At 37.4% G+C, this 72089-nt stretch overlaps 2 protein-coding genes across 9 annotated transcripts; one reads left to right on the top strand and one right to left on the bottom strand.

The window, feature by feature from the left end:
• Positions 1 to 31499: 31499 nt before the first annotated feature.
• LOC116868140 (centrin-4-like) lies at positions 31500 to 35121 on the bottom strand. Its single transcript, XM_032858250.1, is given in 5 exon segments — positions 31500 to 32379; positions 32543 to 32680; positions 33262 to 33390; positions 33776 to 33922; positions 34738 to 35121. Coding segments are annotated over 5 exon segments (807 nt in total). The 5' UTR covers positions 35041 to 35121; the 3' UTR covers positions 31500 to 32289.
• A 388-nt stretch (positions 35122 to 35509) lies between these two features.
• On the top strand, positions 35510 to 65775 carry BBS12 (Bardet-Biedl syndrome 12). Of its 8 annotated transcripts, none has more exons than XR_004382751.1 (4): positions 35510 to 35565; positions 43113 to 43177; positions 56267 to 56335; positions 64952 to 65775. XR_004382751.1 is itself a non-coding variant. In XM_032858191.1 (4 exons), exon 4 carries the CDS (start codon positions 44977 to 44979, stop codon positions 47116 to 47118), a length of 2142 nt encoding a protein of 713 aa, XP_032714082.1. In that variant the 5' UTR covers positions 35520 to 35565; positions 36695 to 36868; positions 43113 to 43177; positions 44967 to 44976; the 3' UTR covers positions 47119 to 48483. The 8 variants fall into 8 exon arrangements, 3 of the variants coding, with proteins under 3 accessions (XP_032714092.1, XP_032714074.1, XP_032714082.1); XR_004382749.1 differs by having other exon boundaries at positions 35510 to 35577; XR_004382752.1 differs by lacking the exon at positions 64952 to 65775 and adding an exon at positions 62843 to 62854 and having other exon boundaries at positions 35510 to 35577.
• The last annotated feature ends 6314 nt before the right edge of the window (positions 65776 to 72089 follow it).

Raw genomic sequence — 72089 nt, 5'->3', positions numbered from 1 at the left:
TGAATATTTAGCTCCATAGTTTGTTCAGAGTGATTTTTCAAATCTACATTTTATAACCTGAATCCTGTGAGCAAAGGTGGGTGGGTACTACTTCCAGAGTCTGAATTAAGTTGATACTTACGTGGCTAAGTCGTCTATAGACATTTCAGGTCATGTACTTACTGAATTCTGTTAACACTGATGTCAAGAGTTTATAATGGAAAGTATTCATTCATTTCTTTAACAAGCAGTCTCACTGTCTAGGGTCTATTCTTCAGTCAGATTTGGTTCACTCAAGAGGAATCACTGGATGACTTGATCATGAGCTACAGCTATAAGTCAATTGTGTGACACGTCATCTAAGAGATACCTAAATTACAGTATTGAGACTTGACAGACTTGACCTCAGTTCTTCAACAAATATCTGGTCTTCAGCTAATATCTGGTGTTACTGAGAAAGGTGTCTCTAATAGTTCTACAATTCATCAATATTACTATTAAACTAATATGAGGGTTCTTGGAGGGCCATGGATTATTTTTCTTTACAGCCCCTTTGGTGACAAGCACAGGGCATATGTAGGAACTGACGTTATTGCTGAGTGGGATGGAGTGGAATCACTAGGGTTAACTTGTTTTGCAGAAACTATATTTCAATACTTTGTTTTAACAGTGACACTTTTTCTTTGCTTCTCATGAAACAGTTAAGGGTTTGTTGATTGTTTTTTTAACAACTTAATAGAATCTATTTCAAGAATCTATTTCCCAATATTTGAACTCGTCTTGATGCACATACTCAGACGTGAGAGGCAAGAAAGTTTTAAATTATGCTGAGGCCCAAGTCTTCTGTAATCTAATTAATTGGGTTATACTGATATTTTTAGAACCTTTTAGATATTCAGGGTGCTCCAGAGCTCAAATCTATCTGGCCCCAAAAGCCGTGGAGAGGCCCTGCGTCCCGCACACAGTTTGCCACCTTGCATTTTTCTGTAATGATAATGCTACTTTCTGTCACGAGAAAGTTTGTTTGGCTTCTGCAGAATAGGTGAAACTTGAGCACCTTCCCTCTTAGAATTAGCATTTTAAGTTCTGAAACACCCAACAAACAAAATAATGTGTTCTTGTTGTTGTTAATTGCAAAAATGAACAGATACCCATTAGAGAAGGATTCGGACTTTAATTCTTCCTTCTGAAGCAGCGATTCTGCAGCTATCATTCAACAACAGCATCGAGGGTAAATCTTTACCGTGCTTAGAGAACCACATGAAAACACTCTCTGGTAGATTCTTTAAATGAAATACAAGATAATCCTGCCAAAACTATACCCGCATTTGAAGCCATTACACCAGAGATACAGGGTATAGTTTTCTACGGGCCATTACTGATTAAAATTTTAACTAGATCAGTGTTGTAGAGCTTTGCTTTCTTGCCTTATTTAATTCATGTTTTCCCTCCCTTTTTAAGAGTCTCAAAGTATTATTGTGAGTCTGGAACAATGATTTTCAAACCTGAGAGTACATGAGGCTCAAATTCACAGACTGATTCAGTACGACTGGGCTGAATTCAGGAAATCACATTAATAACAAGACCCAGGCATTTATTTCTTTTCTGTAACACACTGGGGCCTACATCAGGCCATTCCCTATCACTGCCTCTGTCTCCTCTTTTTCCACAATCATCTGGGGACAAAAGAAGCAAGCTTGCCCTCTATCTCTTGATTTCTGAACCTCATAAAGTAAAGTAAAACTCCATAAATTAAAACCATATTTGGCCAAGTCTTTTCCTTGATATGCTGAATGGGAAACTAAGCTGGTGGTTATGATTTTATTTCACACATTATAATTAATGAGGGAGCCAGTAAGATAAAAAAACAAAACAAAACAAAAAATGGGTTCAAAAGCACATACACGTGAACGTATACATGTCATTAAGAAAGCTAAAATAAATTTGCAAACAGAAAACTGGTCAATAATCCAAGGGCCATAATCAATTGTATTCCACATGAAAATATCCATTTGCATTTCTAGGAACAAGAATAATTTTCATTACTGTAAATTTTCTTAGACTTACCAGAATTATACGATAGCTCAAAGACTGGTCTCAGACCCCTGTAGAACTAGACAACCTAGAAGGGTGTGGAAGTGATTTTTTTCCCTGTTTAAATGTCTTCCAATTTTTTTCTGACAGAGCCAGAGACCTAAATTTCTTTATCAGTAAAATGAGAGATTTGGACTAGTGAGTTTTTATTTTAGTACTTTAAAAAAAAATTTTTTTTATAGATTAGTGACTTAAAAAAAAAGATTTTATTTATTTATTTGAGAAAGTGAGTTAGAGTAGGATGGCAAAGAGATAGGACACAGAGGGAGAGGGAGAAACAGGTCCCCCGCTGAGCACAGAGCCCAACATCGGGCTTGATCCCAGCACCCCAGACACATGACCTGAGTCAAAGGCAGACACTTAACCAAATGAGCCACCCAGGCACCCCAGGACAAGTGACTTCTGAGATCCTTCAATTCCAACATCCTATTACTCTGATTTCTTAGCCATTATTTACGTGTGTGCATAAAACCCATGGAATATTTTTGTTGTTCTGTCAGAACTATTGCAGTCATTTTTATTAGTCAAATCAGCCATAGCTATGAGTGTATCCTCTTGCAGTCTCTGTCTAAAAATAAAATCAAATAAAATCAAACACAAATTCTGCCTTTCTCCCAGTTACTGTTACGCCATGTGTTCATGTGTGTATGTATACTTACAAATGAAAGAAGAACCTGAGCCTAGGTATTCTACGCGTATTTGTTCATTGTCTTTATCAAATGCTACCTCTGGAAGAAACTGGTAACTTGGCTAATGTAACAAGTCAGGACAATATTGTGTAGATTTTGCAGATCTTTGAGAAGGAACGAATCAGGATTTTTTCAATTCTTGTAGACTTTCCTGTAGGGCAAATATAGCAAACCTTTTTAAGTTTGCTTTGTGATGGTGGAGGTGGTCATAGTAGTGTTAGAGGTGTCAAAAATAAGCAGTGTTGGTGGAGGCCAGTGTTATGCAGTAGAGAATTAGGAAGATACTAGGATGTGTGATTTTTGTATGTTTGTTCACTTCATTCCTCTTCTATTAGACAAAGTTTTAACTTTAAAGCAATGGCGAAGACGGACATCCTCTCCAGTTTTGTAATTTAACAAATGTTTGTTGAAAGAATAATTGAACTACTTTCCTTTCTGGAAACAGAAAGCCCAGGTGTCATAAAACGCTCTCAGGCTATTGAGTTTATAATAATTCTACCATATTTGAGGGTAGAAAGCAGACATTAATGATTACATGCAGCTGACATTTTTTGAGAATATTCTGCTTTGTAGATTTTATCAGGTAAAACCCCATTCAGTTTAGAAATCATCATCAAAACGTCTCTTTTATTTAAATTTGTTTATTCTCATTTGAATGGTCTCATTTTAACTAAAACAATATTCTTGATGGTAAAACATAAAAACAATCACATTTCTTTGTTTCAGTCTTTCTTTTCTTTCATCCTAGTCATTTCTGTAAAAACAGAGACCAAAATGACTGGGTAGCGTTATGGAGGATTTCTGGTAATAATACACCTACACAGTGTACTGCAGGAAGTAGGAAGTCCATACCTGATACCCTCAGTAACTTATGACTTGAATCATATAAAAACATAGGACAATAGCTACTGAATGTTGAAGATTTACATCCCAAATACATTTTTCTGCACCAATAACATAACATGGATTCAAGAAGCAAAAAATAGCAAAGCCTAAATCCTATACACACACATATACATTTATATCTGTCTACATAGATACACACATGCATGAAAGTGGTTGCAAGTAAGGTGCGGGAGATGGACACAGAGGATGGGATGATAAGAAAAAATAACTTAAGAGTAATTAACACGTTTATATGGGAGCCAAATGACATTCATTCATTAATTTTATCATCACAATAACCCTGAGAAATAGTTTTTAATAACACCATTTTACAGATGAAGAAAATGAAACTCAATAGTAAGTAGCAGAGCCCAGATTTGAAACATTCTGCCTGATTCCAAAACTAATAGGACATATAGGAAGACTTTTCCTGTTGTCCTTGAATTGCATCTAGGGCTCCAAACTAAAGCCAAAAACCAGTGAGTATGTCCATATTTTAAAATCAGAGAGCTGCCAGCATCTAGAGCCAGCTGTATTCTCCCAGAGCGTCAACTGGCAGAACTGCTCCTGCCACCAATCCCAGCACCTCCCACCTCCTCTTCCCCCTCTGAAAGAACTTAGAGGGAAAGAGGTGTAGCTTTCCCTTCCCTAAAGCTAATGGGAAGGAAAAGGGAGAAAAGAGAGAATTTTTTCTAAAGATTGGGGTATGTACAAGAAGTGGAGGACAACATTTTTATCCTCATGAGAGAATTTGGTTCAAGAGTGGACATGTTGCTTGGCTCCCATATGATGTGAATAGGGGCAGAGATTTGGAGAGAAGGGTCAAGGTGAGATCCAATGACCACTCTGCCTGTCCTGTCAGTTTCCATTAGAAGATGGATTCTATGTGCACTGGCTGAGCTCAGAGTTTGCTTAAACATGAGAACCAGGGTTATAGCTTTGGGCACTGGAATGGGTGCGTGTGTTTGTGTGTTTGTGTGTGTGTATGAGTGTGTGTGTGTGTGTGTGTGTGTGTGTGTGTTGGGAAGCAGGATGATAGCAAACATGGTCCCCCTCCCCCACCATTAGTGAAGGATATTGGAGTCTCCTCATCAGTCTGTCTAGACCTTGCACACAAGTGCAGTCATGGTTAACCAAGAAGATGTCTGCAACTCTGTCCCTGCCTGCCCACCCCACTTGAAATACAGTTGGAAGAGGGAGAAGGAGGTGGAGATGGATGCACCCATGATCCCTCTGGGCAGATATAGCCTGAGTTGAAGATAGGAGAAGATGAACTTTGAATCATGTTTGAAAATAAGACTGAATCTTAAATGCTAGAATTAGATTGTTCTAATAACAAAAATGGGCTGAAAATTTGTAAAGGCTGGCCAAGATGTTGTTGCAAAAACCAATACTAGAGGAAGAGTTTGGAGGGAGAGAGTTTTTAGCGTAACTGCCAGGGGAGTTATATTAAAATATAGAACATTTTTCTTTATATACCACCCCACCCCCTTAAAAAGTTAAGCATAGTCACCAAGCCAATTATTCTATCATTGTTTCCTCTATGTAATCGTGATATGGGTATTGAGCCAGAGGCATATCTCTAGCCCTTCAGGGCCCTTCTTAAGACTTCCCCAATTAACTGAGACTCCTCAAAGCTGGTAAACCTATTTCCTATAGTTACTTTTCCCTCAGGTGTTCCTTCCTCTGTTGGGCATCCATCTCCCATCAATCTGATAGGAATGTTCTTGGCTGGTTCTATTTGTCCAGCTCTAAGATGGAGAAAGATGACTCCAACCTTCTGTGGAGGACCAGTGGATCAAATGCTTCAAAATATTCTCTAATTCAGAGTCTAAAATCTTTAAATGGAAGTTGTTTAAGCATTGGGACTTTAAAGGACATGCCACTCAAAACCTTGTCCTGCCCCCTTTCCCTGATCCCTAACTCCTTTGTACTCACAGGGCTACAGAGTATCTAACTTAAATTTACTGAGCCAGTGATCACTGTGCTAGATTGCATCATTGGTTCCAATTCTCTGTCTTTTCTGGTGTCCATGCCTTTTGCAACTGACCTTGCAATCCTGCCCAGTAAAGGAGCCAAATATATTTCCCCAGCCCTTGACTTTGGCTTTAGCCATGTGACTTGCCTTGGGCAATAGAATGAAATAGAAATGACAATGTACCAGTTATGAGCTTAGGCCTTAAGGGGCCTTGCATTTTGCCTCTCATGGACATGTAAGTCCAAGCTTTTGTTTCATTCACTAAATTTTGGATGGACTTTATAATGCACTAAAAGCTAACTGATACAATTATTTTTCCACTACAGGGAATAAATATGATGGAATTTAAGCCAGAAAAAATGCTATTATTTTCAGAATAATTTCCCTTTTGATTGCATTTGCTAGCTTAATGAGTTATTACATTAATTCCTATTTGTATTATTTACTGAAATAAATGTATTTCCTGGCATAGTCTAAGAAGTAAAGGTATCTATACCCTCATAGAACTCTATGAGGAATGTCCAGCATTGCTGACAAAGCATACTCCTAGATATATCATCATAGTATAGGATGCGTGTGCATTTCATTTGAAAAGCAGCTGAATCTGCTTGATGTGTTGCAGTCTAGAATTTCATTTATGAGTCACTTATTTATAATTCATAGAAACAATATTTCCCCATAGAAACAATATTATAGTGTTCCAAAATGCCATTTAGCCCCTTAATAAAACTGAATGATATCAATAATGCCAAGGCACACAAAGGACACATTTTCTCCCACTGCTCAGATTTCCTTCTCCCTTTGGCCCACCTTTCTCTTCATTTGCTCTTTCCAAAGGAAGAGGAGCAGCTGATTGGTTGAAGCCTACTGTTCATTGGGCCACATTTCCTAAGTGGGCAGGATCACTGTAGGGAAGGTGAGGAGGACCCTCACTATCTCAGCTCTGTCATCCTCCCACAGTTGTTTGGCTTCATGGTCTTGGAGTCTGCTCTACAGTCTCTCTCTCCCTCTCTCTCTCCCTCTCCCCCTCTCCCTGCCTCTCCCTCTCTCTTTCTTAGTCCCAGACATACCTGAGCCTACAGTTCCCACATTTCATATTTTCAAAGGCTGCAGGAAATTACAGTTTAGTCTCAGGCCTAAGATGGGTTTTCCATCACAGAATACTTCAAATTCTTTAATCAAGGAGTTTAAAAAATGTTTACTCAGATTAATACATCAGTGTTTAATTTCTCTTGACTGGTGTTCCTTACTAAATACAGTAGTCAGAAAGCTGAAGGGCCAAGATAGCTGGCATTTAGATGTTCCAATCCTTATGCTCCTTATTCTGGTGGAAAAATTCTTCCTATGTTCCAACTGAGGAAGCTGAGACACATCTCAAATGCAACCTCCTTTCATGTCCTGTGTGGGGGACCACTCCACTTCACAATGACTCTTCTTTTGGAAGAATCTCCAGTTCTTTTGTGGAGAAGTAGTGGTCATGTTTCGTTAGAAGAGGGACATAAAAGTTGATTTTAGAGAAACTAGTAGAAAGTATGTGTGTGTTCCATTTTTTAAAAATTGCATAAAAATGCATCAACTCATTCATATCTGTTCAGAATGCAGAGATTTAGCTGTTTCCTAACCTGGGCTTCAAGTGATACAAATTTATTCTAATATAAACTCCCAATATCATTTTTTCAGAGAACTCTGACATTCTTCAATAACATCACTATTTTAACTAACATTACTTTACAATAAAGATTTTATTTACTTGAAAGAGAGAGAGAGTGAGAAAGAGAGAGAGAAGGAGCAGAAGGAAAGGGAGAAGCAGACTTCCCACTGAGCAGGGAGCCAGATATGGGGTTCAATCTCAGGACCCTGAGATCATGACCTGAGCTGAAGGCGGTCGCTTGACTGACTGAACCACCCAGGCATCCCATAGCATTACTTTTTCATTCAATTAAAACTTTATTATTAATTTTGTCTCATATTTTTTACATATTTATTTATTTTTCTTCATCATAGCACATAACCTCCGCATGTCCATCACCCAGCCACTCAATCCCTCCCACCCCTCTCCCCTCTAGCGACCCTCAGTTGTCTCATATTTTTTTAAGAAAATCACACTATTTAGAATAGACATATATGACCTTTCTGTTTATAACCAGAATTTTCTCCTTAAATTCATTCTGAAAGCCATTTCTCTCCATAATCTATATTTCATAAGAGCCTCATGTACTGAAAAAGATAATTGAATTATTATTGAACTGTTTTCCTTACAAATTTTATAGCCAGTAAAACTTTACTGATAATCATATATTTTAGCTATAAAAATTTAATGACATTATTAAAACTTTGAGATCTTCCAGCCTTCATTTATTATAGCTGGTATTTAAAAATGAGCTTAAATCTATGTATCATGTCTTATATACAGTTCAAATACTTGTCAAGGCCATTGTAAGACTTCACCTCTAGATAAGAGGTGACTTGAGCCAACGGCTTAAAGGTTATCTTGTGAATTAATTCTGAGTACCCAGAAAAAGCACTTTAAGAACTCTCTCCGAAGTGCCATACTCTTTTTGTTGAGTGGCCCACCCCCAGCTGGACCAGTGGAATTTGCACCCCTAGCCAGATCAGTTGCACAGGTCCTGGCTTATCTCTGTGGCAGGTAGAGATGCAAGGCTTTGGTGCAATGGGTGGCTGACTTCTCCTGTGCAGAAGCAGCTCTTCTGTAGAAGAGCACGAACATTCTGAAAGAAGCAGGGAGAAGCAAGGGAAAGAGAGAGAGAGTTCTGGCAGGAATTGGTCCTGGCTGCATGTGCCCAAGTACCAGATACATCCTTGTGCCTTCCACAGTTACATGAGTGACTCAGTACTCTTTCAAACAGATCAAAATACCCTTATCTTTGAGTAGCAGGATTAGAGACATGTCTAGAGCTTGGCACTACTTTTGGCCAGTCCACAAACCATGAGAAAGCTACCAGCTTATGAGGCCTCAGAGAGACCAAGGAGGAGGATGCAGGTTCCAGGCTTAGTTTTCTATAGGTAACATGGGCGTGAGCCACACCCTTTTAAGATGCCCTTCTTCCTAAGCTTTGGAGGAAGTCAGGGATAGCATCCCAGCCCTAGTACACAACAGCTTTCTCCTAAAATGTATAGAATGTTTCTTTCTTTTCTTCTTTTTAAGATTTTTTAAAATTTATTTATTTGACAGAGAGATAGACCACAAGTAGGCAGAATGGTGGGCAGAGGGAGAGGGAGAAGCAGGCTCCCCCCTGAGCAGGGAGTCTGATGTGGGGCTCCATCCCAGGACCCCAGGATCATGACCTGAGCCAAAGGCAGTTGCTTAACTGACTGAACCACCCACGCGTCCCAGAATGTTTCTTTCTTTTAGAAATCATAGCAAAACAACTACCAGTAGTAATTACAAGTCACTTCTACAAGAGATTTTTGTTTACAGAATCTCTCTTACTGATTATAGATTTGGGGGTACAGTATCATATATATAAAGAAGCCATCAACTAATCAGTATTTCAGTATAGAACTAGGACTTTATTGTTATTACTATCAACAATATTAATAAACAAAAGTAAAACATTTTGCTCTTTGGGGTTCCAAGAATAAAAAACATGCATCCAAGGAAGCAAAACAAAATCAAGAAACTGTAGATATGAATCACTTGTTTCATGAGTGTGTGTATATGCATAGATGTATATACATATAACATACATACACTAATCACAAATGTAAAATAAGGATTACATACATAGGATATACATAGGAATGTGTGTAACATAGGAATTATAAATATATAATTTCTTTTTAGTATTTAAGGACTTAAGAATGTTGTTTTCCCTGTTAACAACTTAAGTGAGGACAACTTGGGGAGAAATTTTACCTATTAACAGGTTTTATGCTTTTGGTCCATTTACACAGCTCTGTCTTTTCAGGACTTGTTTCATAACAAATAATGGTAGAATTTACTCAGTGTTTCTAAAACAAACAAACAAACAAACTATTGTAAATTGTGAGAAATGAAATAAAAAAGTTGGTTAATGACCACTAAAAAGTAATAAATGGGAGCTAAAAACATAGATGGAAGACACAGCTGTGTTGCAATAATTAAAAGGACTTTACTCTAACTGGATAACTGCCTTAATTCTGTCTCATTTTGACCGTGATAAAGGAGTGGATGAATGGCATGAATTTTCAAGGATTACTCAGTGATTTCAAAAGAGGTGTCGCAATAATGATCATACTAATGACTCAAATGAATTTCTAGCTATAAAAATGGTGCTTATTTGCTCTAATTATGTGTGTATATATTCAAGTTGGAAGATCCTTTTTATATAGAACAGCTCCAGAGGAGTAGAAATTAAGGTTGTGGCCATGAAGAGGCAAATGACCTGACATATAGAAATGTTCAGGTTTTCCTCTGAGGGTGCAACCTCCTTTCCCTAAGTCTTTTCATGAGTATTATGTATACTGCTCAACGGTGGGGCATAGACATATCCTTCCCTCCCTCCATAAAGAGAAGCATTATGGTGATTTCTTGATATTTCAGGTCTAAGACAATGGTAGGTTATCCAAAAATGGTCTAATTTGAGTAGGAGAGAAATACTCTAAAAATTCAGAGTGTCTGAGATTAAATAATAATGACCTAAGGCAAGAGGAACTGTAAAGCTATTCACTATCCCATGTTGACAAACATTTTCCCCCACATAATGCAGGGAATGTGCATAGCACTAATTAGACAAGTATTTATTGGTTCATCACTCAGAGAGCTACATCTTTGTGTAGGATTATTCATAAAGTGGTAGCGTGTATTAATTTTTAAATGTTTTTTTCTAGATTCTGCTGGGTTAGACAGGCATCATGTTATAGTGATAAGAATAAGGAATGGATAAACTGACAGACATGGAAAGAGGGACCAAGGGACGGTGAAGGGGAAATGGATTCATTACGACATGCAAATATAAAGTTCCCTAGCTAAGAACAATAAAGCACTGAAAAAAATACATATAAAGGTATTGTGGTACTTTTCCATTAATTTTTCAAAGGTCTTGACCTCCTAAAGAAAAATTTCTGACTAAAAGGGGTTTTCCTCGCCACCTAGTTACTTCTTCTGCTGGGTCCTACAGAGAAATAATGCTCCTATATTTGGCCCTTTAGACAGTTGCCACGGAAATGAGAGCTGCAAACACTTTCAGCTTTCTGGCTTCACTGTGGGATCCAGTGTAACCATGATTAAGCTGTCAGAGAACCTTCCTAAGTACAGTTTTACCTGATAAGTAAGAGTTTCCAGAAAAATGGTGACACATACAGGAAGGAAAATAGATTGTTTAACTCACTCTGAAAAATCCCTTTGATTCATAGACTGTCTACATGATTGAAACCATCTCTTTTTCTAAACAGACACTTCTCAGTTCACAGACAAGTACCTCAGGGGGCAAATAAAAGGCCCCTAGCTTTGCATGAAGAAGTATTACATTAACAAAAGGATTATAGGTTTCCTGAGTGCTGAAGAAATAAGAAAGCAAAATGTTAAAATTGGGGGAGGCCAGAGTGAATGAGAGAGAGGGAATCAAATGCCATTTAAACCATTTTGAACAACATTAAATACACTATTGGAAAAAAGAAAAATCACTGTGGATGTCAAAGGACACAGGCTTTTCACAACTGGAACCAGAGATGATTGGATATGGAGCAGCTCCACTGGAGTGGACTTGAAACTTTGATAGCTTTTGTTCCCAGCAAAGGAGACCTGGCTTCTCTGGGAAAGGACACTAGTTTTCACTTTGAATCCACTGAGTAGTTCTACTCCACATCATTGACCCCTAATGAAACTATGTTGCTTCAGGTCAGTGTTTTTCATTAGTTTTGGGATTAGAGAACACACCACTAAATGTGGTGTCATGCCTAGGAATAAAAGAACTGTTTAGCAGAAGCCAATGTTTAGACAGCTACTTGGAACAAGACTTTCCAGATAATGGTGGAATAGGAAAATGAAGTTGCAAATTGAAAAGATTGTCCTCTCTATCTTACATTCAGAATGTATAAGTTCTTTTAGTTAAAAATACCCCCGTCATCTATATGTTTGCTAGTGGGTGTCTAAATTATTGCAACCATTTTGGAGAGCAATTTGGAAATATCTAGAAAAGCTGAAGATGTAGATTCCATACAAACTACCAATTTTACTACAGGTGGATGCTATGGACTGCATTGTGTCCTCCCAAAATTCATAGGTAGAAACCCTGACCTCCCAGTGTGACCACACCTGGTGATTGGGTCTTTAGTAGGTAATTAAGGCTAATTAAGGTCTTATGGGTGCTGCCTTAACTAATAGCATAGCATAAGAAGAGGTAGCTCGCTCTCTCTCTCTCTCTCTCTCTCTCTATCTCTTATTCCCCCTCTTTCTGTCATGGGATGACACAGCTAGAAGATGATTATCTACAAGCCAAGGGAGCGCTCTCACCAGAGCCCAACCATGCTGGTACCCTGATCCTGGACTGTGAGAAAATAAGTAACTGTTGTGTAAACCACCCAGTGTATGGCATTTGGTTATGGGAGCTAAGACAGTGGCTATCCTAGAAAATGTAAAGATGTTCGTTATAGTATTGTTCCTAAAAGTACAAATATGGAAACAATCTAACTTCCTGTAGAAAAAATATATACCCCATCTGTGTATAAAAAAAAATAAATACACCATCTGTTCACATAACAGAACTATACAGAGCAGTTGAAATGAATGAACAATAGTAACAAATATCTATGTAAATGAATCTCAAAAATATAAAGTCAATCAAAAAATCAAACTGTAAAGGATATTTACACATGCTATCATGTAAATTTTGAAATACCTAAAACAATAGTTTATGATTTTCAGGATATATACTTGTATAGTAAAAGTACCAACATCTGCCTAGAAGTCACACATACAAACTACTTTTGAGAATAAAAGGAAAAATAACAGTGAAGGCAAGGGAGTGACTTTTGCTGTACGTGTAATGTTTTTTTTCTTTCTTTTTTTTTAATTTATTTGACAGAGAGATCACAAGCAGGCAGAGAGGCAGGCAGAGAGAGAGGAGGAAGCCGACTCCCCGCTGAGCAGAGAGCCCGACGCTGGGCTCCATCCCAGGACTCTGGGATCATGACCCGAGCCAAAGGCAGAGGCTTTAACCCACTGAGCCACCCAGGCGCCCCCCAATCTCATTTCGTATTAAGAATTCGGCTCGGGTCATGATCCCAGAGTCCTGGGATCGAGCCCAGCGTAGGGCTCTCTGCTCAGCGGGGAGTCGGCTTCCTCCTCTCTCTCTGCCTGCCTCTCTGCCTGCTTGTGATCTCTGTCAAATAAATAAATAAAATATTTTAAAAAAATGAGATTGGTGCAAATTCCAGCAAATTGCATCTTTTAAATCTAGGTGGTAAATGCATGGTGCCTGTTATATTATTTTCTGTTGTTTTCTTTTCACGTATTTGATAAATAAGAGGTGTTTCCCCTTGTCATCTGGGTTTTCAGCAGTACGATAGTACTTTTCAGACAGATAGTTCTTATCCACCTTTTACATACGCTGCAATAAGAAACCCAGAGAAGTTAGCTGACATGGCCAAAGTGTTCAATCTAGTTAAATGGTGACTTGAGGACTAGACATGAGTTGTCTGTCCATAGCCTACTCCATACGTTTGTTAATTTTCTGCTCTAGAGACAATGACTCCAACTTTGTCATCTAAGCCAGAAATAACTCAAATCACCTCCAACTGTGGAAAAGCACATTCAAACTCATTGGATCTTTTCTGTCCCCCAAATCATATCCCACGGTTGATGTGTTACCTATTTTCCTTACTCACAGGCATCCACACGACTTAGGAGAGGTCAGATTTTCCACCTTTGAAAAAAAGGATATGAGGAAACAAGACTGCTCTCTGATCTACAAACTTTCTGAAACAATTGACAAGTTGGCAGAGGCTTTAAAAGTGGGAGCTTTACTGATGATAATTTTGGTTAGAAGATTTTAGTTAGGAAATTTATATTCTTTGTAAGACAGATTTTTAGTACTGTTCAACATAGATTTGCAGCACAAGAACTACAGGACATTTATACTGAATTGCTAAATTAATTCCAGTAATTGAGTTTTGGAAAAATGAATGACATGAAGGATTCCATGATATAAGATTGAAACAATAGGTAGGAAATACTCAGGGACATTAAGAATAAGTGTTTTTTCTGCCAACACCTAACACATCCAGGCAAAAATAATCATTATTTAATCCTTATCACATTTTACATAGCCGAGGCAAGAAATTTGGCTTTGTAAATTAAGCAGTGTCAACTCATTTGAGATAACTGATAGGATTCTTTAACCTACATTTTACATAAATAAATAAATAAGACTTGAAGGAGGACTAAACTTATTTTGAAAAGTAATGACTAAATACACAACTTATGCATAATTTCATACTCAAACTTACTAAAAATACACAGCTGGGGAAAGGTGATATTATTTACACACAGTGTCTGGTGCACACGTGTGTACACACACACACACACACACATACACACTACACGCTTGGCCAGCCATAGGTAAGAAAATGGTCTCTACACTCGCTCAAATTAGATAGCTGGGTTTTTTTTTCCATTATCTACATTCTGCTGATTTTTTTAGTGTGTCCCAAAGTGTTCTCCTCATTTGTTTCCAACATCAGAGGCCTTATCTCTATTTGCTTATCTGACTGTGCTTAAATCTTATCTTGATAAGTAGTATTCCTAAAATGTTCTCTTCTTTCAACATGCTTGGCAAAACATTGTGTGCCCTTTGTTCTCTGGCCGAATATCTTAGTGATATTCCCATACTGTGTGGATGGAAAGGATATTTTAACTCTAGTCCTTTGGGCCAGAAGGGTGCCTTTTTGAGTGGATTAACAGTAAAAATACGAGAAAAAAAAAAAAAAAGAACCAAAAAAAAAAAAAAAAGGGAGAACCATGACACTTCTTGTGTCTAACGCCTAACTCTCCTAAGGGCATGGCAATTCAAAGGTGTTTTGTAAGTGACAGCAGGAGTTTATTACTCACATGCTATTTTATACATTTTACTTCATTTTTTATATGGTTTGATAGGTGACTTATCCATTATATTTCCAAGAGAAGTAAAAGGTATTTCCATATTTCTAATAAAAAGACAGCAAGAAATAATGTAATATAGTGTACTTATATATTTTTTCATTCCCTTAAAATTAATTTAAAGGACCTTATTTGAGAACATAATTTATTTTGATTATGGGTATTTCTTTGTTTATATATATAATTATATATATATAGTTAGTTCTTCTGCACATGCCATTTTTTCCCAAACTGAATCCTATAGAACTGTGTTATTAACTCTTGTTAAGTGTGAAGGAAAAAAAGTGTCAATTCCCAAGTAAACTGGTATTTTTAGGGTTAGAACAAATTAAATAAGTTTCATTTTTGAAGATCTCAGACCCTATATGTGACTTTCCCTTATACAGCATAAGAGATGCTAAAATGTACAGAGTAACATCCTACCTTTTTGATTCTTATTGTAGAATGCTCATTTGTATCACTTACACAATGTATTTATTCATATTTAGGCAGGTTATATAAACTTGGACTTACATTTCTAAAGTGGCATCCTAGTTTTTAAATGCAACTGAATTTTTTACTTCTTTTTATTTAAATTATAAAATTTATGTTCATAAAAATTCAAACCATGTACCTTTAACTTCTCCTCCCCCAGAAGTAACCACTGTCATCAACTTAGTAATCATTTCTTTCCGGTCCTTTTTATATGAAACAATTGGGATTCTTACTTCATAGAGGAAGATATCTGTCAGACATCTTCAAAATTGGATTGGAGGGAAAATATTTTTTAAAAATCTTCAAATTATATATTTCCCCCATACTTCCATGGCTTACATTTTGAATAGTGTTAGATTCGGCTTTAAGTACAATTCTTTACTTTTAATTAACAAAAGTAATTAGTTACCATGAAAGTGAGATAAAGAATAATACAATTTCTATAACTCTTTCCCCAAATTGAGCTAGATAAGTTACATGTTTAAATTTGATCTTTCCTTAAATCCTTCTCTGATTTACATCAAACTATCAAAATAAGCAATTCAAACCACACCTTCATTCACCAAACTGAGACAAGACCTCAACGCCCTCTAGTGGGGTGACTTCCATCCTCCATCGTGTGTGTACAACCAACACCCTGATTCCAGTGGGTAAGATGATGTAATATGAGCTCTTACTGTTAGAATTGTACTTCATTCATCCAGCAAATATTTAAACCTGTACTTAAAATTGTCTGGTGAAAATGAGCCATCACCAAGAAAGCAAGGGAAAATTATTTTGGGAGAAAATTTCCACAAATAAAATATCAAGTAATAACTTTTACCACTACAGTCAGTCTCTGATCTTCCAAGTTATCTGCTTGCCTTGACTGCCTACTCTTGGCTATGACTCTCTACTCTCTACTATTGAACTTAGAAAGATTTAAATCAGTTCTTTCATTTAAGAAAGAAAAACAGGGGCGCCTGGGTGTCTCTGTGGATTAAGCCTCTGCCTTCAGTTCAGGTCATGATCTCAGGGTCCTGGGATCGAGCCCCACATTGGTCTCTCTGCTCAGCAGGGAGCCTGCATCCCCCTCTCTCTCTGTCTGACTCTCTGCCTACTTGTGATCTCTCTCTCTCCGTCAAATAAATAAATAAATAAAATCTTTAAAAAAAGAAAAACAGATTTATCTTTTTCATTGGTTTCACTTCTCTGGATTTATCACTTTCCTTAAGTTTATTCCACTCACTTTTCTAAACAATAACTAAAAGTGTTCACGAACCACTGAATCCATTTGTCTTCTTTTCTCCCTTCGGAATGTGGGTTATCCCATGCCCCACTTAAAAGATAACACCTGTTGCCAGGGATGAGAGCCCTGTGCTTAAGAGCACAGAAGGTGGAGACAGCAGGCCTGACTTAAAGTCCAAATGGACCATTTATTGTCCATGTGACTCTGAGCCAGTCGCTCAAACCATCTGTATCTTAGTTTTCTTGTCTGTAAAATCAAAGTGATAATAATAGGATCCCATAGGCATAGGATTTAAGAAAGTCCAAGTAAGGAGGCAGAACAGTGCCTAACTCAGTAACTTTTACTGAATATTACTCTTTCATCAGAGTTCTGTGAATGAAAATAAGATAGCATGTATGAAAGATTTGAATTACATCTCTTTTTTTTTTTCCAAACCAAAGGTAGCTACCCATTAGGTCCTCACCATTCCTTGTTTAAATGATTACAGTAGCCTCTTAACTGGCCTTTCAGCCTGCAGTGTCTCCAAATGCCAGTCCAGGGTCATCCATCAGGTTTATTTTCCTGAAAAGAATACTGATATTTCTAGTTCAGGATATGATGAACTCATCAACTATAAAAGACAAGTATAAAAACAATTGAAGACAACTGCTGAAGACAAACTATAAAAGCTGCTAAATGAAAAGAATGGTGTGAAGGAGCGGGAAAGTGCCCAGTTCAGGCAAAATTGGAAAGGAAAAGCTGCAGTCCTTGAGAGAAGAGAAGCCCTAGAGAGGAGTACCATACTCATCATGACTTCTTCCCTGAGGACTTATTTCCAATTCAAAAAAAATAAACTGGATTGTTTTTTGGGAGTTGAGTTTTGTAAGTTCTTTAGATGTCATCTCACACCAGTCAGAATGACTACAATTAACAACACAAGAAACAACAGATGTTGGCAAGGATGCAGAGAAAAGGCAACCCTCCTACACTGTTGCTGGGAATGCAAACTTGTAAAGCCAGTCTGGAAAACAGTATGAAGATTCCGCAAAAAGTTACAAATAGAAATACCATATGATCTAGCAATTTCACTACTAGGTATTTACCCAAAGAATACAAAAATACTAATTCAAATGGATACATGCAGCCCAACGTGTATAGCATCATTATCAACAATAGCTACATTATGGGATGAGCCCAAATGTCCATCAGCTGATGAACGGATGAAGAAGTGAACAATGGAATATTATTCAGCCATAAAAAGAGTGAAATCTTGCCATTTGCAACAATGCCGATGGAGCTAGAGAACACTGTGCTAAGCGAAACAAGCCAGTCAGAAAAAGACGAATACCATATGATTTCACTCATAGGTGGAATTTAAGAAACAAAACAAATGAGTAAAGGGGAAAAAAGAGAGAGAGAGACAGACCAAGAAACAAACCCTTAACTATAGAGAATAAATGATGGTTACCAGAAGGGAGGGGCGTGGGGTGGGGTGAAATAGGTGATGGAGATTAAGGAGCTCCCTTGGGATGAGTGCTGGGCGTTGCGTGGAAATGTTGAATCACTATGTTGTACACCTGAAACTAATATTACACTGTATGTTAACCAACTAGAATGTAAATAAAATCTTAATAAATAAACGACTTAAATAAATAAATAAATAAATAGGAGAAATAAGCCCCAAGCAGGAAGGCAGGAATCTTACTGAGCTGAAGGAGAAACAGCTTGGAATTTGGGGTTGCCAAAGTATCTAGTACTCAGGAAGAAAAATTACACAGGGCAGGGATTCAAGGTAAAGTTAACTGAAAAACTGTCCAAATACACACCTCCTCCCATCACTGGATAACTCCTTAGTTATAAATATCCAGGGTGAGACTCCAAAAAATGCAGCAGAAGACAACATCTGACAGAACAACGAGCTAAGCAAATGTTTCATTAAGTAGCTGTGTGATGCTGCAAAGATTCAAATTTGAGTTCAAGCCCAGGCAAGGTGAAGGCGACAGGGTGGTGTCAATAAGTACCCTGGGCTTTCAGCCAATGCAAAAGTATTACGTCTGGGAGTGAGGGCAAACATGAAATAGAAAATTCCTAATAATGATGAAAACCATTTCTCAAAAGAACCAAAATTATCCTCCTTTATTTTATATACCTGCTGGAAGAAAACTTAACCTGTGAAAGATGACAGCATTTATAGTCTGTCCAATTTTTCACTCACAGTATCTAGCTAAGAAAAAAAAGAGTCAAATTACTAAAAGCCACAATTTAAAAGATCAGCAAAAATCAACCTAGAGATCAGATAATTGAAGTAATCAGACAGGGACTTTAAAATAAAGATAATTCATGTGTTCAATAAAACTGAGGAGAGTATGGAGAATTTCAACAGAAACCTGGAATCTGTTAAAGAACTTCCAGTAAACTGGAAAACAAGTCAGTAAACCATATTTAGTTTGAAGCACAAAGAGGGAGGGATAGAAAACACCAAAAAGAGACAAATGAAGAATAGCAATAAAGTCTAACATGTATTTGTACAATTGGAGTTCTAGAAAGAGGAGACGATGGCTCAGAAATAATATTTGAAGAAATACTGGCTATTGTTTCAAAGCTGATTAAAAGCCATCAAACCACAGAATCAAGACACTGTGATTCTCATGTAGAATACAAGTGTAAGGAAACCATACTTGAGCACATCATAGTTATGTTGTTAATAACCAAGACAAACAGAAAAATCTTAAAAACACTCGGAGGGGAAAAAACCCTACACATTATCTTCAAAAAATCAACAGTAAATCTATAAGCTTACTTTCAACACAAATTATGGAAATCAGCACATAATGGAATGACATTAAAAGGTTAAAAGTTTTTTTAATAAAGGCCTTCCTGCCATTTTACCTAGAATTCTATACACAGTAGAAATATTTTTTTTTAAAAGAAAGCAAAAATTAAGGCCTTTTCAGACAAACAAAAGCTGAGAGAATTTATCACCAGTAGATCTTCACCACAACAAATGCTAAAGACTTATTTAGGCTGAAGAAAATGATCCCAGATGGAACCACAGGCTTGCATAAATGAATGAAAAACACCAGAAAGCATATGTAAGTAATCTAGATGAAATAGACTGGTTTATGAAAGAAAAATAATAATTATCTGATTATAAACAGAAGTAAAATAGGTGAGCACAGTACATCAGAGAGGGAAATGGAGTTAAGCTGTTGTAAAATTCTGTTTGGGGGAATTGCAGAAGTCCTAATTAAAGGTAAACTATGATAAGTCTAGGCTGTATGTTGTATTCTATTGTTGCTCAGCAAAAGACCCCAAAACGTGCTGGTTTAAAATAATAATAGCATTTATTTTGCTTACAGATCTACAGTTTAGGCAAGGCTCGGTGGGGACATCATGTCTCTACTCAGAATCAGCCATGGTGGCTCAAAGCTGGAAGCCGGACCATCCGAAGACTTACTAACTGACCTGTCTTACAGCTGGTGTTAGCCCATGGCTGGAACCCTCAGCTATGCCCAGAATACCTCCATGTGGTTGTTCCACGTGCTGTCTACCACAGCATGGTGGCTGGATTCATGCTGAGCAAGGTTGGCTGCTCAGAAAGAGAGCCAGGCAGAAGCCATATCACCTTTCCTAACCTATCATCACAAGTCCTGCAGTGTCACTTTCACTACATTCTATTGATTAAGAAGCAAGTCACTAGGGACAATTCATATTCAAAGGGAGGGAAAAGAGGAATCTTCCTGTTGATAGGAGGAACATCAAAAAATTTATGAACTTTTTTTTTAGGATTTTATTTATTTATTTGGCAGACAGAGATCACAAGTAGGCAGAGAGGCAGGCAGAGAGAGAGGAGGAAGCAGGCTCCCTGCTGAGCAGGGAGCCCAACTCGGGGCTTGATCCCAGGACCCCGAGATCAAGACCTGAGCCAAAGGCAGAGGCTTTAACCCACTGAGCCACCCAGGCGCCCCTTGTGAACATGTCTTAAAAGCACAAGAGTTAAGTTTCAACAATTTTCAAATCATTGTTATTATACAGGTGACACTTCCTGACAATAATGCAATTCAGCTATAAATCATTATCAAAAAGCATTTAAAAATTTTAAAATTCCCTGTATATTTGGAAAATAAAGAGCATACTTGCATTAAAAACTTATTGGTCAAATAATAAATCAAGAAAAATTTCAAAACCTAGGATGAAATCACAGTAAGCCTACTACATATTGAAGTAAATATTTAGAGGAGATATTTGAGGAAAACTTTTAAGCTTATGAAAAAAAAAAAGCTGAACATTAGTAACAGAAAGAAGTAACCTTAAAGGTAAAAAGCAAAAACCAATAAAAAGAAAGGAGGAATTAAAATAAAAATAAAATCAATACAATAGAAAAGAAGGACACAATAGAGAGGATAAACAAAGCCAATAGTTCAATCTTTAAAAGTTCTAACTGGTAAAACCTCTAGCAAGACCAATTAAGGGAGGGTGCCTGGGTGGCTCAGTTGGTTGAGCGGCTGCCATCGGCTCAGGTCATGGTACCAGGATCCTGGGATCAAGTCCCACATTCGGCTCCCTTCTCTGCAGAGAGCCTGCTTCTCCCTCTGCCTGCTGCTCTGCCTACTTGTGCTCTCTCTCTGTCAAATAAACAAATAAAATCTCTCCTTTTTTTTTTTTTTAAAGACTGATCAAGGGAAAAATAGAGCATAATTATACAACAAGCATAAAAAATGGATATAACCAAGATGTAATAGAAATGTATTTGGTTGAAAATGTTTGCATATTCATTACAGACATTGTTTCTTTCCAGTATTGGCTCTGATAATTAATAAGGAGTGGAGAACAAATGAAGATCCACTAGGTGCTGTTGGCAACTGAATGTTTGGCAGCCCTCTCTAATATGTCAGTGTGTTGGCTGATCAAATTTCCTTACCCTGGAACTATCTCTACATTGCTAGTGTACATGACACAAAATCACGATGCCCAGCAATGTGGACATGAATAATTTTTTAAAACTTTTTCTTGGGGAGGAGTCAAGATGGCGGAGAAGTAGCAGGCTGAAACTACTTCAGGTAGCGGGAGATCAGCTAGATAGCTTATCTAAAGATTGCAAACACCTACAAATCCAACGGGAGATCGAAGAGAAGAAGAACAGCAATTCTAGAAACAGAAAATCAACCACTTTCTGAAAGGTAGGACTGGCGGAGAAGTGAATCCAAAGCGACGGGAAGATAGACCGCGGGGGGAGGGGCCGGCTCCCGGCAAGCGGCAGAGCAACGGAGCACAAAATCAGGACTTTTAAAAGTCTGTTCCGCTGAGGGACATCGCTCCAGAGGCTTAACCGGGGTGAAGCCCACGCGGGGTCTGTGTGGCCTCAGGTCCCGCAGGGTCACAGAAGGATCGGGGGTGTCTGAGTGTCGCAGAGCTTGCAGGTATTAGAATGGGGAAGCCGGCTACAGAGACAGAGCCGAGGAGTGAGCTCTCAGCTCGGGGTTACCTTGAACCGGTCTCAGGCTTGGTCGGCTCGGAGCGCGGCCGGAGGATGGGGTGACGGGAGTGATTGGGCGCTGTTCTCTGAGGGAGCACTTAGGAGTGGGGCCCCGGGCTCTCGGCTCCTCTGGGCCGGAGACTGGGAGGCCGCCATCTTCATTCCTGTCCTCTGGAACTCTACGGAAAGCGCTCAGGGAACAAAAGCTCCCGAAAGCAAACCCGAGCGGATTACTCACCCCGGCCCCTGGTAAGGGCGGTGCAACTCCGCCTGGGGCAAAGACACTTGAAAATCACTACAACAGTCCCCTCCCCCAGAAGATCAACAAGAAACCCAGCCAGGACCAAGTTCACCTACCAAGGAGTGCAGTTTCAATACCAAGGAGAGCAGTGGAATTCCAGAGGAGGAGAAAGCAAAGCACGGAACTCATGGCTTTCTCCCCACGATTCTTTAGCCTTGCAGTTAATTTAATTTTTTTTCTTTTTTCAATTTTTTTTTCTCTTCTTCTGCTAAATTTTTTTAACTTTTACCCTTTTCTTTTTTAACGTTTTTTAACTAGTTTATCTAATATATATATATATATATATATATATATATATATATATATATATATTTCCTTTTTATATTTTTCATTATTGGTTTTCTTTTTTTATTTGTTTCTTTTTTCTTTTTTTGTTCTTTCTGAACCTCTTTTTATCCCCTTCCCCCTCCCCCCCTCATGATTTGGGATCTCTTCTGATTTGGCTAAAGCATATTTTCCTGGGGTTGTTGCCACCCTTTTAGTATTTTACTTGTTCCTTCATATACTCGTATCTGGACAAAATGACAAGGCGGAAAAATTCACCACAAAAAAAAGAACAAGAGGCAGTACCAAAGGCTAGGGACCTAATCAATATGGACATTGGTAATATGTCAGATCTAGAGTTCAGAATGACAATTCTCAAGGTTCTAGCCGGGCTCGAAAAAGGCATGGAAGATATTAGAGAAACCCTCTCGGGAGATATAAAAGCCCTTTCTGGAGAAATAAAAGAACTAAAATCTAATCAAGTTGAAATCAAAAAAGCTATTAATGAGGTGCAATCAAAAATGGAGGCTCTCACTGCTAGGATAAATGAGGCAGAAGAAAGAATTAGCGATATAGAAGACCAAATGACAGAGAAGAAAGAAGCTGAGCAAAAGAGGGACAAACAGCTACTGGACCACGAGGGCAGAATTCGAGAGATAAGTGACACCATAAGACGAAAAAACATTAGAATAATTGGGATTCCAGAAGAAGAAGAAAGAGAGAGGGGAGCAGAAGGTATATTCGAGAGAATTATTGGAGAGAATTTCCCCAATATGGCAAAGGGAACAAGCATCAAAATCCAGGAGGTTCAGAGAACCCCCCTCAAAATCAATAAGAATAGGTCCACACCCCGTCACCTAATAGTAAAATTTACAAGTCTTAGTGACAAAGAGAAAATCCTGAAAGCAGCCCAGGAAAAGAAGTCTGTAACATACAATGGTAAAAATATTAGATTGGCATTGGACTTATCCACAGAGACCTGGCAGGCCAGAAAGAGCTGGCATGATATATTCAGAGTACTAAACGAGAAAAACATGCAGCCAAGAATACTATATCCAGCTAGGTTATCATTGAAAATAGAAGGAGAGATTAAAAGCTTCCAGGACAAACAAAAACTGAAAGAATTTGCAAACACCAAGCCAGCTCTACAGGAAATATTGAAAGGGGTCCTCTAAGCAAAGAGAGAGCCTAAAAGTAGTAGATCAGAAAGGAACAGAAACAATATACAATAACAGTTACCTTACAGGCAATACAATGGCACTAAATTCATATCTCTCAATAGTCACCCTGAATGTTAATGGGCTAAATGCCCCAATCAAAAGACACAGGGTATCAGAATGGATAAGAAAAACAAAACCCATCTATATGTTGCCTACAAGAAACCCATTTTAAACCCGAAGACACCTTCAGATTGAAAGTAAGGGGGTGGAAAAGAATTTACCATGCTAACGGACATCAGAAGAAAGCAAGAGTGGCAATCCTTATATCAGATCAATTAGATTTTAAGCCAAAGACTATAATAAGAGATGAGGAAGGACACTATATCATACTCAAAGGATCTGTCCAACAAGAAGATCTAACAATTTTAAATATCTATGCCCCTAACGTGGGAGCAGCCAACTATATAAACCAATTAATAACAAAATCAAAGAAACACATCAATAATAATACAATAATAGTAGGGGACTTTAACACTCCCCTCACTGAAATGGACAGATCATCCAAGCAAAAGATCAACAAGGAAATAAAGGCCTTAAATGACACACTGGACCAGATGGATATCACAGATATATTCAGAACATTTCATCCCAAAGCAACAGAATACACATTCTTCTCTAGTGCACATGGAACATTCTCCAGAATAGATCACATCCTCAGTCCTAAATCAGTTCTCAACCGGTATCAAAAGATTGGGATCATTCCCTGCATATTTTTAGACCACAATGCTCTGAAGCTAGAACTCAATCACAAGAGGAAATTTGGAAAGAACCCAAATACATGGAGACTAAACAGCATCCTTCTAAAGAATGAATGGGTCAACCAGGAAATTAAAGAAGAATTGAAAAAATTCATGAAAACAAAAGATAATGAAAATACAACGGTTCAAAATCTGTGGGACACAACAAAGGCAGTCCTGAGAGGAAAATATATAGCGGTACAAGCCTTTCTCAAGAAACAAGAAAGGTCTCAGATACACAACCTAACCCTACACCTAAAGGAGCTGGAGAAAGAACAAGAAAGAAACCCTAACCCAGCAGGAGAAGGGAAATCATAAAGATCAGAGCAGAAATCAATGAAACAGAAACCAAAAAAAAAACAATAGAACAAATCAACGAAACTAGGAGCTGGTTCTTTGAAAGAATTAATAAGATTGATAAACCCCTGGCCAGACTTATCAAAAAGAAAAGAGAAAGGACCCAAATAAATAAAATCATGAATGAAAGAGGAGAGATCACAACCAACACCAAAGAAATACAGACAATTATAAGAACATATTATGAGCAACTCTATGCCAACAAATTTGACAATCTGGAAGAAATGGATGCATTCCTAGAGACATATAAACTACCACAACTGAACCAGGAAGAAATAGAAAGCCTGAACAGACCCATAACCAGTAAGGAGATTGAAACAGTCATCAAAAATCTCCAAACAAACAAAAGCCCAGGGCCAGACGGCTTCCCCGGGGAATTCTACCAAACATTTAAAGAAGAACTAATTCCTATTCTCCGGAGACTGTTCCAAAAAATAGAAATGGAAGGAAAACTTCCAAACTCATTTTATGAGGCCAGCATCACCTTGATCCCAAAACCAGACAAGGATCCCATCAAAAAAGAGAACTACAGACCAATATCCTTGATGAACACAGATGCAAAAATTCTCACCAAAATACTAGCCAATAGGATTCAACAGTACATTAAAAGGATTATTCACCACGACCAAGTGGGATTTATTCCAGGGCTGCAAGGTTGGTTCAACATCCACAAATCAATCAATGTGATACAACACATTAATAAAAGAAAGAACAAGAACCATATGATACTCTCAATAGATGCTGAAAAAGCATTTGACAAAGTACAGCATCCCTTCCTGATCAAAACTCTTCAAAGTGTAGGGATAGAGGGCACATACCTCAATATTATCAAAGCCATCTATGAAAAACCCATCGCAAATATCATTCTCAATGGAGAAAAACTGAAAGCATTTCCGCTAAGGTCAGGAACACGGCAGGGATGTCCGTTATCACCACTGCTATTCAACATAGTACTAGAAGTCCTAGCCTCAGCAATCAGACAACAAAAAGAAATTAAAGGCATCCAGATTGGCAAAGAAGAAGTCAAACTATCACTCTTCGCAGATGATATGATACTATATGTGGAAAAGCCAAAAGACTCCACTCCAAAACTGCTAGAACTGGTATAGGAATTCAGTAAAGTGTCAGGATATAAAATCAATGCACAGAAATCAGTTGCATTTCTCTACACCAACAACAAGACAAAAGAAAGAGAAATTAAGGAGTCCATCCCATTTACAATTGCACCCAAAACTATAAGATACCTAGGAATAAACCTAACCAAAGAGACTAAGAATCTATACACAGAAAACTATAAAGTACTCATGAAAGAAATTGAGGAAGACACAAAGAAATGGAAAAATGTTCCATGCTCCTGGATTGGAAGAATAACTATTGTGAAAATGTCTATGCTACCTAAAGCAATCTACACATTTAATGCAATTCCTATCAAAGTACCATCCATTTTTTTCAAAGAAATGGAACAAATAATCCTAAAATTTATATGGAACCAGAAAAGACTGTGAATAGCCAAAGGAATATTGAAAAAGAAAGCCAAAGTTGGTGGCATCACAATTCCGGACTTCAAGCTCTATTACAAAGCTGTCATCATCAAGACAGCATGGTACTGGCACAAAAACAGACACATAGATCAATGGAACAGAATAGAGAGCCCAGAAATAGACCCTCAACTCTATGGTCAACTAATCTTCGACAAAGCAGGAAAGAATGTCCAATGGAAAAAAGACAGCCTCTTCAATAAATGGTGTTGGGAAAATTGGACAGCCACATGCAGAAAAATGAAATTGGATCATTTCCTTACACCACACATGAAAATAGACTCAAAATGGATGAAGGACCTCAATGTGAGAAAGGAATCCATCAAAATCCTTGAGGAGAACACAGGCAGCAACCTCTTCGACCTCAGCCACAGCAACATCTTCCTAGGAACATCGCCAAAGGCAAGGGAAGCAAGGGCAAAAATGAACTATTGGGATTTTATCAAGATCAAAAGCTTTTGCACAGCAAAGGAAACAGTTCACAAAACCAAAAGACAACTGACAGAATGGGAGAAGATATTTGCAAACGACATATCAGATAAAGGGCTAGTGTCCAGAATCTATAAAGAACTTAGCAAACTCTACACCCAAAGAACAAATAATCCAATCAAGAAATGGGCAGAAGACATGAACAGACATTTCTGCAAAGAAGACATCCAGATGGCCAACAGACACATGAAAAAGTGCTCCATATCACTCGGCATCAGGGAAATACAAATCAAAACCTCAATGAGATACCACCTCGCACCAGTCAGAATGGCTAAAATTAACAAGTCAGGAAATGACAGATGCTGGCGAGGATGCGGAGAAAGGGGAACCCTCCTTTACTGTTGCTGGGAATGCAAGCTGGTGCAACCACTCTGGAAAACAGCATGGAGGTTCCTCAAAATGTTGAAAATAGAACTACCCTATGACCCAGCATTTGCACTACTGGGTATTTACCCTAAAGATACAAACGTAGTGATCCGAAGGGGCACGTGCACCCGAATGTTTATAGCAGCAATGTCTACAATAGCCAAACTATGGAAAGAACCTAGATGTCCATCAACAGACGAATGGATAAAGAAGAGGTGGTATATATACACAATGGAATACTATGCAGCCATCAAAAGAAATGAAATCTTGCCATTTGCGACGACATGGATGGAACTAGAGGGTATCATGCTTAGCGAAATAAGTCAATCGGAGAAAGACAACTATCATATGATCTCCCTGATATGAGGGAGAGGAGATGCAACATGAGGGGTTAAGGGGGTAGGAGAAGAGTAAATGAAGCAAGATGGGATTGGGAGGGAGATAAACTATAAGTGACTCTTAATCTCACAAAACAAACTGAGGGTTGCTGGGGGGAGGGGGGTTGGGGGGGTCGGGTTATGGACATTGGGGAGGGTATGTGCTATGGTGAGTGCTGTGAAGTGTGTAAACCTGGCAATTCACAGAACTGTACCCCTGGGGAAAAAAATACATGTTTATAAAAAATAAAATTAAAAAAAAAAAAGTTTAAAAGAGGTGAGTGTACTAACAAAAAAAACAAAAACAAAAAACTTTTTCTTATTGAAGTACAATACACAAATGCACAAGCCAAGTAAACAGCTCAAGGGGTTAAGACAATGTAAACACTTAGGTTGCCAAGATATACAAAGATGCCAAGACTTCAGAAATACCCTTCAAACCCCCTCCTCCTCATACTTTCTCCCTTTTACCACTATCATGACTTCTAACTCTACAGTTTAGGTATGCCTGGTTTTAAACTTTATAGAAATGGCATCACTTCAGAACATATATTTTGTTCTTGGTTGCTTTCAGTCAATGCTATGTTTGCAGTTCATCCATGTGGTTGTATGTAGGTGAATTTTTTTCATTCCTAGATGCATTATATTATGTAAATATAATAATTATACATTTTATTGTTGATGAACATTTAGAGTGTTTTCAGGTTTTGACTCATGAATATTGTTGCATGGAATATTTTTTGTACATCTCATGACACACATGTGTACATATTTCTGTTGGGTACATATGTAGAAATACATGCTGGTCATGAAATATGCATATGTTCATCTTTATTGAATCATGCCAACTTTTTTTTTTTTTGCAGTTTACTTGTGAGATTTTTTTTAAATTTCTTTTCAGCGTAACAGTATTCATTGTTTTTGCACCACACCCAGTGCTCCATGCAATACATGCCCTCCTTAATACCCACCACCTGGCTCCCCCAACCTCCCACCCTCCCACCCCTTCAAAACCCTCAGGTTGTTTTTCAGAGTCCATAGTCTCTCATGGTTCACCTCCCCTTTCAATGTCCCTCAACTCCCTTCTCCTCTCCATCTCCCCATGTCCTCCATGTTATTTGTTATGCTCCACAAATAAGTGAAACCATAAGATAATTGACTCTCTCTGCTTGACTTATTTCACTCAGCATAATCTCTTCCAGTCCCATCCATGTTGCTACAAAAGTTGGGTATTCATCTTTTCTGATGGAGGCATAATACTCCATAGTGTATATGGACCACATCTTCCTTATCCATTCATCCATGAAGGGGCATCTTGGTTCTTTCCACAGTTTGGCGACCGTGGCCATTGCTGCTATAAACATTGGGGTACAGATGGCCCTTCTTTTCACTACATCTGTATCTTTGGGGTAAATACCCAGTAGTGCAATTGCAGGGTCATAGGGAAGCTCTATTTTTAATTTCTTGAGGAATCTCTACACTGTTCTCCAAAATGGCTGCACCAACTTGCATTCCCACCAACAGTGTAAGAGGGTTCCCCTTTCTCCACATCCTCTCCAACACACGTTGTTTCCTGTCTTGCTAATTTTGTATGCCAACTGTTTTCAAAACTGTTGAAGCAATGTACAACAGTAGTTGAGAATTTCCATTGTTTCACATTCTTATCAACACTTTGAATTATTATTTTAGTTTTATCCATTCTGCTGGAATTATAGTGCTATCTCAGGATGAATTATAGTGCTATCTCAGGATGATATTGACTTATATTGCCCTTGTATTAATTTTTTATGACTGCTATAATAAATGATCACAAACTTGGTGTCTTAAAACAACAGAAATTTATTCTCTCATAGTCTGGAGTCCAGAATTTCAAAATCAGTTTTACTGGGCCCAAATCAAGGTGTCAGTCAAGATACAGTCCTTCCTGAAGCTTATTCTTTTTTTTTTTTTTTAAGATTTTATTTATCCATTGGACAGACAGCAGTAGACACAAGTAGGCAGAGAGGCAGGCAGAGAGAGAGGAAGGGAAGCAGGCTGCCCGTTGAGCAGAGAGCCCGATGTGGGGCTCGACCCTGGGATCATGACCCAAGCCGAAGGCAGAGGCTTTAACCCACTGAGCCATTGGTCCATTAATCTATCCCAGTTAAAACCACACTATTATAATTGCTATGACCCTATAATAAATCTTGATAGTCAGGCAAGCTGGCCTCTAACTTTGTTCGAGTCTGTATTGGTCCCTCGGATTTCCATATAAATTTTAGAATAAGCTTGTCAAGTTTCACATAGGCTAGGATTTTTATTGCACTATAAGCTATAGATTAATAAAAGGAGAATTGACATCTCTATAATATTCAGTTTTCCAATCCATGAACATAATATTCCTCCATTTATTTGTCTTTTTTTTTTTTTAAAGATTTATTTATTTCACAAACAGAGATCACAAGTAGGCAGAGAGGCAGGCAGAGAGAGAGGGAGAAGCAGGCTCCTCGCTGAGCAGAGAGCCCGATGCGGGGCTCGATCCCAGGACCCCAGGATCATGACCCAAGCTGAAGGCAGAGGCTTTAACCCACTGAGCCACCCAGGCACCCCAGTCTTTTTTTCTTAGTACTCTTCTAGTTTTTGATGTTGAAGACCTGAATCATTAGATTCAGTTATAAGATTTTTATATTTTTAATACTATTACTAGTCTTTTAAATTTCATTTTCTAATTACTCATACCTGGTTTGTAAAAATAAAATTGTGCTTATATTAGTATGTGCAACAATTTTGCATCCAGGAATCTCTGAATTCTTTGGGCTATTCCATATGTATATATATAATATGTATATAATATGTATATATGATGTCATTTGCGAATAAAAAGAATTTTATTTCTTCCTTTCTGGTCTCTTTTTCTGTTTCTTGCCTTAATGTACTGGCTAGCAATTCTGTATAATGTTAAATAGAGGTAGTGATAAAGGACATTCTGTCCTGGGGAGAACTGGGATTGAATGAGGAGATTTCTATTCAGAACTCTTTGACCTTGATCATGTGTATTTTTAAGCATACAACCCACTTAAAAATATAAATCATTTAGCAACTTAAAGGTCGTAATTTTCACATATGAAGCATGTTTAATAGTTATCTTAGCCTAGAAGGAAATGCTGCATAATTAGGAATTAAAGATACTGTGAAACACTTGAGCATAAGCACATATGCCATTCTAGTTTCAACTGAAAAACAAACGAACAAAAAAAACTTCCCCTGTTGACAAACCTTGAGTCTTCCTTTCAGTTGAGCTAAAAATGTACTAGGTGGGGCAATTAAAGTTACATTTTCTATAATCCTTTCTTGCTCCAAGGACCATTACTTTGGAAGAGTTTGTATGCCAGCAAGTGGCATCTGTTGCCTATTATCAGGGGCAGAAACCTGAGGGCTTCTTCCACTGAATCTTGCTATCAGTTTAATTGCAAAGAAACAATGCAGTCAACTACTGGTTGGAACAATGTTTCACTCATATAGGGAAGAGACAGAGCAGTATCAGTTTCCGTAGTGAATGTAGGTTTCCATGGCCAGCAGGTCCCTCCCAGAAGCCGGTATAGGGCAAGTGTCCTGTGAATAGCCATCTTGTTGTGCAGCAGGACCTCACCCTCTTTTAAGGGGACATCCCGTTTCCAAAGTGGGGTTTGCCAGGTGTCATATTACACACACACACACACACACACACACACACAGGCACCATATTATACACATCTTTAAGCAGAAAAAAGTACACATGGAGTCTGAAATGGAAAGATATTCACAGACAATTCCAGCATAAGCTGTAGAGACACTCTCTCGGTAAGGAAGTATTCCAGGCCCAAGGCCCAGTCTTGTGTGACCCAGTGGGAGATCAAAAGACTGTATCTTGAGACTGCTTTTCCCAACAGTTTGGTTCTTTCATAAAACAAAACAAAACAAAACAAAAACAAAGTTAAATTATAAGAGTCATAATATTAAATGAGTTAGAAAATATATATTTAAGTTATCCTGAGATTTTTGTTTTCTATAGGGAAGCTGCATAGTGAAGCATAACGATCCAAGATTTATCCATGTTTTATTTATTATCTATGAACAACTGGGCAATTTTTAAGTTCTCTGAACTTTAGTTTTCTCCTATGTAGTAAAATGGAGCTAATACCACCAGCTTCTAAGTTGTAACACTGAGATAACATGTGTAAAATCCCTAGCACCTCCCATGCAGAGGTATTAAATGCTCACATGAGGGGTCAAACTTATAGGAAAATCTACATAGTACAGTGCTGCTTTGAATTTCTTTATAAGAGAAAAACTAGCAAATAATATAGTGCTAGGCAATTTTATTTAATACTTAACATATCTGAATAACTGATTAAAAAGCAAATATTTATCAGATTTAAAGAGTTGCACAAAAGGAAAATAATAGGGAAACTAATTGCTTGTTAGCAAAATTCATTTGGATGTGGGGTCAGTTTCATTAAACTTAAAAAAATTCTAAGTCTTTAGACCCTAGAACTCTAAAAGTAGCAGTTGGAATTAATACTGCTTTGGGATCCATGGTTCACAGAAATCATTACATTTTGTTTCTTGATGCTATGGATTTAACAAAAGATTGGTAGAAACATGAAACTTCTCACATGGATTAGACATCAAGAGACCAATCTGTGCATATAAACTAAAAATTAATAATACATTCAGATATGATAGAACCATATAGCAAATACGAAGTTGTTAACAACTTTCCAGAAGGAATTAAAAAAAGTATTAATAAAGAGTGGTCCTTTTCATCATTCTCAAAAATTCTTCCTCATTTATCTCTCCATCCCTATCACGATCAGCTTCATCAAGCATTTCCTGTAAAATTAAATGTAAATATGGTATGTGAAATCATTAAAAATGAAGAATGACATAAATGACTATTCAAATACACAAATTTTATTCTGAATGTATTTGAGTCCAACTTAAGACTATAACTATAAATTATATATAAATTATAATTATAAAAGTAAAAAATTACCTTAAGTTCATCATCTGTTAAATTTTCCCCCAATTCCTTAGCAACCCTCTTGATATTGTTTAGTGTTATGCTTCCAGTATCATCATCATCAAATAATTTGAAAGCCTTCAGTATTTCTTCTTTTTCATTTTTTTCACTCTTTAAAAACAGAAGCAATTAAATGTCATTGATCTTTCATTTATTCTATCAAACTGGACTTATGGGTGTTTGAGGTCTAGAGCAGCAATGTACCAAGTAACGGAGTTCTGACTGTACTGCTATAACTTTTAACAATTATTCCAATGCTCTCACATTTGCTCTCAAGGTATCTATACTCAGGGCTTGTTAAAGTGGAAGAGGCAAGGGTGATAAAGAGAATGTATCTCTTATTAACACCAGTTAACTGATACCCATTATCAAAAATGTAAGCTCTGAGACAACACAGAGCTTGTCTCACCCAGTGCTCTCTCGATGTTTGCTGAGTTCAAGGCTTCAAAATGCTGACCCCATTCTCTCTATCCAGCCATCTATCCTTATTATTTCCTAACAACCTTCTCCACACGAGACAGTCTTCATTATTATCCTGAAAACATCTTTAATCTTGCTATTCCTGTCTATGTAAATCCTACCCATCTTGAAAAACCTAGTTCCAATTCTTCCTCTGTGAAACCTCTGATTGTTCAAAAAAATGTATAAGGCTATTGCTTGTATTTATTTGAAAAACAAAATCACTACTATACCATTTTTACACTCATTATGGCAAAAAAATCTTCAAAAGTAATGGTGCCCATTCCTTCTTTGTCGATTTCAGCTATCATTTTTTTAATTTCTTCTTTCTTTGGATCAAATCCTAAGGCTTGCATGGCAATCTGAAATAGGAAGCAAATAAATTATACCACATTCTCATTCCTAGCTCTTAAATTACCTATTAATGACTAGATTTTCTCTTTTTTACTATGGACTAGGCATAAACCTAGAAAGTCAAGTCAGCAGGCCTAGGTTGCAATCCTACTGTGCCATAGGATATGTCTTTGTCACATCCTGAGTTTTGCTGTACTCATTCATAAAACAAGAATAAAATGCCTAACGAGATACTATATTATTAGTATGAGGCAGGTATGTGTACTGAAGGTGTAGGTGTCCACACTGAAGAGATTTTATCACAAGCTCTTAGACAGCTGCTGTTAAAGATCGAAAGACTGCCACAAGTAAATGGTTTTTAAAATATTTTAGAATTAGAAGTAATTTCAAAACCTTCAGTTCTTTCACATCTATGGTTCCAGACCCATCAACATCAAATAAATCAAAGGCCTCTTTAATTTCTTGCTTTTGGGTTTCATTCAGTTCAAGTTTTGCTGCTCTTTTCTTCCATTGGTCTGAACCTGTGCAGTAGTTGGATGCCTGTAATAAATACATATGTGCATGAACAGCTATGTAACTGGAAAACTTAGCAGACCTGAATAATCGATGATAAATAAATAAGCCTATTGAAGAACCCTATTCCCTACTACATAACGACCATCAGCAATTTTCCCCTTTTTCCTTTGCTAACATTTATGCTTTTAGATATTAATATCTTGGTGGAAAGTCTGGTTCTTTTTACCACTTAAGTTCTTCCTTCAAACTAGAGCTTTTTGAGAGAGAGAAGAGGCAAAGGCACGCATGCTCCAACGGTAGATGTTATGTCCGAACACGACTGGCCCTACTTGGTATATCTGAAAAGTAATGTCTAAGGCACACCTTTCATCTAGGCCTATATGTCTCATAATAAAATTTATTTTGTGGGATATGTTTGATTGAAACAAAACCCTTTCCCACCGTTTAGTGCACTTTTCTATATTGCAGAAGCTGAGTAATGGGAAAACAAAACAAAACAAAACAAACTACATTGTTCAGGTGAAAAACTACTCCAGGGATCGGAGTAAGAATAAATATTGGGCCAATTATCAGCATCCAGGTAAGGTGGAAGTCATCTTCCTGCTATGTGCCATCTTCCGCTGACAAGCAAGGTCATAGAGTTACTCTTGGGATTTTGCAGCCTTACTTCACTATCCCATCTCCAGCTTCAGGTTAAGAATCAGCGGCGGCCGAGATGGCAACCGGACATCACGTTCCTAAGCGCCTCGTCTCCGGGCTCACGTGGCGGCAGTGGCGGATTCTTGGTCCCCGGACTGCAGATGCACAGGAGCGCAGTTCCAACCCCTCAGAACCTTTACCTTCCCAACCGGGGCCGCTTTTTCGGAGCTCAGGACCTCTTTCCTAGAGGCCTAGACCCTCCAACAGTTTCTCAGCCTCTTCTTCTCTGTATCCAGTTCTTTTCTGGCTAACCAGTGGTTTCTGTTTCCGTCACGGAACCGATCGCCGAGCGCTGGTATCAGCGGTTGGTGGGGACTACAAAGAACGAATGAACTGGAGGCCCGCTCCTGCGTCCGTAAAGCCGCGGCCAGGATGCTTCTAAGTTTGCCACGAGAGGAAGGGTTACTACATGACACTCGAGGATCAGGGGGCGAATAACACATTTCATAAACCAAACAAAATTCCTTCCTTGCTCCGGGCTGAAACTTCAGCCCTAGCCTCGGCCCGCAAGGGGTTACGGCGTGGCACTCACCATGTCACCAACCAGTGAGGCCAGCTGGGACCTCCCAGCTGCCAGCCGCGCAGCCCAACTGCAGTCTACACAGTTCAGAAACCGTTGCTAAGGCCTCTGTCGCCACCCCCTCAAGCAGCCCCGCCCACCCAGTCCTGCCTGCTGATTGACAGTTATTCTACCCAATGGTTAGAAAAGAGGGCCCTTGAAGCCCACCCTCTCTCTCTCCTCTTTACCAATAGAGTAACACTCTGTCTTCCTTAGCCTGCCGTTAAGCAGAACTTTCCCTCTGGTATCTTAGCAACCAAAACCTCCCAACCCGCAGGCTCGCTCCGCTTCGCACATGCGCAAAATGCGGGCGGAGAAGGCGGCTGTTTCGTCCCGGTGGTTAGATGTCTTAATGCCAGGTGAGAAGCTGGGATCTGAAGCCTCGCGTGAAGATGGAGAAAAGAGCGAGGTTAGTAACGAGGTGCTTCCACCGACTCCCAAGTCTTTAGTGCAGACGATGAGAGCCTTTATTTGCTTTTTTGACCTTTTCATACCCCGGGAAAGGATGAGAGTCCAGGGCCTGGCGGGCCGGGTAAATTGGTCCAGTTTAGGCTTACCATCCGGCTGGAATTAACAGAGGTGGAGGGGACGGACCTTCCCCAGGGCCGCTAGATATTTCTCCGCCTCCATAGTGCCGGGGGCTTGGCCTTTAGCATTTCCCTCTTATCTGGTCAGGAGGGATTCTGGCGCTGTAGCCGAATGGCTGGAAGGAATTGGGCAAGGGGGCAGTGTGGGCGTCGGGATGCACCAAAATTCACTGCATACGAAAGTTTTTAACCATGTTGTAGTATTTATTTGCCGGGAAGAACTTTGGCTCCAATTATAATTACGATCAGACCCCTATCCCCCCGACCTCTACCCTACTCTCACCCTCAGCCATTCCTGTGGTTGAATCCCAAGATTTGGCCGGCTTTCCAGCCATATCCTGCATAAATCCATAGTCATGAATCAGACAGAAGTAGCCTGATAGGGGTGCCTGGGTGGCTCAGTGGTTTAAAGCCTCTGCCTTTGGCTGGGGTCATGATCCCGGGGTTTTGGGATCGAGCCCCGCATCGGGCTCTCTGCTCCGCGGGGAGCCTGCTTCCTCCTCTCTCTGCCTGCCTCTCTGCCTACTTGTGATCTCTGTCTGTCAAATAAATAAATAAAATCTTAAAAGAAAAAAAAAAGTAGCCCGATAATCCAGTTGATTCAGTTAACTGCTGAGATTTAGAAGCCTATAACTACTGTAAATCAAAGCAAATTCTTGCCCAGAGGGGCAGACTTGTTGACTCTCCCAGTCGTGAATCTGGTCAGGGACCAGGCCGAGGGTGGGGAAGAATGAGGTGGACCTCTCACTTCCTGGTAGAAATGAAGAGGTGATATTCTCTTAAAACTTCTAGCCCTAATTTCTTACACATCAGGACTGTTTTTATGCCTCCTGCGGTACCTTCTGCAGAGTAAGTACTTTATTTTCCAAAAACCATACTGGACTCTCCAGCAGTGGATTTATGAGGAACATTAACTTTTGCCCAATTTTTTTCCCACTTATCTCCTTGAAGGCAGGGCAAGAAAAATGTGCAAAGCGCATTGTTGAATCACGGTTCATACTGTATGAAGTATGTAGAAGCATGGCACATTTTCCAAAACCATCATCCTGTCTGGTTCACATTCTATCCCAGTCAGACACCCAAGCTTTGTAATCATAAACAACATATTAGGATTCTGGAAAATAGGTAAGTTTATTCTAAAATTAGAAGTGATTTTTCCGTATAAAGTCCCAGTGGAAATTAAAATTATTCAAGTTCAAGATATTTTGTGAATTAAGTAGAATGTTCATTGACTTAACTATAATGCAGTAGACCCTTAAACAACAAGGATTTGAACTGTGTGGGCCTACTTATACATGGATTTTTTTTTTTTTTTTTTTTTTTGGAGATTTGCCATAATTTGAAAAAACTCCCTGTTGAAACTTGTAGCCTAGAGATACTGAAAAAAAATTTTTTTTAAGGTATTATTGTAAGAATACAACATATAACACATGTAACATATAAAATATGTGTTAATTCGCTGTTTTTGTTATCTGTAAGGCTTCCAAACGATAGTAGGCTATTAGTAGTTAAGTGTAGTTAAGTTTTGAGGGAGTCAAGAGTTACATTTGGATTTTCAGTTGTGCAGTGGTCAGAGTCCTGTCCCTAACCCCTAGATTTTAAGGGTTAGTTGTATTTTGATTTTTCAGGCCATTAACCTCACCAGGAAAGTTGCTCTTGATGAGTTTTAAGGACATTTACTTCATCTTTACTACTAATATTAAGAGGATTTCTGAGACCCAGAAATGAATAGTGACCAAATATATAGAACCAAATTCTAACCTTAATCAGTTTTGATCTTATGGCAATTAAAAGTCTGAGTAATATTAACCTGCTGTTAACCTGCTTTTACATCGCTTTGTGATTTAGGCTCTTATATTTGGGAAATTAACTTCTAGTAAAATGGTTTTTTTATTATAGTCTCAGATTGCAATTCCTAGGTCTTGGGTCTAGAAAGTACTTAGTCTTGAAAAATAGCTGTTACTAATCCAATTGTATTGTAAAACAGTAGTAATAATAATAATTAGTCTAGGAAAATATTAAATTCATTGGCATTCTTAATTCTACTAAATTTACTTAATGCTTTCCACATGTCTTATATTGTGCCAGCTACTGAGTGAGTTTTAAAGGAACTGAGTGTAGAGGATAAAGATGAATAAAAGTAAGGAACCCACAGATTAGTAGAGGAGAAAGGCACAGACATATATAGTTTTAAATTCCGGGCGCTAAGTGCTTTAGTAGATGTGTGTGGGAAGTGCATGAGCACTGGAAGGAGGCACTACTTCCTGGGGCAATGGAGAAGGTTGTATCAAAAATGTGGAGCCCTGGGGCACCTGGGTGGCTCAGTGGGTTAAGCCTCTGCTTTCGGCTCAGGTCATAATCTCAGCGTTCTGGGATGGAGCCCCGTATCTGGCTCTCTGCTCAGCAGGGAGCCTGCTTCCTCCCCCGCTGCCTGTCTGCCTACTTGTGATCTTTGCTAAATAAATAAATAAATAAATAAATAAATAAATAAATAAAATCTTAAAAAAAAAAAAATGTGGAGCCCTGCAGGAGGCTCCCTGCTCAGCAGGGAATCTGCTTCTCCTCCCTCTGCTCCTTCCCCCATTCATCCTCCCTCTCTCTCCCTCTCTCTCTCAAATAAATAAATAACATTTTAAAAATGTGGCATTTGCCTTGGGTCATGAAAAATATATAGCATTTGCCAAGGTGAAGAAAGGGTAGGATATTCAAATATGAATATAGCATGTGTAAATATGAAAATAAATGTATGTTCTAATGTGTCTCAAGATCTTAGGGTATATAAGGAAAGGTGGGAAATGAGTCATAAATTATGTTGAGGTCCGATTACGGGACACCTGTGTCAAACTAAGGAGTGAAGATTTTATTTTCTAAGATAAATAGATGATTTTAGGCAGTGGAGTACTTTGATTGGGTTTGTGTTTTGGAAAGATAATTCTGACAACCATGTGAAGGAGGAACCATTTTGGAAGCAATTAAAGGGTCTCAATTAAGGCAGTACCAAATAGGAATTATGTCAACTGTAAAGGTGATTGGAACTTAAATTTTGGTGGAGTAATACTGACAATGGCCTCTGTTTAATCTTGTCAGTTTTGTACTTAAAGTTAAGATAGCAACTATGGTGAAAACCATGTGCTCACCAAATATTTATTGTCAGCAGTGTGTCAGACAATATTCTTGGTACGTGGTATACCTCAGTGACTAAAATTGTCCTCCTGAGAATTACATTCTAACAGAGGGAGATGGTCATACATAATAAATACATACCTAAACTTTGTACTACTTTATAAAGTGGTAAGTGTTATGGAATAAAGGAAGTAGAGCAGTTAAAGGGAATCCAAGTGTAGAGGGAAAAGTGGAGTTCATGATATTAGATAGCGTGCTCCATGGTAGGCCTCACTGAAAAGAGAAAATTTGAGTAAATATTTAGAGGTGGTGAGGCAACAGATTTCTCAGGGATGAACATCGCAGAAAGAGGGAATAACTAGAACAGAAACTCTAATTTAGGGAGCATGACTTACAGACTGCTTGAGGATAGAGTAGTAGGAAACAAAAGAAGGGTAAGAGGGAGGAGTGCAGATTATTAGGGCTTATTAGGACCTTGATTTTCATTCCTAGTGAAATGGGAAGGCTTTGCAAGATTTTGAGCAGAGGAGTGAAATGACCTGAGCTGATTTTTTAAAAGGGGATCCTGTGTCAGACAAAGGAGTAAAAACTTTTATGTTCCAAGTTGAAGGTTTTTAAGTAATGGAATATGATTAGACTGCTATATTGGGAAAGACTGGTAATATACAAACTGTTCATTTTGATAATGAAGAAAGCTAATCATACCTGTCAGAAAATATTAATATTTTTAAAAATTCAACTCCTGAAAAGTATTGCATGTCTTGGTATTCTAGACCAAATGCCTTAAACAGGACTAGACATCATACTAGGAAAAGAAGGGTGCTTTTGATGTCAAAACCCAGTAAAGTAGTGTGTCTGTGCTTCTGTTACACGTTTAGAAAGTTAAAGAAACATTAAGCTGGCAAGTAAAGTTGTTAGGAAATCCAATAATAAAACAGCTGTTTGTGGAAAACACTGGTGCTGATGTATGGCAGAACAAAAATCAGAGTGTCAATTCAATGCCAAGAAAAGTTTTTTTTTTTTTCCTTTGAAATTACCTATTTCACCATGCCTGTTACTCAACTTTTTAGAAGATGAGGGATTTTTGTTTGCATTTTTATTTTATGGTAATTAATTAATCTTTACAAGATAATTATTTAGGAGCTTTTCCCAACTTAGGAATGCTAAGACTTTTTTTAAATTGCTGCTGGAACTTGGAATAGAGTCTTCAAATGCTGAAATAGCATTTTTCTTGAATATTTGTTTGTTCATATTTTATTAAATATAAAATATTCTATTCATTTCAGGTGTACAGCATACTGATTCGACAACTCTATATGTTATGCTATGCTTATCACAAGTGTAGCTACCATCTGCCATCGTACAATGTTATTACAATACCATTGACTATATTCTTCATGCTCTTCCTTTCATCCATGTGACTTATTCCTTCCATAATTAGAAGCCTATACCTCCTACTCCCTTTCACCCCTTTTTGCCCGTTCCCTACACCCCTTCCCTCTGCAATCACCAGTGTGTTCTGTGTATTTATGGGTCTGTTTTTGCCTGTTCTGTTTGGTTTGTTTTTTAGGTTCCACATATAAGTGATATAATTGAATATTTTGAGATCAGTTTCATGTAACTTTTTGCTTGTAGATTAGTTTTGTTTAAATAATTTCATGTCTTTTCTGGGAAAACTGTTTTCACATAAATTAAACACAGACTTTGAAAGTTTGAATAAGTTTGAAATAGCCCATGACTTTTTCCTTTTGCTCTACATTCCCTATAAGTTTTCCGTTAATACAGTAATATGTTGTGATTTAAACTTAGTATAAAGAGGAAACCATAAACAGAGATTCTGATGCTTGGGGGGAAAAAGGGCATATCCATTTTAAGGATATAAACAGTCTTGGAAGAAGGCAAGAAGGCTTGGAAGTGGAAATGTAGCAGAAAATTCTGCAGGAGAGAAGGTGAATCTCTATCACATTGGGTAGAGGGACAGCCAGAAGGCACTGTTATTTAGTAGTTAATAGCATGGGACTCTGGCGTTAGACAAATCTATTATTTACTAGCTTTGAGATTTGGTATGTTACTTATCTGTTTTTCATTTTAATAGGTTAAATATGTACATACCTCATAATATTATGAGAACTGTATTACCTAGTGCATGTAAAGTGGCTCATACTTAATAAGCTCTCAGAACATGTTAGAAATTAAAAAACATGCAAAACGCCAGTCCTTTCAAGCTTGTCTTTTCATCAAATTATTCTGGAGCAACTGGATATCCAGGAGGAAGCAAAATGACCCCTGCCTCACACCATTTACAAAAATCAGTTTAAGAAGAATTATAAATATAAATGTAAAAGCTAAAACAAAAAGAGCTAAGTTGGAGGATTTACACTCCCTCAGTGTAAAACCCATCACAAAGCTGTAGTAATCAAGAAAGTGTGGTCCTTGGACACCAGGTGGCTCAGTCGGTTAAACATATGACCCTTGGTTTCAGCTCAAGTCATGATGATCTCAGGGTCATGGGATCATGTGGTCCTGGCTTAAGGATGGACATATAGATCAATCAGATAGAATTGAGAGTCTAGAAATAAACCCAAAATCTATTGCCAAATTGACTTTTGACAAAGATGCAAAACCATCAATTGGGAAAAATAGTCTTTCAACAAATGATGCTGGGACAATTTGACATCCGAATGCAAAGTTGGACTCCTACTTCATCCCATATACAAAAATCAAATGTGTTAATGAACTTAATATAAGATATAAAACTATAAAACTCAAAACGCTGGGTCAAATCTTTATGACTTCGGATTTAGCAATAAATTCTTAGATATGACACCAAGAGCATGAGCAACAAAAGGAAAAAAAAAGACAAATTCAGCTTCATTAAAATGGGAAACTTTAATGCATCAAAGTGATTATCAAAAAAGTAGATAATACAACCTACAGAGGGAGAAAATTTGTAAATTGTATTTTGATAAGGTCCTAATTTCCAGAATATGCAAAGAATTCTTACAGTTCAACAACAAAAAGACAACCAATTTTAAAATGGGCAAAAGATTTGAATAGATATTTCTCCAAATGGCCAGCCAGTACATGAAAAAGATGCTTATCATCGTTAGTTTTTAGAGAAGGCAAATCAAAACTGCAGTGAAATATCACTTCACTTCTAATAGGATGTCTATTGTTTAAAAAACAGAGACAAAACATAAAACAGAAGATATGTATTGGTGAGCATACTAGGTTGAGTAGTGTTCGCTCCAAAACTCATGTCCATCCAGAATCTCAGAATGATTTTATTTGGAAATAGAGTCTTTATATAAGTAGCTATTTAAGATAGGTCATGCCAGATTACGGTTGACCCTAAATAAAATGAATGGTGTCCTTTTAAGAAAACCATATGAAAAAAAAGCAGATAGTTTTTTACGAAAAGCCATGGACTTCCAGGAGCCAGCTAAAAACTGGAAGAGCCTTCCCTAGAGCCTTCAGAAGATTCAAGGCCCTGCAGATACCTTGATTTCAGACTTCTGGACTCCAGAACCATGAGAGAATAAAAATACATTGTTTTAAGCACCCAGCTTTTGGTAATTCAGTACAGCACCTCTAGGAAATCAATACAACAAGGATGTGGAAAAATTGAAACCCTCATGTATTGCTAGTGAGAAAGTAAACTGATTTAGCTGCTATAGAAGACAGTTTGGCAGTTCCTCAGAAAGTTAAACATAAAATGATCATGTGACCACTCCTAGGTGTATACCCAAAAGAATTGAAAACATACTCAGACACTTGTACACAAATGTTCATAGTAACACAATTCACAGTAGTCAAAAGATAGAAACAACTGAAATGTCCATCAACAGGTAAATAAGGTGATACATACATACAATGGAATATTACTCAGCCATAAAAAGGAATGAAGTACTGATACGTAATATTATGTGGATAAACCTCAAAAACATTATGCTAAGTGAAAGAAGCCAGACAGAAAAGGTCACATATTGTGTGATTCTGTTTACATGAAATGTCCAGAAAAGGTAGATCCATAGACATAAGACATAGACATAAAAACCATAATGTTTTTAGAAGTATAGAAGAATATCTTTTGTACTCGGGGTAGGCAAAACTTTAAGAAATAGAACCTCCAAAGCAATAACCTTTTATAAATGAACTGGGGAAGTAGATGGCCAAGCAACAATAAGGTCAGTTGAGGTTTGAAATGATACAGCATGGTTGTGTTTGTTTTTGTGTTTATTTTCAGCTGCAACAAGGTGAGTGTGGAGTAGACAGAAAGTTGGATTTCATCAAGATTGATGACTTTGCAAGGTGAGTAGGGTGAACTTGAAGTGGGATAAGGATTTTTGAGGATATATGTGCAAGGGAGTGATTGTAATAATTGACAGATAGGAATTTAAACTGGATAAGTAGAGAATTGACAGTATGGGGGTGAGGAGTGAGGGACAGCGAAAACATGGTAAGATCAGATAATTTGAAGATACAATGGGTCTTGAGATTAGAGTATGAGTCCTAGAGTATATATTGGTGCCATATCAAATGAGATATGCCTGGATGTATCAAGAGTTTGATTTTTATTTTATAGAATTGAAATTTTCACAAAAGAGCATTTGCATTTGAAACTGAGTACAAACAGTTCATCTTTATACCTTCTCCTTGGCTATATTAGCTTTTCCCCTTAGTTCTTGAAAGCTTATAGGAGGCTACTTTTGAGGAATAGTTGTGTTATGGCTTCCTCCTGATCTTAAGGTATCTTGAATAGTGGCACTCCTCAGTTTCAAGGATGAATCCAGGTATTATAGGAACAAATTTATCAGATGAAAAGCAAAACTCTGAATTGCTTGCTTTTTGATATTTTGGATTTAAAAGATTGTGACAAAAAATATCGTTCAAAGAATTATAAAGTCGTGGAGTTGGAAGAGTTTATATTATCTACAATTTTAGTTCTAGTCTTTGAGAGCTTATACCTTGCAAGATAGGTCATTTTATTATAGACAGCTTTTCAAATAAGGGGTACTTTGTTAAAAAGTTCTTTTTATTGGACTAAAGTTTCTCTCTTTAAGTCTTACTGGTTTTAGTTGTGGATTTTTAAATAGTATGTGGAAAAAGCCCAATTGCTTTTGAACTTCCCTTTAAATAATAGTTTTTCCCCCTTTGCATTCTAATCAGTAACCTAGTCCATCCTCTCACCTGCATCCCTCTTCCACATTCCCTATCTAGATAACTACAGATAATGCTTAGCTGGCTTTTCTGCCTCCAGCGAGGCACCTACCCTGTTCATTCTCCATGCTGTCAGAACGGTAATCTATCCAAAACACTAGCAGCAGCAGCAGTAGTCACAGTAGTACTCAGAAGGGATTATGTGCCTGGAGTTGTTCTGAACACTGTAGTCCTTTACTCCTTATAACAACCCTACAAGGTAGTTTCTGTTATAGTCCTTATTTTTCAGATGTGGACAGAGTAGAGTAGTTAGGTAACTTGCTGAAGTCTACAGAGCTAGTAAGTGTGAGAGCCAAGTTCAAATCCAGACTTCTAGATTTAGAGCACATGCTTTCAAACTCTATATCAAGCTGTTTCTTAATCTTCCCTACTTAAAACACTTAAGTGGTTCCCATTAGAGGATCAGGTTTGATGTGGCACATAATGCCCCTCATGTTCCAACCCTTTTTCTCTTCTAGAGCTTCATCTTCCATTTCCTACTACTTTCTTCATATTTCTATAAAATTAAACTACTTATATTACCCCAGTACACTGTTTTTTCACATATATGTGCATTTACTACCCCCTCCTTCAACTTGCTGACTCTTTCAAATTATTCTTCAAGACTCATTTCAAGCATTGTCCTCTTTTGGGAACGCTACCAGAATCATTGCCTACATGATCCAGTTCCCCTATTGGATGAAGTATTCCTTCCCCACATGCCCATACCTTTATCGAAATATCATTATAGTACTGTTATCATTGCACTGACCCTATTGAATGGAAACTGTACATACCAGAAACCCCTCAAAGGCAGGGACGATATCTGATTTTTCTTTTATAAGCAATTATAACCACGAATTACACTGAATAAATCTCCAAGTTTTTATTTCATTTGCAGATGATGACTCATGGTGATGGCTTGCAGGGTCGTAAATAAAAGAAGGCACGTGGGACTTCAACAACTTTCATCATTTGCGGGAACAGGAAGAACTTTCCTAGGTCCATTAAAATTATCTAAATTTATTATAGATGCAGAGTGTCATGAAAGTGTGTTAATCAGTTCAACAGTAAGGCTTCTCGAAAGTTTGGATTTAACCAGTGCAGTGGGACAACTTCTCAATGAAGCAGTTCAAGCACAAAATAACACATATAAAACTGGAACCAGTACTCTTTTGTTTCTCATCGGTGCCTGGAGCAGTGCTGCTGAAGAATGTCTCCATTTAGGTGTCCCCATTTCATTAATAGTGTCTGCAATGTCAGAGGGCTTGAACTCTTGCATTGAAGAGGTAGTTTCCCTTCAAGTACCTGTCCACAGTGTATTTGACCATATAAACAGCACTAAGACATTTTCTGGACTTGAAACATCTAGTGTCAGTTTGTGTCCTTTTCTACAAATCCCTTCCGATACTGGTTTACAGAAAGATCATGATCTCAAAGATGTTGCCTCTCCATCACTGACCTTTTACAGTCTTGCTGGGGTACCTGTTAGATCAACTAAACTCTTTAGATCTCAGGCTGAAGTTGAAGCAGATAAAAATACACTACAAAATCCTGAAAGTCTGCAAAACAGTCTGCTCACAGGCAGCCGTTATGGAAAGTCAATACTAATCCACAGTAGGCATTTTAATAGGACAGATGATAATCAGTGGATAAACAAACCAGATGGATTTCTAGAACAACATGGTGGAGCTACTCCCAGTACTTACAGATGCAGTGATTTAGTAGAGTTGGAGATGGGTTTGAGTCACGGAGATCACCATAGCATGAAATTAGTAGATGAAGCAGTACGGCTGCAGTATCAGAACGCAAGTATGCAGCAAGGCAGCCGTATGATGCCATTTAGGTTTGACATTTCCAGAGTCTTCATTTGTTGTTTACCAGGTGTACCTGAAAGTTATTCTTGTGTCTGTCCAGGATTTATCACTGTTATATCAATATCTAATACTACTCTGATCAAGGAATTACAGAATCAGCCTATCCGGATTCTTCTCATTGAGGGTGACCTCACAGAGAATTATCGGCACCTGGGGTTTAATAAGGCTACAAATATTAACACAGTACTGGAAAGCATGAAGGTTCAACCAGACACCACAGAAGAACTGTGGACAAATTATGTCTTACAGGTATTAATTAAGTTCAACGTGAACCTTGTCCTGGTACAAGGAAATGTGTCTGAACACTTAACTGAAAAGTGCATACACAGTAAGCGGTTGGTACTTGGGTCAGTGAATAGCAGTGTGATGCAGGCTTTTGCAGAAGCTTCGGGAGCAGTACAGGTGACCTACATCACACAAGTGAATGAAAACTGTGTGGGCAGTGGGGTCTCTGTGACCTTCTGGAGAAGTATTCCTTCAGATGTCATAGATAGGATCAACGTAATCACAATCGTGATAAAAATGGAAGGAATTAATCTGGTTACAGTGGTGCTCACTAGCCCAGTCACTGCACAGATGCAAACCAAAGAAGATAGATTCTGGACTTGTGCCTATCGTCTGTATTATGCTCTAAAAGAGCAAAAGGTCTTCCTTGGAGGTGGTGCAGTTGAATTTTTGTGCCTTAGCCACCTTCAGATTCTTGCAGAGCAATCACTGAGTAGAAGAAACCACGTTTGTTCAGGATGGCTTCCTAATACTTCCTCTTGGCTGGCCTCCTCTCTGGCACTATACAGATCAACTGTGCTTAAATGCCTTGCAAATGGGTGGCACAAATACCTTTCAACTCTCATATATAACACAGCCAGTTGCTCATCAGAATTTGAAGCCAGCACATTCATTCAACAGCGTCTACAAAATGCCACAGATTCTGGTTCTCCTTCATCTTACATCTTGAATGAATATAGTAAACTAAATAGTGGATTTTTTAATTCAGGCATTTCAAGTAAACTGGAACAGATTCCAAGCATTTATGACGTCATTATACCAAAGACCGAGGCATGGCGCCGAGCTTTGGATTTAGTACTATTAGTACTTCAAACAGACAGTGAAATTATTACTGGACTTGGACACAGACAGTTAAATTCACAGGAAACAGAGGGTTTTTTATTTTTGTAGTGTTATTGGCTAAGTCTTTGGAAAGTAAGATTTTGTAATGTATCATGCTAATAATAAATTTCCTAATAATAAATCAAGCCAAGTCATAGTGCCAGCATTTACCAAGAAGAAAATTGTTGATGTCTGTCAATAACTGCAGGGTCTGAGATTTCACCCAACTTATCTGTTAGCCTGTTACCATTTCATGGTATGCAACAGATACACGAGACACGTGGATCAGAGACAGTGCACTTTGATATTCATGATGAAAGCAGTAGCTAGTGCTTCTTGTTGGTTTGTATCAGTTCCCATTTCTCTGAGCCCCATAAGAGCAACATAAAAGGCAAGTGATGGAAGCGGGCACACAAAGTGGGTTGTGTTACAGAAAAGGAACACTGAGCTTGGGGCATTGATTGCTTTTATAGTAACTGGAAACAATCCTGTTTTTTGCCCAAGGGGAGTTGTTACCTCATGCCCCAAGGTTGCTCAATGTAAACACAAGCCTGAGACACGGACTGGGTAAAGATAGGTCAGGTCCTTGCATTGGTGGCATACACAGAAAATATGCCGTGTCATTCAGAGCCCGTAATGGATGGCCTCTTCCAACTACTCACTTCTTAACTTGAAATGCTCTTGGCCAGACTTGAATTTTCATGGAAGAATGCCACTCTGTTTATTAGTCTGATTAATCTGATAAACAGGTTGTTTAGTCAATATCAGATCTATTCAGTTGGTTTCATAGAGCAATTAATTAAGGCTGCTATCAACAGACTGAGCAACAGGATGAAACCAATCTGTGCTACTGACCTCAGTCATGTCCCCTAAGGTCTTGAATTCAGGCAAATCACAGCTTTTATAGTAAGCGGAAGTAAGCCTGTTCTTGGTCTGGAGTGAGATATTATGTCATCGTTCAAGGTTACTCACTGGAAACACATCCCTGAGAAATGGCCCGGAAAAAGAGAGCTCAAACCCAGCAAGAACATGCAAGGATGCTGAGAGTCCATAGCATTCTGTGTATCCCAACAAAGTCTTACTCTTTTGCCACTAAGCCATTAAATGAACATCTTAAGAACTGAACTATGTGTGGAGTTGAAAATTAGAAAAGCTCTGGGGAAATAATAACAGTAGTAATGAAGTTATTGATTACCTATGGTGTTCCAGGCACTATTCTAAAGTCTTTACATGTTGTATTAACTTTTTAGGGTTGCCATAACAAAATGCCACATATTAGGGGGCTTAAACAACAGAAATTTATTTTCTCACAATTCTGGGACCTAGACTCTGAGATCAAGGTATTGTCAGAGTCTGTTTCTTCTGAGGCCTCTTTCCAGTTCACTTGTAAATGGATGTCTTTTCCCTTTGTCTCACAATGTCTTCCCTATCTATCTATCTGTGTCCTAATTTTCTCATAAAGACACTGTCATAATGGATAAGTCCTTCCCTAATGACCTCATTTTAACTTAATTACCTCTTTAAAGAACCTGTTTCCAGTATAGTCACATTCTGAGTACTGAGGATTAGGACTTCACCATATGAATGGGGGGGGGGAGGGAGGGACACAATTCATCCTATAACACATATTATCTCAATCTTTGAAACATTTATTTTCTCCATTGTATGATAAGGAAATGAGTTTAGTAAGGTTAAGAAGCTTACCCAAAGTCTTAAAGCTAATAGGTAGAAGAGCTGGAGTTTACACTAAGATTTTCTCTGGCTCCAAAGTGTATTTCTAAGTATTAACTGTGAAGGGAAGCTTTTTCTGTAAAGTAACAGCAACAAAACAAGAAAAGAATGTGTAGTTTATAGGGTGATTTAAATGTATTAGAAAACACAACTTGGTTATCCTCCACTCTGGTAAAATAATATAACTTTTGGTTTAGTGGTTGTCTTAAATGTGGTCACATGAAAACCTTGCACAGATAATCATTCCAGTTATATATACCAGCTTTGTTCCAAGCTAGAATCTAACAACATTAAGAGTTGAACTGCTTTTTAAAATAAAGTATTATTTTACTTGTGTAGGTATTGATACTTGATTACTCATCTGTGTACTATTAACACTTAGTTTTTGTTAAAATATTATGAAGATTATGAGTGCCACTAATATTAATGTAGATGCTCATCTCATTTTATATAGTAGATTTTTTTTTGTGAAGTTGGTATTTGCATGCTTTAGTACTATTAAATGTTTAGTAAAATCTTATAAATACTTTCCTTTGACACTAGAAGTCTCATTTTAATACAAACTTTATAAGTTCATTTTGTTTTCAGATTGTAAAAAACTTTGTACTATTATGTGGTTTATGAGCTATTTTTCTAATTCTTACAAGGAATACCTTTAAGTTTTAATTACTCAAGGAACTATTCTGTTCTTACAGAGGACAGTCCCTCACATAAACTTGATTCATTTAACTAAGTGGGTTTTAACAAGAAACCCTGTGCATAAGCAGGTAGACATTTCTCAAAGACCAAAGAAGTGTTGACATCTTTGTGACCAATCTGCTTCTTTAATATAAACTACAGAGAAGTTTGCGGTTATCTTACATCCACATTATAGCCAGTCTTCCCAAAGATAAATAACCCTTCCTGGACCAGGGGTTAACTGGCTTTTAAAAAAATAACCTGTAACAAATTCCAGCAATGGAATCCCTACATATTCAGGAAATGGGCAGGTATATCTGCCTGCCTAAGACACTGGACAGATGCAGGAGCAAGAAAGTGGGAAGCAGCAAGAGTGAAGGGGTTACTGACAGGTCATTGTGAGCTGTAGTCCCCAAAAGGGTTGAAAGGACTCCACATGAATGGAAATATGGGTAAACAGATTTGAGAAGTAGCTTATGGGCATCGCATTCTGGGTGAGTGCAAAGCAAGAGCAAAAATGCAAAACAACCCACTTTTATGTGTATGTGTAGATAGAATTGACTAGTGCTGTAGTGATCTAAGCTCTGAAGAATATCAGAAATATCCAGCACATGCTTCCTTCCAGGAACCTGAGTTACACTATGAGGAAAAAATGTTGGAAAGAAATAAAATAGAGCAGGACAGGAACATATGGAATAAAGGAGAGGGAAAATTTACATTGGGAATGGTAAAACAAGTCATTTTATATTAGGCTGGTGGTCAGCAGCCTCAATGAAATGATCTCTGAAACGAAATGTAATTTTGAAGGCAAGGTTTATAGATTTCTAGGACACACAGAGCTAAATAAAGGCAGAAAATCTTTCCAACCAGTCTTAGCTTTGACAAATAGAGAAGGGTTACATTCTATTTCTATTTCTGGTTCTTCATTTATAATAGGAGAGAGACCATGAGCCATGAAACTGAGAAATTGACTGTGGCCCACCCACATCTCCATAGGAAATCCCTCATATGATAGTATCCACAAAAATCCATGTAATTTGGACATGAGAAAAAAAAATGCTAGTTAACATTAAATGACTTTAGTACAAGAAAAGAGATTAAAATGAAGAATTTTTAACAGACCGTGAAAACTCACAAGAAAAAACTCTAGCTATAACATAGATCAAAATATTTTTAAATGAGTTAAATAATTTAGATTGAAGTTTTTGAAAAAACACACATTAAAAATGAAGATCTCAGAAATTAGATGACAACAGGTTATGGAATGACAACACAACTTGGAAAAGAATTGGATGAAATTACAAGGAACACAGGAGCACATAGAGTCCACAGAAAGCATGGTGAAGGCAGTAAGTGTCTTTCCCAGGAACTTAAAAACAGAATCTCTTTCACGAACCTTTCTAAATTTCCATAACAGAGATCTGTACTATATCAAAAGTTTTTTTTTAAGATACTGACATAAATGGCCAAACTTTACAAAGGTTGACTTTCCTATATAAAGCACAGACCAGTATAACATTAGAGTCACCCTCTGGAACTTTAGAAAGCCATTAATGACTCATTTAATTTCAGGTGCAGTGTTTGGCTTGCTAGTTCATGCCACTGACTCTACAAGGCTCTGTTTGGTTGGGGGAAAGCAATGGTGGATCAGAGAAGTCCAGGGTCTATCAAAGTGCCAGTGCTTCACAGTCACCAAAAGATAGGGTTTCCATGAGCATAGCTTTCCAGGCCCATAAGCTTTTGTCAAGTTAACAGGAGGTAATCATCACCAGAGGAATTAACTCTTAACTTGTACTAACCAAATTCATAGAAAGTTGTTGTATAAACCAAGATGCTAACTTCCTATTTGTATCTGTAACATAACTACTAGAAAAAGTAGAATACTCCTATGAACTGAATCAAGAATTGTCTTCTGTGTCTAAAAGTCTCTGGGAAGCTAGGAACATTGCTTGTTGAGGCTGGAGTTGAAGCCAAGGAACCATCACCTCTGACGCAGCACTATTCAGAACAATGCTGGACACCTGCCACTACCCAGGAAGTTCAGCTTTTTGCTCTCTTCGGTCGTCCTACTCTCTATTCAGATGTTAAGTTAATGAGACACTGCTTTCTTTTTACTCAGTTGTATTTCAGACTTGCTCTCTGGTGGCAGCATCCTGTGGCCCCTCCAAATGTTGACTTACTGATTTGGGAGACATCTCCTTTGTAGTGCTATCTAATAACCACAATCACCCACTTCGTGATGTTAGTTAAAACCCCCAGAACTAAACCTTATCTCCAGGTTCTGGAAGCAACAGATCAGTTTCTTGTGGACCAGCTGAAGGTTCTCCCTTCCATAATAAAAGAATGATAAAAAGGAGGGATCTATCAACTTCCAGGATGTACTTGTAGTACGGTCAGATAAACATTAGACTTTAAACTAGAAGAACTTTTTCATAATCTGACTTTGACCACTGTGTGACCTTGGGCAAGTCACCTCAGCTCTCTGAAATTTATCTGTTATTCTTAAAGTGACTTTGAGGTTTATATTAAATATGCATTAAGATAACATAACTCAATATAAACTGCATGCAAATATCTAGGGAAATAAGTTAAGCATTTTAAACCTTGTTATAAAGCAGTTTCCTGAGATTTCTATTCCTTTCTAGCTTTACAGTTTTAGTGGTTCTCCTTTGTGCCCCTTCCTCCCTTGCCCTCTTTATAATGACTAGATATAATGCCATGAACAAAAAGGGTCAGCGTGCCTACTTTGGAGATAAGAGCAATAGGAGAGGAGAGTACTAGGCAAGATGTATTTCATGTTTCAAGATGGCTGGAGGAGAGAGGATAATAATGACAAAAATTAATAATATTAGATTTGGTGTAGTGCTTTACCCTTTTAAATAGTTACTGACCCTGGTGGCCACTTCTGAGAGTGGCAGGACTGCTGTCTCCGAAATGGATCTGGTGGCCTAAGAAGCAAAGCCAAGCCCAAGCTAGGGAGACTCAAGAGGAAGCGACAGATGATTATAGACCACAACACTCTTCAATCAGCCTGCCTTGAAGTGTGTGTGTGTTCTCTGTTCTGAATCATGTTGTCACATAATAAGAATCAACTGGGGAGCTTTTATGACTGCTAATGTCCTGACCACATCCACAGATACTTAATAGTCTGAGATCAGGGCACCAGCCATTGGTATTTTTAAAAGCTCCCCAGGTGATTGGAATATGTAGCCAAGACTGAGTGTTGCTGATATGAAGTGATCATTTTCCCCTCGCTCAATGGTCCTTAGTCCCTGGCTGCACTTTAGTATCACTTGGGGGAGCCTTTACACAAATTAAATCAGAAGGTCTGGAATTGGGGTCTGGGTGTGTGGGTTTTTAAAGCTTCCTGTATGATTATTACGTACAGCCAGAAATTGATGATCATGGCTATAACTTAAATAGAATATGAAGAAATGGTCTTTTTAATAAAAGTAATTGCTATCCTTCTTTGGGGAAACTGAATCCACACGTTCAGGAAAATATATTTTGCAACTTGGTAAAAATATGAAATACCATGTGCTTCACTCCAGGCCAAGGAGATAATGTAGAAAAAGAGTACAGAGATAAGGAAGAATAAGGGAAGAACAAATCTCCATGTATTTTGTCCCAAAATACCAGATATAATCAACTTTAAGTTAGCAATCATCTTAAGAAGGATTGTTCCTTGCAAAGTGTCAGTCACAGATCTTATCTACCACTACAGAGTACTTCCCATGCCAAGCATGATAGGGAGCACTTTCCAGGCACTGGCTTGTGTAATCGTCACAACAGTTCTATGAGGCAGGCTCTTTTATTATCTTCATTTTACAAATAAACTGAGACACAGAGGCTAAGGGTCTTGCCCAGATACACAGTATAGTTTGGCAGTGGGTCTTGAGAGACCCTAATGGCAGCCAGTGGTCTCCGAAGAAGGGCAGATGCACAGACAGGAAGGTACAAGGTGGTGCAAGAGGAATGTATTAGAATTTCTACTGCCTTCTTTTTAAATTTTAACTTTTTTCTTTAGGTTATATAGTTTACATATATTAGCTTGGTAGAACATATATATATGATCAAAAAAGTTTGAATATCACTCCTCTAGAAACTAATGGGTACACAAATAACAAACATAACTATACAAATATTGTATACTATACAAATATGCAGAATATCAGTCTATTTTGATAGAGTAGAAAGTAATCTAGGAGCATACTATTCATTAAAGGGTGAAAATCAGGGACTCTTGGCTAGCTCATCAATGGTCATGGGACTCAGGGGTGCCTGGCTGACTCAGTTGGTTAGGCAGCTGCCTTCAACTCAGGTCATGATCCCAGGGTCCCTGGATGGAGCCCCAGATCAGGCTCCCTGCTCAGCACAGAGTCAGCTTCTCCTTCTGCCTCTACTCCTCCCCCACTCATACACTTTTTCTCTCTCTCTCTCACTCACTCTCTCTCTCTCAAATAAATAAGTAAAATCTTTAAAAAAATAGTCATGGAACTCTTGATCTTATGGTTGTGAGTTTGAGCCCTGTGTTGGGTGTGGAGATGACTTAAATAAATAAATACATGTTTAAAAAAATAATAATGGGTGAAAATCAAATGAATTTTGGTTAGCTCTATCTTCTGTATGTAAAAATATTGAGACTTAAAAAACACATATTTTACTGACACACCCTCAAACATTTTAAAATACTTTTCAATGAGCCATTCTAAAAACTCTAGTTTCTTTGTTATTTTAAAATGAGTTTTCACCTGTGACCTTTTAGCAATATGTTTTTATGGAGCTTTTTAGACAGCTGAGGTCTCTCTTTAAACTAGAATACTTTCAAACTGTTTTAGATTGACTCTCAGGATAACAAAGTCCATGTTGAACAAGTAGCAAGCCTGCTGATTTACCTGGGCTGCTTTGTGGCCCTACTTCCAGGCTTCTAGATCATGATGTACCAGCTCTTACTTCACTGTGTCCTTTGTCAATTTTATTGCATGTTCTTGTACCTCCATTCTTCCTCCGTACTTTTGTTTCTTTCCTCATAGCCAGACCTCGTTCTTTTTATCTTTATGTACCACATTTTCTCCTCTCTATTCACACTTCCATCCTGGGAGTTTGTTTAAAGTACATTCATCTTTAAGTTATTTCCATCATTCTTCAAGAACATTTTTAGAGTAAACTAGGGTAAACTTAATCTCTTTTCCCACTACACACCAAAATAACCATTATTAATATTTGGTATACAGCTATCTAAGGCCCTGTATGTATATATGGATATATATATGTTTTTTTCTAATAAGTGGGCTCATACCAAACACACTACCATATAACCTACTTCTGTCAAGTAATATATTAAGAGATTTCCGCCAATGTTATTAAATAGTATTCAGTAAAATAATTGTAATGGCATCATACTATGCCAGTGTAATAACCTACTATAATTTATTTAACCCACATCCTATCATTTAGTTCAGTTCAGCTTGGCTAGTAATATAAACAAGACTATAAAAATGTACTTCTACTGAATCTTATCTCTTAGTCATGATTATATCCTTTGGATAAATTCTTTGAGACAGATATCGGGTCAACAGTTAGGTGGACATTTTAGCATTTTTCGTATATTTTTGCCAAATTGTGCTTTAAAAAAGGTCTGCAAATTAAAGTGTCCTTTCCACAACCACTGTCAACACTGGGTATTGTTATTAAAATTTTGTTTGACTAATTTGTGAGAAAATTCAATATCAACTTAAATAATCTTTAAGAAAGAATAGTGATTTTCTTTGTATTTTTAATGTTTATAAAATATATTTTCCTTCGATTTTCTTCCTTTGGTGTTACATCTAGAAAGGGCTTCCCTACTCCAAGATTATATTAAAGTCGCCTGTGCTGAATTCTAGTAATTTTATGGTCTTGTTCATCCTTCACATTTAAATATTAATCCCTCTGAGATTTATTTTAGTAGGAGATATAAATCTCTAAAAGAACTTTTTCCAAATGGTTATCCAGTGGTCCAAGCATCACTATAGGATTTTTGTTGCTTGCTCAGATAACCAAAAAAGGGAGAGGGTCTCAGTTGCTAAGAAACATTTTCATGGCCTTCTAATTATGGATTCATACTGTTCAGTGTCCTATCATTCTTTTCTATAGAAATAACACCAAATACTGTTGGCAAAGAAACACTGTAGAAACTTGTCGACTAACGGTGATGAGAATGAGGGCAGCATCCCCTTGAGAAAGGTCTTCCCTTGCTACATTGAGAACTACTCTCCCAAAGAGATGTTTTCAAGATGCCCTTCAACGGACGAATGGATAAGGAAGATGTGGTCCATATACACTATGGAGTATTATGCCTCCATCAGAAAGGATGAATACCCAACTTTTGTAGCAACATGGACAGGACTGGAAGAGATTATGCTGAGTGAAATAAGTCAAGCAGAGAGAGTCAATTATCATATGGTTTCACTGATTTGTGGAGCATAATAAATAGCATGGAAGACGAGGGGAGTTAGAGAGGAGAAGGGAGTTGAGGGAAATTGGAAGGGGAGGTGAACCATGAGAGACTATGGACTCTGAAAAACAATCTGAGGGTTTTGAAGGGGCGGGGGGTGGGAGGTTGGAGGAACCAGGTGGTGGGTATTGGAGAGGGCATGGATTGCATGGAGCACTGGGTGTGGTGCAAAAACAATGAATACTGTTACGCTGAAAATAAATTTAAAAAATTTTAAAAAAAAAGATGTTTTCAAACACACTTGTGCTTTGTAATGTCATCAAAGCTTTACCCTAGAAAAACCCAAGATTTCTTCTTTCTTTTGACCTGTAGGTGGCAAACTTCCACTCTCATCCTCTTAAAATTTTGACCTGCTGGTTTGAAGTCCACCAAAAATAAAAGGTAAGATTATTTTAGTGTGGGTTCGCATAAAAATAAAGGTGAGGAGATTTAAAGTAAAAGGATAGTGAAAGTAAAAGGCAGTTCCTTTTTTATTATTTTATGTCTTGCGTTGATCAGAGACATGGGTCATTGTCCTAGCTCTGCTGTCCACTAGCTGTGACGTTAGGAAGGTAATTTGAGTTCTCCGGGCATCTATTTTCTCACCTTTAAATCACAAAGTTGAATGAGGTCATCCCTATTATACCTTTCAGCTCTGAATTTTATGATTCTTGGTACCAGTTTAAATCCCTGACAGATTTTGAATGATAGTGAAACTCATTTGAAAGGGGGCAAAATTGTCAAATTGTTCTTTCAAAAGTCCCTGAAAAAGTTCATTTGCAATAAAAATTGATTACAAAAGCTTTAGTGCATGATGTTTATAATATTGGGGTTTCAAAAAATGGCCAATTATAGATTCAAAATGTAATGATTACCTATTTTATTACAAACCAGAAATAATACAATAGATAGTGAAATAACTTTTTTTTTTTTTTTTTAATAGGCTCCATGCTTAGCACAGAGCCCAGTGTGGGGCTTAAACACATGACCCTGAAATCAAGACCTGGGCTGAAATCAAGAGTTGGGCACTTAACCAACTGAGCCACTCAGGTGCCCTGGAACTTTTTTAATGATATGAAAAAGAATTAACTTAGATCTATTGTTACCACAGCCATATCCATGAATTACAATGGGTTCAAAAGAAGCAAATAGGTTATAAATCCACAAGAAACCAGAATGTAACATATAAAACCCAAAGAAACCAGAATAACATATACATTCCTTTTGTGGGTGGGAGATAAGTTAGTGGATATTAAAAAAGAGAAGATGCCATTGAACATAGATACATTTTTCCATACTATAAGAATTAAAATTTTTTAAATGATAGGAAGAACTAAATGTGACACACTATTAAAAGTTTGTTATTTTAGGGCGCCTGGGTGGCTCAGTGGGTTAAACCGCTGCCTTAGGCTCAGGCCATGATCTCAGGGTCCTGGGATCGAGTCCCTCATCGGGCTCTCTGCTCATGAGGGAGCCTGCTTCCCTCTCTCTCTCTGCCTGCCTCTCTGTCTACTTGTGATTTCTGTCTGTCAAATAAATAAATAAAATCTTTAAAAAAAAAAAGTTTGCTATTTTAAATATAAAAATATGTATAATCCAGGCAGCAGTCAGGGTACCCTAAACTCAGGTTAAACCTCACCCAAATCTTAAACCCAGATATCAAAAACACTGGCTCAGTGGGTGGAGCATGAGACTATTGATTTTGGGGTTGTGGGTTCAAGCCCCACACTGGGAGTAGACAATGCTTAAAAAATTAAAAAGACAGAGAATTTTATTGTGCCCCACCCAACACACAAACACACACACACACATTTTTGTTTCTCTGCCTTCGATATTTTATTGGCAAACTATTTTTTTTCTTCCCTCCTCCCACCCTTTACTTTTCCAATTGTAGTGTCTACAGCTATTCTACCCGTTCATATTATACACTTCATAAGTTTGTAAAAGTACTTTAAGATCTGAGTAAGTTATAGAAGACAGATGTCAAAATGTGCAGTGCTGACCTTTCACTATTTCTTCAATACACCTTTCTTTCTTGCTTTTGCTCTCTCTTCCCCATCCTTCTTAATCAATAAACTTATCACTAGTCTCAAAAGAGTTCTTCTTATATTTGCCTTTGACTAAAAACTCCCATTTTCCAAAAAGGGCAGTTCTTCCTAAGAGGATATTAGTAAATAAAATTTTTTCCATCTAATTTCAAGCTTTACACTCAAGTACCCATTTAAAAAAGAAGAAACGGGTATCTAGGTGGCTCCGTCAGTTAAGCATCTGTCTTCAGCTCAGGTCATGATCCCAGGGTCCTGGGATTGAGCCCCACATCCTGCTCCTTGCTCAGCAGGAAGCCTGCTTCTCTCTCTGCCTGCCTCTCCCCCTGCTGCTGCTTCTCTCTCTCTCTCTGAAAAACAAATAATAAGTAAAATCTTAAAAAAAAAAAAAAGAAGAAGAAGAAGAAGAAACAGCTTTCACAAGGAGACATGGAAAAATGAACAACTTTGTTCCAATAATAACAGTGTGTAACAAAGCAAATTTAAAGTAGCATTAAATACTAGAGTAGAGAATATATGAAAAACTCAGGGTTGATGACTGTGTAGAAAAGCTTGTATTATATACATTGCTGGAAAAAATACAAATTGGTTCAGCTTTAAGTTGTTCTTGTGAAAGGATGTTAATAGTAGTATTACAAAAAATGGAAACAAACCAAGTATTCAACAATGGGGGTAGTTAGACAAATATGATATTTTAATATAGTAGAATGAGCTCTATTAGACTGCTTTTAAAAATGTCAAGTATACATTTTACTTCAACATGTGAACAAGTTTATAAACAGTAAAAACTTAAAAAACAGACCTCAAGATAAAATGAAATTTATGGCTGTGTAAATAAGAACAGTAACAGAGATTGAAACCCAGAGGAATGTAAATAATTTCATTTCTTATTAATTTGTAAAGTTAAGTTCCAATTTTTAGAAATGACAATAATTCTATTAATCATAAGTAGCCTATCTTGTGTTATACCTTTATATACGTTTATATATAATTGTTTAGGTCTATTTGAATTGATTCTAATAGTCTGAACCATCTCCAAAAGAATTTTTTCCTTTTAGGATTACTTTAATTCAATTTTTTTCTAATTTATTAGTTGAATCTAATAATTAAATTATCTTTAAAAATTTATCAGTATGTGACACTCTAAAACTTATCTGACTAGCCCTGCTCAAAACTGTCAATATTATTAAAAAAAAAAAAAAACAGCAAACAAACAAACAAAACAATAAGTCTGAAAAACAGTCACAGCCCATTGGAGTGAAAGGAGACATGACAAAAGTAATGTGGTATCTTAGATGGGATCCTGGAATAGGTAAAGGACATTTGGTAGACACTAAGGAAATCAGGCTTTATGTATAAATACTGGCTCATTAGTTGTAATAAATGTACCATACTAATAAATGGTGTTATAATAAGGGAGACTAGATATGGGGTATATAGAAATTCTCTAGGCTATTTTCACAATTTTTCTGTGCATCTAAACTATCCTAAAATTCAAATTTTATTTTAGAATTGTTAGTATGTTTAGACAACTAAATACCATCTAACATGTTGAATTACTATACTAATTAACAGAATCCATTTTATTGTTAGTGATCAATTGATAAGGTGAAAAATGACCAGGTCATTCATACTGATGATCATGGACTAGATCAAGAGAACTTCAAAAAGAGAAGATATCTTTCAATAATGACAATGATAAATTTTTAAGAGCTGAGAATGTAAAGAGTACTGTATATAAAACACTGTCTTTGCCCTGGGTATGTATAAACTATCCCGAGCGGGACCAGATGATAGAAATACATTCCAAGGGCATGATGCCAACTCTAGCTTCTAATAAAATGTTCTTAATTATCAATATGTAAAGTTGTTACTTTCATACTACAATATATAATGAAGTCTGTTTCAGACTGTTTTGGGGTGTCTTTTCCTTTCCTGAATTTTCTTTTCCTTTTCCATTTTGTTTGCCATTTTTCTTGGCGGTTGCATTTTAAAAATTTCCCAATGTGTTTATCTGGTGATGTGAAGAAGATTCTTTGTATGTTGTCCACTACGAATGAAAAGCAAATTGCAAATTTCAGTCTGTTGACAACACTGAGACTGGATTGATGTCTAAAAAAAGTAGACCTATTTCCTGTGTTAACCTCAGAGCCGGAGGTGGAGGCTACTTCCCAATAGGTTTTTCACTTTGGACTGATATTAAACTAAAAGAAATGAGGCAGATGTAATATAATCTTCCTCTCATCACTTGAATTAAATCACACATGAAAATAGTTTCTTTTTAATGTATTAATATTTTAAACTGACATCTGTGTTTTCTTGTTTAAAAGCAGTAGAAACCTCTGTTGATGAAGTCATTTATTTTTTATTTTTTTAGAAATAATTGTTGGTTTCCTGCGGTATTTCTGAAACTGCCTTATGAGAAGCACATGGGTCAATTGTCAAATGCAGATTCTCACTGTCTCAAGAATCTAATTCAGTATGCCTGAGGGTCCAAGAGACTGTCTTTGTAATTAGGGCCGCCTTCTTATCAGGCTAAGTCTCTTACTGATTAGTTGTTTGTAATAGTTCTTAGTTCTGGCTACACAACAGAATCATCTGGACAATTTTAAAAACAACCAAAGCGGCAGCCTACCCCCTACAAGCGCCCCAGATTATAATTTATTTATCTGGAATGGAGCCTACACATCAATGTTTTTTAACACTCCCTGGTTGATACTACTGCAAGCAGGGTCTAAGCCATTAGTTTTGGTATGGAACCATAATTAATTAGAAAACCCTGTACTTTACTCCCTAGACTCTATTAAAAAAAATATTGGCTATTGAACACAGCATATGAATCTCACAAGCATGATTTTGAGCAAAAGGAGCCAAAAGCAAAAAAAACCAAACATATAATCAGGACTAACTGCTAGTAGGTACAGGTTGTTTGTGGGGAAAAGGAGATGGAAATATTCTGGAATTAGATAGTGGTGATGATTGCACAACAGAGACTACAGAAAAATCACTGAAACGAACACTTTAAAGTGGTGAACTTTATGTTGTGTGAAGCATATCTCGATTTAAAAAGCTACCAAAAAAGAACATATGGTTTAGCCATTCTTGTTAATTTCAAAAATAAGCATATCTAAACCAAAGCGTTTGAAATCAGGTTCGTGGTTATCTTTGAGGGGACAGGGTGGTCGTGCCTGACAAGGAGAACTGGAGGGCTTGGAAAGTACTGGCAGGGTTCTTATTTCATGACCTGAGTTGTGGTTACTGGGGTGAATTCACTTTGTGAACATCCATTTTGGGGCTGTATATTTATGATTTGTGCTCCCAGAAAAGCGAGTCTCCAAGAAAACCTCAAAAGATATTTGAACTCCTCCACTTAAAAATACAGGGAAAATTAGCTAAGTAATCTAAATCTATAATAAAAGCAAGTCCGATGAGACAAAGATAATGTTTGACAGCACAGGCCATCTAATATTGGACTTGCTTTCCAGAGATGGCTATAGAATCTCTGTCTTCAGAACTCTCTGAAAAATAACCTTACGGTAAACTCAGTTCTATTTTAAGAAGGCATCTGTAGTAATTGGCCAGATAATATTTTGAGACTTGATCTAGTTCTTTGAGTCTACCTTTAATTTATACTTACTTTTACTCTGGGAAACAAATAGACAAAATAAAGAAAAACTAAGAGAACTTTGAATTCCCATAGAGAATTGGCTAATTCATAAAATATTTTTTAGTTTCAGCAAAACGTGTAGTCTATTTCACCAGTCCTCAAACTGAATCTTTCTAAGCTCAATTTAATTTCTTTTCTTTTATATTATCACCAATAATTTTTTTCTTAATTGCTGTTAATATGCTGGCAATCCTAGATTCTCCTCCCTTTCCTTCTTGCTTTTCCAGGCTCTATGAATTTGGCTGTTCCCACTTTCTTTCTTCATATGTTCCAGGGTTTCATTACTTTATTGGCTCTTTTGTATTTCTTTAGCTCTACTCGCATTTCTAAGATCTTTGGTTTCCATGTTATGAGGTTCTGGAAAATGTCTCCTTCCTTTTGCAACAATGTTTGTAGGCTACAATATGTTCAATGTTGACTCTTCTGGGTCCAGGATTACATATTTAGAATTGAGTCAATTTAATATTGCCACTGATTTCATAAGCTTTGTTTTACATGCAATCTGTTACCTTGAAATCTTTTCATGAATTTCCAGAACTCTTAATTCCATTAGCCTGTTGTAGACTATGCTTTCATATTCTTATATCTAATGTTTGGTTTTTTCTTAACAAAGAAAACAAACATCATTTTACATTTGCTTTGTTTTTAATTGTTCTAATTTTTCTGATGACCTCACTAATAATATAAGCATATATTAGCCAGATTCAGAGATAATGAGCAATTTTTTTTTCTAGTTCTTAATTTTCCCAATTGTTTCTTCATTAGTTGACAGATCTTATACCAATTATTTTATCAATGATGCTATTTGGTTTCACTTAAGGAAAATAAAACTACAGAAAAAAGAATATATCTTGTTTCTTAGCAACTAAAGCACATACATATTCTGTATGCATTCTCCTTTATTGAGGATCAAATCTTGTGGTAGCCATAGATAATTTTGTAGCTAAAAGAAATTTTATAGATTCCTCTTTTCCAATTTCCATAACTACAGGTGAGGAAACTGAGACCCAGAGAAATCCATATAGTTAATTACTGAGAAAGCCATTTTCTTCTACATTCTTTACTGTTTCATTATACTTAATTTACATCTTTTTTCTATGCGATATATTTTTTTAAGATTTTATTTATTTATTTATTTATTTATTTACAGAGAGAGACAGGGACAGAGAGAGATAACCGAGGGAGGGACAGAAGGAGAGAGAGAGAGAGAATCTCAAGCAGACTCCTTACTGAGTGCAGAGCCACACATGGGGCTCATTCTCACCACCTTGGGATCGTGGCCCGAGCCAAAATCAAGAGTTGAACATTTAACCAACTGAGCCACCCAGGAGACCCTCTATGCAATATTTTTAACATGTAAGCATAGTACATCATTTTTAGCTTTTTTTTCCTCTAGCTTAATTTCCTTAAGTCTTTTTCATAAATTAGTTGACTCTTTTTAGTACCAGACATTTAAGCTAACTATTTCAGCACCATTTAATACACTATTATATTAGCACAATTTTAAAAACTTCCTCAGAGCAAAGCATTTTTCTTTGTGGTTGGTGGTTTTTAATGTATTATATTTTTCCCCACCCTTACTGAATTTTCCCAGTCCAGCCACTCCTAGAAAAGATCTATCCCTTCACACTCTCAAACTCTATTTCCTTTTTTACATACACACTGGATAATAATAACAACTGACAGATATTGAGCTCCATGCTAATTGTTCCCGTTTTACTGACAAGATAACTGAGACAGGGATTTTTTTTTATGGCAAAGTGAGATGAGACCTAGGCTTTTTATTCTGGATTTGGTATTTAACTTTTTATATATTCTTTTAATAAGTTTTATTTTTATGTGTTTCATAATGTACATTATGTACTTGTATGTAGTTCTTGTATAAAATTTATTAACTTATAAAGATAAAGAATTAGCCTAATCTAAAGAGAGATCTAGCCTTTGCCCTCAGCTCGCAAGAAATGATCTTCCAGGAAATGATCTTTTGGAATGTCCTGCCTGATAACCCTGTCTTAGCTTACCTGAGGACCTGGGGCTACACTAGATTTAACAATGTGACACATGGTAGGGCTTTGGGCCCAGTAGTATCAACTTAAACTTTGGAAGTATTGGACACAAAAGGTATGACCAAACCCCAATAAAAACTCTGGACACTGAGGCTCAGGTGAACTTCCTACTTAGCAATACTATAGGTGTAATGTCACACATTGCCAGAAGTTAGTGCCTTTTATGATTCCACGAGGAGAAAATAGTTGGAATTCTCCTGGACATTGCTCTATATGCCTCTTCCCTTGGCTGATTTTAATCTGTATCCTTTCACTGTAATAAACCATAACTGAATAGAACAGCTTTCAGTGACTTCTGTGAATTCTTCTCATGAATTATAAAAGCTCAGAGTAGTCTTGGGGACCACCTGAACTTGCAGTTGTTGTCAGAAGTGAGTGTGGTCTTGGAAACTCTGAAACATGCGGTCAGAAAACTTTGGAGCCATTAGTCTAGACCGTGTTAGCAAATGTTTATCTAGTTTCTTCTTAAAGATATATGGAGATATATATTAGTGAGATATAAATATAGTGATCTAGGGGCACCTGGGTGGCTCAGTGGATTAAGCCTCTGCCTTCGGCTCAGGTCATGATCCCAGGGTCCTGGGATCAAGCCCCGCATCAGGCTCTCTGCTCAACGGGAAGCCTGCTTCCTCCTCTCTCTCTGCCTGCCTCTCTGCCTACTTGTGATCTCTGTCTGTCAAATAAATAAATAAATAAAATCTTTAAAAAAAAAATAGTGATCTATTTTACCATGATGGTATAAATGTAAAATCATGGCAATAATAAAGTCAAATTTCACCTGCTCTAAAAGCATGAGTCCTTTCCCCTTGCTTTCATTTTTTTTTCTTTTTCTTTTTTAATTTATTTTGTTCTTATCTTCTTGGTTCTAATGACTCCATTAGAAATTGTTACTGGCTCCATCCCTCCTAAAACTTTCTCTCTTAGCTGATCTCATAGAATCAAAGAACCCTAAGGGCTGAGACCACGATTTATTTATATTTTTAGTCCTAGAACTTAACACAATGTCTCAGTTCCTTTAGTCAGGAGAAAAAAATAAAATCATTGCTCTAATATATCAGAGATAGTATTAGAGAAAAAGACTGATTTCTAGTCCCTGGTGTTTTATTTGCTCTGTCAGCAATGAGCAAGCCACTTACCTTCTCCAAACTTCTGTTTCATCATCTGTAAAACAAATAATGTGGGCGCAGTGTTTCTTAACTTTTCTTCTCTTTTCTTCTTTCCTTCTCTTTTCTTTTTATAGCTTTGGCACTATTTTCAAATGAAATCTCTACACAGAAGCCCAGTGGAAGCCCAAGCAAGTTGAAGAAGCAATGAGAGGGCACCTGAAGTGTCTCCTGCTCAGAATCCTCCCCACTCCCTCCCATGACCTCAAAGGCCCTGCAGAATCATTTGATCTGGCTAATTTGAATTTAAATAAAAAATAGTGATAATAATAACTAGGGCAGCACCAGAAACCCACTGACCCAAACAGTTTTGACAGTCCTGTCAGGCTTTATGATGCTGTGTTCTGGAAGCAGTACCAAAGTATTTTTTTAATAGTATTATCACCTCAAATGTTATTTAATGACCCCCCCCAAATTTCATTTGATCCAATTTTGCTTTGTATTTTTAATACAATGTTTAATACAATGTTTACCTTGTAAAACAAAGTCAAATTGAATTCCTTAAGAGATGGAACAAAGGACAAAGCAAATGGGAAACCAAATCGATCATTTTCCCTTTTTTTTCGAACCTAAGTCCAGGAACACTAAACAAATGGTGAGAAGTTAAGCCCAGAAACCTTCAGTGACATGGGTGCTTCATCTTGTCAGGAGGCTGCCATTACTGTCTGCTGTGAGAATGGGAAATGATTAGCTGAGAGACGGGTACACAAGTTGAGTCCTGAACTTTCTAAATGATTTGGGAACAGTCTTCCAGTTAGTTTTAAAGGTTATTGACAAAACCTGAACTTGGATTGAGAGTGAACAACATTTTACACTGTATCTAACAATAAGCATTTACGTAGCATTTATTTCATTTAAATCTTACAACTTTATGAGCTGAATATTAATATATTACTATTATTATCACTATTTTTTATTTAAATTCAATTAGCCAACATATAGTACATCACTAGTTTCAGATGTAGAATTGAGTAATTCATCAGTTGCATATACCACCCAGTGCTCATCACATCATGTGCCCTCCTTAATGCCCACCACCCAGTTACCCCATCCCTCACCCATCTCCCCTCCAACAACCCTAAGTTTGTTTCCTAGAGTTAAGAGTTTCTCTTGGTTTGTCTCCCTCTCTGATTTCTTCCCATTCCATTTTTATTATTGTCACTATTAATTCACTAATAAGTTTAATGCATTTATTTTTATTGTGATTATTAATGTTTGAACTGACACTCACCATCTTATTCTATATTTATTTACCATATATTTTCTTTACTGTCTATTACTGATCTACTAGACAAGAGGAATATTAATGTTCTATTTCTGTCCTTTAAGTGGTTACTCTTAAATTTTAATATGCATATTTAACTTAAGGCGGTTGGATGATATATAATCCTCCTACCAAACAATGATCCTTAATATGCAATTGACTTTTTTCCATACCTCTTCCTGGATCAGATGTTGTTGTTTTCTGGGCCCCATTTTATGGCTGAAGGGCCATTTCTGGGCCCCTCAGACCCCTAGGTTTATTGAAAGGACCTCTGTTCTAGCACCTCACATGCGTGGGGACATACATAACTTGACTTCTTTCCTCCCATGATTATAATCTCTAGCTCTTTAGCTATATGTCTTGTTCTAATGCCCCGTGACTGTTCTTAGTGCTAGCTCTCCCTCCAAATTCTGATTTCTTATTTTCTCTTTATTTCATTATTTGGAGATCTTCCTTTCTTACTTTCAAACCTATTTTGAAAATTTTAAAACTCTGTGGAATGAACAGATCTCTGATGTTGGTTTAATGTACCATATTAACTGGAAATCTCAAAGATACCTTATTAACTTTACAGATATGGAAGCAAGCATAGAGAAGTTATGACTAGTCCATGCCAGTATTGAAAAAGAATAAGCAGACTTCATTTCAGAACTTATAATTCCAAATCCAGTACTATTTCCATAATAATTAGATGCATCCTTTTTCCCTTCCTCCTTACTTATCCCGTAAAGTGTTTCTTAGATTCCTAGTGACTCACAGAACACCAGTCAAATTTCACCCTTCCAAAGAAAGTCCTGTGCATTCATTATGGTCCCAGAAGCTTTAGTCCCATTTTTGCCAGTATAATTTTTTAAAACCATGTTAAACATGTTTTTCCAAGTCCAGGATCAGGGAAAAAAAAAATAGTGCTAAGATTTTAGATGAATCATGAAAACTCAGGTTTGCTTTACTCCTCTGTCAGGAGTAGTAAAGCCATGTGAACGTGTCTGCCTTATTCATAAGTCCACACCTGTCTTTTACCCTCACAAATAAGAACTAGTAGTCTCTGGAGTCCTGTGAACCATGCATGAGAGACTTTGCATCAATAGCCATCAGTATTTAGTATTTATTATTGCACCAATAGCCATCAATAGCCATCAGCTTTTGAAAAATTACACCTCTGTGCCATTTGTTTACATAGATTAGTATTTGTATTATTAAATAAAACCAAAATAGTGTCACCTTAAAATTTTCCCATTATTAAATCACCTTTGCATTTTTTATACCCTCCCCAATGTACATAACCCCACCACCTTCTCCCTATCCCCCTGCCCCCCAACCCCCCTCAGTTTGCTTTGTGACATTAAGAGTCTCTTATGGTTTGTCTCCCTCCCAATCCCATCTTGTTTCATTTATGCTTTTCCTACCCTTCAAACCCCCCATGTGGCATCTCCACTTCCTCATATCAGGGAGATCATATGATAGTTGTCTTTCTCCGATTGACTTATTTCGCTAAGCATGATACCCTCTATTTCCATCCACATCATCGCAAATGGCAAAATTTCATTTCTTTTGATGGCTGCATATTATTCCATTGTATATGTATACCACTTCTTCTTTATCCATTCCCCTGTTGATAGACATATAGGTTCTTTCCATAGTTTGGCTATTGTGGACATTGCTGCTATAAACATTTGGGTGCACGTGCCCCTTCGGATCACTACATTTGTATCTTTAGGGTAAATACCCAGTAGTGCAATTGCTAGGTCATAAGGTAGCTCTATTTTCAACTTTTTGAGGAACCTCCATGCTGTTTTCCAGAGTGGTTACACGAGCTTGCATTCCCACCAACAGTGTAGGAGGGTTCCCCTTTCTCCACATCCTCGCCAGCATCTGTCATTTACTGACTTGTTAATTTTAGCCATTCTGATTGGTGTGAGGTGGTATCTCATTGTGGTTTTGATTTGTATTTCCCTGATGCCGAGTGATGTGGAGCAATTTTTCATGTGTCTGTTGGCCATCTGGATGTCTTCTTTGCAGAAATGTCTTCTGCCCATTTCTTGATTGGATTATTTGTTCTTTGGGTGTTGAGTTTGATAAGCTCTTTATAGATTTTGAATACTAGCCCTTTATCTGATATGTCATTTGCAAATATCTTTTCCCATTCTATCAGTTGTCTTTTGGTTTTGTTAACTGTTTCCTTTGTTGTGCAAAAGCTTTTGATCTTGATGAAGTCCCAATAGTTCATTTTTGCCCTTGTTTCCCTTGCCTTGGGCAGTGTTCCTAGGAAGAAGCTGCTGTGGTTGAGGTCGAAGAGGTTGCTGCCTGTGTTCTTCTCAAGGATTTTGTTGGATTCCTTTCTCACATTGAGGTCCTTCATCCATTTTGAGTCTATTTTCATGTGTGGTATAAGGAAATGGTCCAATTTCATTTTTCTGCATGTGGCTGTCCAATTTCCCCAACACCATTTGTTGAAGAGACTATCTTTTTTCCACTGAACATTCTTTCCTTTGTCGAAGATTAGTTGACCATAGAGTTAAGGGTCTATTTCTGGGCTCTCTATTCTGTTCCACTAATCTATGTGTCTGTTTTTGTGCCAGTACCATGCTGTCTTGATGATGACAGCTTTGTAATATAGCTCGATGTCTGGAATTGTGATGACACCAACTTTGGCTTTCTTTTTCAATATTCCTTTGGCTATTCACGGTCTTTTCTGGTTCCATATAAATTTTAGGATTATTTGTTCCATATCTTTGAAAAAAATGGATGGTATTTTTATAGGGATTGCATTAAATGTGTAGATTGCTTTAGGTAGCATAGACACTTTCACAATATTTGTTCTTCCAATCCATGAGCATGGAACATTTTTCCATTTCTTTGTGTTTTCCTCAATTTCTTTCATGAGTACTTTATAGTTTTCTGAGTATAGATTCTTTGCCTCTTTGGTTAGGTTTATTCCCAGGTATCTTATGGTTTGGGGTGCAATTATAAATGAGATCGACTCCTTAACTTCTCTTTCTTCTGTCTTGTTGTTGGTGTAAAGAAATGCAACTGATTTCTGTGCATTGATTTTATATCCTGACACTTTACTGAATTCCTGTACAAGTTCTAGCAGTTTTGGAGTGGAGTCTTTTGGGTTTTCCACATGTAGTATCATATCATCTGCAAAGAGTGATAGTTTGACTTCTTCTTTGCCAATCTGGATGCCTTTAATTTCCTTTTGTTGTCTGATTGCTGAGGCTAGTACTTCTAGTACTATGTTGAATAGCAGTGGTGATAACGGACATCCCTGCCGTGTTCCTGACCTTAGCGGAAAAGCTCTCAGTTTTTCTCCATTGACAATGATATTTGCAGTGGGTTTTTCATAGATGGCTTTGAAAATATTGAGGTATGTGCCCTCTATCCCTACACTTTGAAGAGTTTTGATCAGGAAGGGATGCTGTACTTTATCAAATGCTTTTTCAGCATCTATTAAGAGTATCATATGGTTCTTGTTCTTTCTTTTATTAATGTGTTGTATCACATTGATTGATTTGCAGATGTTGAACCTTGCAGCCCAGGATTAAATCCCACTTGGTCATGGTGAATAATCTTTTTAATGTACTGTTGGATCCTATTGGCTAGTATTTTGGTGAGAATTTTTGCATCTGTGTTCATCAAGGATATTGGTCTGTAATTCTCCTTTTTGGTGAGGTCTTTGTCTGCTTGGGGATAAAGGTGATGCTGGCCTCATAAAATGAGTTTGGAAGTTTTCCTTCCATTTCTATTTTTTGGAACAGTTTCAGGAGAATAGGAATTAATTCTTCTTTAAATGTTTGGTAGAATTCCCCGGGGAAGCCGTCTGGCCCTGGGCTTTTGTTTGTTTGGAGATTTTTGATGACTGTTTCAATCTCCTTACTGGTTATGGGTCTGTTCAGGCTTTCTATTTCTTCCTGGTTCAGTTGTGGTAGTTTATATGTCTCTAGGAATGCATCCATTTCTTCCAGATTGTCAAATTTGATGGCCTAGAGTTGTTCATAATATGTTCTTATACTTGTTTGTATTTCTTTGGTGTTGGTTGTGATCTCTCCTCTTTCATTCATGATTTTATTAGTTTGGATCCTTTCCCTTTTCTTTTTGACAAGTCTGGCCAGAGGTTTATCAATCTTATTAATTCTTTCAAAGAACCAGCTCCTAGTTTTGTTGATTTATTCTATTGGGTTTTTGTTTTTTGTTTGTTTGTTTGTTTGTTTGTTTGTTTTTTTGTGTGTTTTTTTGGTTTCTATGTCATTGATTTCTGCTCTGATGTTTATGATTTCTCTTCTCATGCTGGGTTTAGGCTTTCTTTGTTGCTCTTTCTCCAGCTCCTTTAAGTGTAAGGTTAGGTTGTGTATTTGAGACCTTTCTTGTTTCTTGAAAAAGGCTTGTATCACTATATATTTTCCTCTCAGGACTGCCTTTGCTGTGTCCACAGATTTTGAACTGTTGTGTCTTCATTATCATTTATTTCCATGAATTTTTTCAATTCTTCTTTAATTTCCTGGTTGACCCATTCGTTCTTTAGAAGGATGCTGTTTAGTCTCCATGTATTTGGGTTCTTTCCAAATTTCCTCTTGTGATTGAGTTCTAGCTTCAGAGCATTGTGGTCTGAAAATATGCAGGGAATGATCCCAGTCTTTTGGTACTGGTTGAAACCTGATTTGTGACCCAGGATGTGATCTATTCTGGAGAATGTTCTATGTGCACTAGAGAAGAATGTGTATTCTGTTGCTTTGGGATGGAATGTTCTGAATATATCTATGATGTCCATCTGGTTCAGTGTGTCATTTAAGGCCTTTATTTCCTTTTTGATCTTTTGCTTGGATAATCTGTCCATTTCAGTGAGGGGGTGTTAAAGTCCCCTACTATTATTGTATTATTATTGATGTGTTTCTTTGATTTTGTTATTAATTGGTTTATATAGTTGACCACTCCCATGTTAGGGGCATAGATACTTAAAATCGTTAGATCTTCTTGTTGGACAAACAAGAAGACATTGAGTATGATATAGTGTCCTTCCTCATCTCTTAATTGTCTTTGGCTTAAAATCTAATTGATCTGATATAAGGATTGCCACCCCAGCTTTCTTCTGATGTCCATTAGCATGGTAAATTGTTTTCCACCCCCTCACTGTAAAACTGAAGGTATCTTCGGGTCTAAAATGAGTTTCTTGTAGGCAGCATATTGATGGGTTTTGTTTTTTTATCCATTCTGATACCCTGTGTCTTTTGATTGGGGCATTTAGCCCATTTACATTCAGGGTAACTATTGAAAGATATGAATTTAGTGCCATTGTATTGCCTGTAAGGTGACTATTACTGTATATTGTCTCTGTTCCTTTCTGATCTACTACTTTTAGGGTCTCTCTTTGCTTAGAGGACCCCTTTCAATATTTCCTATAGAGCTGGTTTGGTGTTTGCAAATTCTTCCAGTTTTTGTTTGTCCTGGAAGGTTTTAATCTCTCCTTATATTTTCAATGATAGCCTAGCTGGATATAGTATTCTTGGCTGCATGTTTTTCTCGTTTAGTACTCTGAATATATCATGCCAGCTCTTTCTGGCCTGCCAGGTCTCTGTGGATAAGTCCACTGCCAATCTAATATTTTTACTATTGTATGTTGCAGACTTCTTTTCCCTGGCTGCTTTCAGGATTTTCTCTTTGTTGCTAAGACTTGTAAGTTTTACTATTAGAAGACAGGGTGTGGACCTATTCTTACTGATTTTGAGGAGGGTTCTCTGTGCCTCCTGGATTTTGATGTTTGTTCCCTTTGCCATATTAGGGAAATTCTCTACAATAATTCTCTCCAATACACCTTTGGCTCCCCTCTGTCTTTCTTCTTCTTCTGGAATCCCAATTATTCTAATGTTGTTTCATCTTATGGTATCACTTATCTCTTGAATTCTCCCCTCGTGGTCCAGTAGCTGTTTGTCCCTCTTTTGCTCAGCTTCTTTATT

Source organism: Lontra canadensis, unplaced genomic scaffold (genome assembly GCF_010015895.1).
Source record: "Lontra canadensis isolate GAN:19392208 unplaced genomic scaffold, GSC_riverotter_1.0 scaffold1, whole genome shotgun sequence".
In the NCBI taxonomy this organism is placed as follows: domain Eukaryota; kingdom Metazoa; phylum Chordata; class Mammalia; order Carnivora; family Mustelidae; genus Lontra; species Lontra canadensis.
The sequence above is the reverse complement of the archived record's forward strand: the minus strand, read 5'-3'. Positions and strand labels throughout refer to the sequence as shown.

Excerpts from the sequence above, each read along its gene's own strand:
- BBS12 (XM_032858201.1), top strand. The coding sequence starts at position 44,977 with ATGGTGATGGCTTGCAGGGTCGTAAATAAAAGAAGGCACGTGGGACTT.